Source organism: Panthera pardus, unplaced genomic scaffold (genome assembly GCF_024362965.1).
Source record: "Panthera pardus isolate Hobbes unplaced genomic scaffold, ASM2436296v1 HiC_scaffold_27, whole genome shotgun sequence".
NCBI classification, from domain to species: Eukaryota; Metazoa; Chordata; class Mammalia; order Carnivora; family Felidae; genus Panthera; species Panthera pardus.
This window is the reverse complement of record NW_026526843.1, coordinates 44,856,846-44,928,934: the sequence shown is the minus strand read 5'-3', so window position 1 is coordinate 44,928,934 and position 72,089 is coordinate 44,856,846. Positions and strand designations below refer to the sequence as shown.

Below are 72,089 nucleotides of genomic sequence, written 5' to 3'. Positions count from 1 at the left end.
TAGTATTCCATTGTGTATATAAACCACAACTTCTTTATCCATTCATCAATTGATGGACATTTAGGCTCTTTCCATAGTTTGGCTATTGTTGAAAGTAGCTGCTATAAACATTGGGGTACAAGTGCCCCTATGCAACAGCACTCCTGTATTCCTTGGGTAAATTCCTAGCAGTGCTATTTCTGAGTCATAGGGGAGATCTAGTTTTAATTTTTTGAGGAACCTCCACACTGATTTCCAGAGCAGCGGCACCAGTTTGCATTCGCACCAACAGTGCAAGAAATTTCCCATTCCTCCACATCCTTGCCACCATATATAGTCTCCTGATTTGTTCATTTTACTCACTCTGACTGGCGTGAGGTGATATCTGAGTGTGGATTTGATTTGTATTTCCCTAATGAGGAGTGATGTTGAGCATCTTTTCATTTGCCTGTTGGCCATCTTGATGTCCTCTTTAGAAAAGTGTCTATTCATTTTTTCTGCCCATTTCTTCACTGGATTATTTGTTTTTCGGGTGTGGAGTTTGGTGAGCTCTTTATAGATTTTGGATGCTAGCCCTTTGTCCGATATGTCATTTGCAAATATCTTTTCCCATTCTGTCGGTTGCCTTTTAGTTTTGTTGCTTGTTTCCTTTGCAGTGCAGAAGCTTTTTATCTTCATGAGGTCGCAATAGTTTATTTCTGCTTTTAATTCCCTTGCCTTCTGAGATGTGTCAAGTAAGAAATTCCTGCGGCTAAGGTCAGAGAGGTTGTTTCCTGCTTTCTCCTCTAAGGTTTTGATGGTTTCCTGTCTCACATTCAGGTCCTTTATCCATTTTGAGTTTATTTTTGTGAATGGTGTAAGAAAGTGGTCTAGTTTCAACCTTCTGCATGTTGCTGTCCAGTTCTCCCAGCACCGTTTGTTAAAGAGACTGTCTTTTTTCCATTGGATATTCTTTCCTGCTTTGTCAAAGATTAGTTGGCCATACGTTTGTGGGTCTAGTTCTGGGGTTTCTATTCTATTCCATTGGTCTATGTGTCTGTTTTTGTGCCAATACCATGCTGTTTTGATGATGACAGCTTTGTAGTAGAGGTTAAAGTCTAAGATTGTGATGCCTCCTGCTTTGGTCTTATTCAATACTACTTTGGCTATTCAGAGTCTTTTGTGGTTCCATATGAATTTTAGGATTGCTTGTTCTAGCTTTGAGAAGAATGCTGGTGCAATTTGATTAGGATTGCATTGAATGTGTAGATTGCTTTGGGTAGTGTTGACATCTTGACAATATTTATTCTTCCAATCCATGAGCACGGAATGTTTTTCCATTTCTTTATATCTTCTTCAATTTCCTTCATAAGCTTTCAATAGTTTTCAGCATACAGATCTTTTACATCTTTGGTTAGGTTTATTCCTCAGTATTTTATGCTTCTTGGTGCAATTGTGAATGGGATCAGTTTCTTTATTTGTCTTTCTGTTGCTTCATTGTTAGTGTATAAGAATGCAACTGATTTTTGTACATTGATTTTGTATCCTGCGACTTTGCTGAATTCATGTATCAGTTCTAGCAGACTTTTGGTGGAGTCTATCGGATTTTCCATTTATAATATCACGTCATCTGCAAAAAGTAAAAGCTTGACTTCATCTTTGCCAATTTTGATGTCTTTGATTTTCTTTTGTTGTCTGATTGCTGATGCTAGAACTTCCAACACTATGTTGAACAACAGCAGTGAGAGTGGACATCCTTGTCGTGTTCCTGATCTTAGGGGGAATGCTCTCAGTTTTTCCATATTGAGGATGATATTAGCTGTGGGCTTTTCATAAATGGCCTTCATGATGTTTAAGTATGTTCCTTCTATCCCAAATTTCTCAAGGGTTTTTATTAAGAAAGGATGCTGAATTTTGTCAAATGCTTTTTGTGCATCAATTGACAGGATCATATGGTTCTTTTCTTTTATTACTGTGATGTATCACATTGATTGCTTTGCAAATGTTGAACCAGCCCTGCAGCCCAGGAATGAATCCCACTTGATCATGCTGAATAATTTTTTTTTGTATGCTGTTGAATTCTATTTGCTAGTATGTTGTTGAGGATTTTTGCATCCATATTCATCAGGGTTATTGGCCTGTATTTTTGCTGGGTCTCTGTTTTGGGAATCAAAGTAATGCTGGCTTCATAGAATGAGTCTGAAAGTTTCCCTTCCCTTTCTATTATTTGGAATAGCTTGAGAAAGATAGGTATTATCTCCAGGGAAGCCATCTGGTCCTGGACTCTTATTTGTTGGGAGATTTTTGATAACTGATTCAATTTCTCACTGGTTATGGGTCTGTTCAACTTTCCATTTCTTCCTGTTTGAGTTTTGGCAGTGTGTGGGTGCTTAGGAATATTTCCATTTCTTCCAGGTGGTCCAGTTTCTTGGCATATAATTTTTCATAGTATTCCCTGGTAATTGCTTGCATTTCTGAGGGATTGGTTGTAATAATTCCATTTTCATTCACCATTTTATCTATGTGGGTCCTCTCCCTTTTCTTTTTGAGAAGCCTGACCAGAGGCTTATCAATGTTGTTTATTTTTCAAAAAAACAACTTTTGGTTTCATTGATCTGCTATACAGGTTTTTTTTAGATTCTATATTGTTTATTTCTGCTCTGATCTTTATTATTTCTCTTCTTCTGCTGTGTTTGGGGTGTCTTTGCTTTTCTGCCTCTATGTCCTTTAGGTGTGCTGTTAGATTTTGTACTTGGGATTTTTCTTGTTTCTTGAGATAGGCCTGGATTGTAATGTATTTCCCTCTCAGGACTGCCTTCACCGCATCCCAAAGCATTTGGATTGTTGTATTTTCATTGTCATTTGTTTCCATGTATTTTTTAACTTCTTCTCTAATTGCCTTGTTGACCCATTCATTCTTTAGTAGGGTGTTCCTTAACCTCCATGCTTTTGGAGGTTTTCCAAACTTTTTCCTGTGGTTGATTTCAAGTTTCATAGCATTGTGATCTGAAAGTGTGCATGGTATGATCTCAATTCTTTTATACTTATGAAGGACTGTTTTGTGACCCAGTATGTGATCAGTCTTGGAGAGTGTTCCATGTGCACTTGAGGGGAAAGTATATTCTGTTGCTTTGGGATGCAGGGTTCTAAATATATCTGTCAAGTCCATCTGCTCCAATGTATCATTCAGGGCCCTTGTTTCTTCATTGATTCTGTGTCTAGATGATCTATCCATTGTTGTAAGTGGGGGTATTAACGTCCCCTGCAATTACCACATTCTTATCAATAAGTTGCTTATGCTTGTGAGTAATTATTTTATATATTTGGGGCCTCCCGTATTCAGCACATAGACATTTATAATTGTTAGCTCTTCCTGATGGATAGACCCTGTAATTATTATATAATGCCCTTCTTCATCTCTTGTTATAGCCTTTAATTTTTTTATAGCCTTTAATTTAAAGTCTAGTTTGTCTGATATAAGTATGGCTACTCCAGCTTTCTTGTGACTTCCAGTAGCATGATAGATAGTTCTCCATCCCCTCACTTTCAATCTGAAGGTGTCTTCAGGTCTAAAATGAGTGTCTTGTAGACAGCAAATAGATGGGTCTTGTTTTTTTTTTTTTTTTTTTTTTTTATCCATTCTGATACCCTATGTCTTTTTGTTGGAGCATTTAGTCCATTTACATTCAGTGTTATTATAAAAAGGTGTGGGTTTAGAGTCATTGTGATGTTTGTAGGTTTCATGCTTGTAGTGATGTCTCTGGTACTTTGTGATCCTTGCAAATTTTCATTCACAGGATCCCCCTTAGGATCTCTTGTAGGGCTGGTTTAGTGATGATGAATTCCTTCAGTTTTTGTTTGTTTGGGAAGACCTTTATCTCTCCTTCTATTCTGAATGACAGACTTCCTGGATAAAGGATTCTCGGCTGCATAATTTTTCTGTTCATCACATTGAAGATGTCCTGCCATTCCTTTCTGGCCTGCCAAGTTACAGTAGATAGGTCTGCTACTACTCTTATGTATTTACCTTTTTAAATTAGGGCCTGTTCATCCCTAGCTGCTTTCAGAATTCTCTCTTTATCCTTGTATTTTTCCAATTTCACTGTGATATGTCATGCAGAAGATCGATTCAAGTTACGTCTGAAGGGAGTTCTCTGTGCCTCTTGGATTTCAGTGCCTGTTTTCTTCTCCAGATCAGGGAAGTTCTAAGCTATGATTTGTTCATGTACACCTTCAGCCCCTTTCTCTCTCTTCTTCTTTTGACATTCCTATGATACAGATATTTTTCTGTTTGCATCACTTAATTTTCTAATTCTCTCCTCATACTCCTGAATTTTTTTATCTCTCTTTTTCTCAGCTTACTGTTTTTCTATAATTTTATCTTCTAATTCACCTAATATCTCCTCTGCATCTTCAATCTGTGCTGTGGCCACCACCATTTTATTTTATACCTCATTTATAGCATTTTTTAATTCCTCATGACCATTTTTCAGTCCCTTGATCTCTGTAGCAATACATTCTCTGCTGTCTTCTAAGCTTTTTTCAAGCCCAGCAATTAATTTTATGGCTATTATTCTAAATTCATGTTCCGTTATATTGCTTAAATCAGTTTTGATCAAGTCGTTGGCTGCCGCTACTTCCTGGAGTTTCTTTTGAGAATTCTTCTGTTTCATCATTTTGGTTAGTCCCTTCGGTATCTCCAAAATGCAGGGCACTTCCCCTGTGCTACCTGGAGAAACTTGTTTTGGGGGGTGAGGCTGCAGTCAGATCCAATGTCTTCCCTTAGCCCACCGCTGGGGCCACAGTCAGACTGGTGTGTACTTTATCTTCCTCTCTCCCAGGGTCAGGACTCACTATGGAGCGGTGTGGCCCGTCTGGAGCGGTGTGGCCCCTGTCTGGGCTGCTTGCACACTGCCAGGTTTGTGGTGCTGCTTCAACGGAATCTGGCCAAGGGCATATCAGCAGTGGTGGATCTGTCAGGTGCACAGGGGTGGGAGGGGCAGGCTTAGCTAGCTTTGCCATAGGTGGTCCCCTGTGGGAAGGGCCCTGCAGCACAGGGAGGGAGGTAGGCCTATAGGAGGGATGGATCCACAGAAGCACAGCATTGGGCGTTTGCGTGGTACAAGCAAGTTCAGTGACTGGAACTCGTTCCCTTTGGAATTTCTGCTGGGGAATGGGAGAAGGAGATGGCATTTGCCAGTGCCTTTGTTCCCCCACCAAGCTCTGTCCTTCTGGGACTCAACAACTCTCCCTCCTGGCATCCTTTTACCCTCCCGTCTCCAAGTGCAGAGCTGCTGACTTTTAACATTCCAGATGTTAAGTCCTGCTGGCTGTCAGAACTCATGGAGTCCGGCCCCTCCACTTTTGCAAGCCAGACTTTGGAGGCTCTGCCTTGCCTGGCAGGCTTCCCTTCCACTGCCCCGGCTCCCTCCCGCCAGTCCATGTAGTGCGCACCACCTGTCCACCCTTCCTATCCTTTTCTGTGGGCCTGTTGTCTATGCTTGGCTCCAGAGAGTTCATTCTGCTAAACGCCTGGTGGTTTTCTGGGGTATTTACGCTTATGTGGGTGCAATATAAGTGATCAGCAGGAGGTGAGCCCAGCGTCCTCCTCTGTTGCCATCTTTTCTCTTCCCTCCCCATAAAGGTTTCTACAGGCTTGGTTTATGGCTCATATATGATATATTCTGGAATGTTACATGAGTTGTCATGTGCAGTGTTCTATGTCAGTTAAGTAAGTTTTGCTACGCATTTAAATCTTCTTTATCTGATTTTTTGTCTGTTTATTCTGTAACTCAAGGAAGTGTATTAAAATTTCCTACTGGGACTGGATTTTTCCATTTCTCCTTTTACTTCTGTCATTTTTTACTGTTTATATATTCTCCATTTACTTCTATCACTTTTTGCTGTATATATTTGGGCTCTATATTAAAAGGTGCATACAAATTTAAAATTGTTTTATTAATATTTTTATTTTCAATTAAACATTCCATCATTTGCAATCTCCCTTTTTCTCTAGTAAAACTTTTACTTGAGGTGTATTTTATCTCTTATGAATTGTTATACCAGCTTTCAGTCAGTCATTGCTTAAGTGGTATATTTTAGCCATCTTTTTTTTTTTTTCCAAATTTTCTATATCCTTACATTTTATATACAGCCCTTTTAAGGATCATTTGATTGAATGAATTTTTTTAATCTAGATTTATGATCTCTGCTTTTTAATTTGAAATCTTCAGGCCATTGACATGTAATTTAATTTAAGATATAATTTGGTTTAAATTATCTTACTGTTTCCCCTGCATGTATTTTCCTGTTCTAGTTTCCTTTTCCTTTATTTTGTTATGTTTAATATTATTATAATTTTTTTAATTATTTAATTTTTACCCATTTAGCTTGGTAGTTAAATATCCTTTTATCATTTTAGTTGTGCTTACCTTTCAGATTACAACATATATTTTTGCTTTATCACAGTTTAATATAAATTAGTTCTTTTGCATTTCATTAGATAACACTAGCACTTTTCAGTATTAAAGTCTGTCAATGCACCTCCTGATTTATTGATATGTATTTTAATTATATATATAATATATGTATAATATAATTTTTATATAATATATATAAATTATTCAAAGAAATCATCAAACGAGTCAATACTCTTTTAGATTTTCCTCCATATTTTCAACTGCCATTATTCTTCATTCTTCTTGCATTTATATGCCTTCATCTCAGATCATATTTTTTATCCTGAGCATAAACCTTTAGTTTGAGTTGGCTCGTGACAAATTTGCCTAGCTTTTGTTTGCATTAAGGTATTTATTTCTTTAACTTCCATTTTTGAAAGGTAAGTTTTTTATAGACACAATATTCTAAGTATGCAGTTATTTTATTTCAGCAGTATGAAGTTAGAATTTCACTTTCTTTAAACTATCACTTATTTTCAAAAATTATGTCTATCTTATTTTCACTCTTTTTAAGATAATTTGTTGTTTTTCTTTCCTCTTTAAATATTTTCTCTCTTTGGGGCACCTGGGTGGCTCAGTCAGTTAAGCATCTGACTTTGGCTCAGGTCATGATCTAGTGGTTCATGGGTTCGAGCCTCATTTGGGCTCTGTACTGACAGCTCAGAGCCTGGACCCTGCTTCGGATTCTATGTGTGTGTCTCTGCCCCTCCTCTGCTCACTCTCTCACTCTCAAAAATAAATAAACATAAAAAAATATTTTCTCTCTTTATTTGGGTTTCAACAGCTTTACTATGATGGTCATGGATTCCCTCATACCCCAGTATGCTTGGCATATATACTGCTTCTCACATCTGTGACTTGATGTCTTTTGTTACTTTTCCAAATTTCTGAAGCATTCTATCTTGCAATACTATTCTGCACTATTCTCTCTCCTTTATAGGACTCTAATTAAACATGTTTGATTTATTTTTTTTTCATTTTGTAATCTTTATGTATTTTTGAAAGAGAGAGAGAGAACAAATGGGGGAGCAACAGAGAGAGAAGGAGGCACAGGATCCGAAGCAGGCTCCAGGCTCTGAGCTGTTAGCACAGAGCCTGATGCAGGACTCAAACTCATGATCCGCAAGTTCATGACCTAAGCCGAAGTTGGACGCTCAATGAACTAAGCCACCCAAGTGCCCCTAAACATATGTTTGATTTATTTACTGTATCCCCCTTAACTTTGTTCCATCTCTTACTATATCATTCATAATGTTGTCTCTCCATACTTCATTCTGGATAGTTTCTTCACACTCTTCATTTATTTCTCTAACTCTTCCTTCAGTGTGTCTCATATGCTACTAATACCATAATTATTCTTAATTCCAGGTATTGCTCTTTTGAGTTCTAAAAATTTCATTCATATTTTATATTATCAAATTGTTAGCTAAAATTTTCAATGTTTTAGGGTTTCTTGAAAATTATAAGCATGATTGTTTTAAAGTTTATATCTAATAATGCCATTATCTGGATTTCATGTGGATTATTTTTAATTTCTTTTTTTTTCACTCCTTGATTTTCAATCATTATTTCTTTTTAACCTAGTTATTTAAAATTTTCAGGGAACTGTATGTAATAAATTGTAGATTTATTTCCTTCAGTCATAGAATGAAGTTATCTTTCTTCAGGAAAAAGGTTTTTTGTTTGTTTGTTTGTTTTTCCTGATAAACTGCCAGACAGCAACAAACAACCCCAAATCCCTTTAATCCCATTAGTGGTTGAGATTATTAATCTGGACTTCAGACACTTGGGGGGGTGTGCTGGTCTATTTCCAATTTACCCTTACATGCCTGGCATAGCTTTCAGAGATCCCTAAGCATGAGTGGTTTTCCAGGGTCCCTTCCCTTCGGAAGCCCCACCTTCAACATTTATGTACTTAGCCCTATGACTATAGAAAATCTGGCATGAATTTTCAGCATTTAAGCATCTTACCTGTCTCCTTAGGAGTCATCAATTGCTGCTAAAGGAAAAGGAGCCAAACATTAGGATTTTCTTTTTTCCTCTTACCTTTGATCCATAACATCTTACAGCACCATTAGCTCTTTGATGCCTTCAAATAATACTTTATTTTAAATAATTTTTTACAATTATCTAGTTGTTCTTAGTTGGAAGTTTGGTCCAAATTAGCTTATCTGTCATTGGTAGAAGCAAAACTCTAAATTTATTTTTTTTTATGCTTAGTTTGGTACAGTCCTTATTATCATTGCTATCTTCTGCACTGTGCTATGTCTGATGTATAGAAGATAATGTAACAAGAACAAGAAAACACAAATAATATGCTTCTCATTAAGTTTTCCAGATGGATATGTCTGGCGAGCACATATCAATAACTCAGATATTTTTCTTAAGTTTTATTATATTACAAGTGCACACCATCATCTTATCCACCCATTTTTTACTGCTCCTGCTTCTGACGTCCTCAGGTCAGTTCCAGCCTTCAGCCACTCTCATGATTCAACTATTCCACTGACAATAGATTCTGGATCCTCACTCCACTATATCTTCCTGTTTTGTGTGAATATATATATATATATATATATATATATATATATGCAATGTTATTCCAAGAATCAATTCAAAAAATGTCACAGGAAGGGGCCAAGATGGCAGAGCAGCATGGAAGTTCTCCACCTCTCTCATCCCTGAAATACAACTAGATCAGCAAGAAACCATTTTGCACACATAGAAAATTGATCTGAGGATTAACACAACAATCTACATAACCTGAGCCACAGAACTCAGCAGGTATGTGGCACAGAGAGGTGAACTGGGGGTGGCATGGAGAGGTGAACTGGGGGTAGAGAAGCCATGGAGGATAGGGAGCTATTTCGTTTGCAGAGAGAGGACAGAGACAGGGGAGACAGTACAGGAGAAGCACTCCCCCTTAAAGCAGCTGGAGAGAAAGAGAAAGAGTAGAAACACCCAGAAGGGTCTGAACAAGAAAGGGGAAAAGGAGAAAGGAGAGGGTTTCAATACCATTAGGACTCTGTAAACAGAGGAGTGCATAGTCAGAAAATCTGCAGTTTGATACCTGGTGGTGCTCTCATGGGAAAGGCAAATCCCCAGGAGGAGACAGTGAGGTCTGAGGAATCCTCAGGCCACATGGGGGAGGCCTCCTGCTGGGAGGGCATTTGGTAGAGGCCATGTGGCCTCCCCATGGGAAAAGGTCCCAGCAGACCCTAGATAACAGCCATTTATGCTAGTGTTGGAACAAGGACACTAGGGAACCACGAAGCCTGGCACCAGTTGTGTGTTGTGATTTGCCATAGTCCCTGAACCACTGCTGCTACACCACCACACAAACTTTTTCTGGGGTGGGCAGGCACCCGGATAGTCTCTGGGCCTCTCCAGTGACATGGTTGCATGAGTGTTCCCTTGGGTAAGCCAGCACCCAACACATGCTTGGCAAGACCCTCCCCCAGAGGGTAAAAGCAGGCCCAAGCTGCAGGGCCCTCAGAAGTGAAGGGTTTGGAAACAGGGCCCAATCTTAGATAACATTCAGGACAGAGGTGCCACATTGCAGGCTGATGCCTTGGTCATGGACAGTGCAGATGCAGGGAGTGAAATAAGGCCAGAGACAAAAGAGGGGTGCCTAATGGCCAGTGAACGAGAGCACAGAGTTCTGATGCAAGAGACTGGGAACATGCATGATGCCATTTTCAACTCTCCCACTCCTGCATATACACACACCTGTGCAAAAAACTGATCCATCCCACTATCCAGCAGGCTGTCATTAAAAATAAAAGAGGAGATAAATAGTTTCTCAGATAAACAATACATAAGGAATTCATAACCACTAAACTAGCTGTGCAAAAAATTTTAAGGGAAACTCTCTGAGGGGAGAAAAGACAAAAACAAACAAAAAAGACCAAAAGCAACAAAGACTAGAAAGGACCAGTAAACATCACCAGAAACTTCAACTCTACAGGAAATACTAAGGCAATAAATTCATATCTTTCAGTACTCACTCTAAATGTTGATGAACTAAATGCTCCAATAAAAAGAGACGGGGGTAACAGAATGGATGAAAAGAAGATCCGGGACTCGGGTAGGAAGACGGCAGCATAGGAGGATGCTGGGCTCAACTCGTCCTGCTGTTCACTTAGATTCCACACACATCTCCATAAATAACCCAGAAAACATCTAGAAGACTAGCAGAACAGACTCTATGGAGCCATGTGTAGACAAGAGGCCCATGGAAGATGATAGGAAGGGTGGAGAGGCAGTGCACGCTACATGGACTAGCACGAGAGAGCCTGGGTGGTGGAGGGGCAGCCCGCCAGCAAGGCAGAGCCCCCGAGTCTGGCTTGAAAAAGCAGAAGGGCTGGTCTGCATAAGTTCTGACAGCCTGCGGGACTTAACATCTGGAATGTTAAAACTCAACAGCTCTGCACTCTGAGAGCGCTGAGGGTGAAAGGACACTGGGAGGGAGATTTGCTGAACCAGGTAACACAGAGCTCAGCTCAGAGGGGACAAAGGTGCTGGTAAGCGCCATCTCCCTCTCCCGTCCCTCAGCTGAAATTCCAAAGGGAACCAATTCCCATCACCTAACTTATTTGCACAGCCCAAACACCCAATGCTGTGCTTCTGTGGATCCATCCCTCTGACAGGTCTGCCTCCCTCCTGGTGTGCCAGGGCCCCTCCCAAAGCGGACCATAGAAGGCAAAGAAATCTGAGTCTGCACCTCTGGCCACTGTGCACCTTGCAGATCCACCCCAGCTAATATGCCTGATCCCATCAAAGCAGCCCCAAAACTCTGGCAGTGTGCAAGTAGCCCATACAGGGGCCACATCACTCCACAGTGAGTCCTGCCCCTGGGAGATGAGAAGATAAGGTACACATTAGTCTGACTGTGGCCCCAACGATGGGCTGGGGGAAGACATCAGATCTTACTGTGGCCCTGCCCACCAACGCAAATTACTCCAGATAGCACAGAGGAAGAGCCCTGCAGTTCTGCGCCACTCCAGGGACTATCCAAATGACGAAATGGAAGAATTCTACTCAAAAGAAACTCCAGGAAGTAGCGACAGCTAATGAACTGATCAAAAATGATTTAAGCAATATAACAGAAAATGAATTTAAAATAATAGTCATAAAATTAATTGCTGGGCTTGAAAAAAGTATACATGACAGCAAAGAACCCATTGCTACAGAGATCAAGGGACTAAGAAACAGTCAGGAGGAGCTAAAAATGCTATAAATGAGCTGCAAAATAAAATGGAGGTAATAACAGCTCGGGTTGAAGAGGCAGAGGAGAGACTAGGTGAATTAGAAGAGAAAATTATGGAAAAAGGAAGCTGAGACAAAGAGAGATAAAAAAATTCAGGAGTATGAGGGGAGAATTAGAGAACTAAGTGATACAACAAAACGTAATAACATATGCATAATTGGGAATCCAGAGGAGTAAGAGAGAGGGAAAGGTGCTGAAGGCTTACTTGAAGAAATCATAGCTGAGAACTTCCCTGATCTGGGGAAGGAAAAAGGCATTGAAATCCAAGAGGCACAGAGAACTCCCTTCAGACGTAACTTGAATCGATCTTCTGCATGACATATCATAATGAAATTGGCAAAATACAAGGATAAAGAGAAAATTCTGAAAGCAGCTAGGGATAAGCAGGCTCTAACTTACAGAGGTAGACCCATAAGAGTAGTAGCAGATCTATCTACTGAAACTTGGCAGGCCAGAAAGGAATGGTAGGAAATCTTCAATGTGATGAACAGAAAAATTATGCAGCTGAGAATCCTTTATCCAGCAAGTCTGTCATTCAGAATAGAAGGAGAGATAAAGGTCTTCCCAAACAAACAAAAACTGAAGGAATTCATCACCACTAAACCAGCCCTACAAGAGATCCTAAGAGGAATCCTGTGAGTGAAATGTTGCAAGGATCACAAAGTACCAGAGACATCACTACAAGCATGAAACCTACAGACATCACAATGAGTCTAAACCCATATCTTTCTATAATAACACTAAATGCTCCAACCAAAAGATATAGGGCATCAGAACGGATAAAAAAAAAAAAACAAAAAAAAAAAACAAAAAACAAGACCCATCTATTTGCTGTCTACAAGAGACTCATTTTAGACCTGAGGACACCTTCAGGTTGAAAGTGAGGGCATGAGGAACTATCTATCATGCTACTGGAAGTCACAAGAAAGCTGGAGTAGCCATACTTATATCAGACAAACTAGACTTTAAATTAAAGGCTATAACAAGAGATGAAGAAGGGCATTATATAATAATTACAGGGTCTATCCATCAGGAAGAGCTAACAATTATAAATGTCTATGTGCCAAATATGGGAGCCCCAAAATATATAAAAGAATTACTCACAAGCATAAGCAACCTTATTGATAAGAATGTGGTCATTGCAGGGGACTTTAATACTCCACTTACAACAATGGATAGATCATCTAGACACAGGATCAATAAAGAAACTAGGGCCCTGAATGATACATTGGAGCAGATGGACTTGACAGATATATTTAGAACCCTGCATCCCAAAGCAACAGAATATACTTTCTTCTCAAGTGCACATGGAACACTCTCCAAGATAGATCACATACTGGGTCACAAAACAGTCCTTCATAAGTATAAAAGAATTGAGATCATACCATGCATACTTTCAGACCTCAATGCTATGAAACTTGAAATCAACCACAGGAAAAAGTTTGGAAAACCTCCAAAAGCATGGAGGTTAAAGAACACCCTACTAAAGAATGAATGGGTCAACCAGGCAATTAGAGAAGAAATTAAGAAACATATGGAAACAAATGACAATGAAAATACAACAATCCAAATGCTTTGGGATGCAGCGAAGGCAGTCCTGAGAGGAAAATACATTGCAATCCAGGCCTATCTCAAAAACAAGAAAAACCCCAAATACAAAATCTAACAGCACACCTAAAGGAAATAGAAGCAGAACAGCAAAGGCACCCCAAACCCAGCAGAAGAAGAGAAATAATAAAGATCAGAGCAGAAATAAACAGTATAGAATTAAAAAAAAACTGTATAGCAGATCAATGAAACAAAGAGTTGTTTTTTTTTTTGGAAAAATAAACAAAATTAATAAGCCTCTGGCCAGGCTTCTCAGAAAGAAAAGGGAGAGGACCCAAATAGATAAAATGGTGAATGAAAATGGAATTATTACAACCAATCCCTCAGAAATACAAGCAAAAATCAGGGAATACTATGAAAAATTATATGCCAACAAACTGGACTACCTGGAAGAAATGGAAATATTCCTAAGCACCCACACACTTCCAAAACTCAAACAGGAAGAAATAGAAAAGTTGAACAGACCCATAATCAGCGAATTAATTGAATCAGTTATCAAAAATCTCCCAACAAATAAGAGTCCAGGACCAGATGGCTTCCCTGGGGAATTCTAACAGACATTTAAAGCATAGATAATAACTATCCTTCTCAAGCTGTGCCAAAAAATAGAAAGGGAAGGAAAACTTCCAGACTCATTCTATGAAGCCAGCATTACTTTGATTCCCAAACCAGACAGAGACACAATAAAAAAAAAGAGAACTACAGGCCAATAACCCTGATGAATATGGATGCAAAAATCCTCAACAACATACTAGCAAATAGAATTCAACAGCATATAAAAAGAATTATTCAGCATGATCAAGTGGGATTCATTCCTGGACTGCAGGGCTGGTTCAACATTCACAAATCAATCAATGTGATACATCACAGTAATAAAAGAAAAGAGAAGAACCATATGATCCTGTCAATCGATGCAGGGAAAGCATCGATTTGACAAAATTCAGCATCCTTTCTTAATAAAAACCCTTGAGAAAGTCGGGATAGAAGGAACATACTTAAACATTATGAAGGCCATTTATGAAAAGCCCACAGCTAATATCATCCTCAATGGAGAAAAACTGAGAGGTTTCTCCCTGAGATCAGGAACACAAGGATGTCCACTCTTACCGCTGTTGTTTAACATAGTGTTGAAAGTTCTAGCATCAGCAATCAGACAACAAAAGGAAATCAAAGACATCAAAATTGGCAAAGATGAAGTCAAGCTTTCACTTTTTGCAGATGACATGATATTATGCATGGAAAACCCAATAGACTGCACCAAAAGTCTACTAGAACTGATACATGAATTCGGCAAAGTCGCAGGATATAAAATCAATGTACAGAAACCAGTTGCATTCTTATACACTAATAATGAAGCAACAGAAAGACAAATAAAGAAACTGATCCCATTCGCAATTGCACCAAGAAGCATAAAATACCGAAGAATAAACCTATCCAAAGATGTAAAAGATCTGTATGCTGAAAACTATTGAAATCTTATGAAGGAAATTGAAGAAGATATAAAGAAATGGAAAAACATTCTGTGCTCATGTTTTGGAAGAAAAAATGTTGTTAAAATGTCAATACTACCCAAAGCAATCTACCCATTCAATACAATCCCAATCAAAACTGCACCAGCATTCTCGAAGCTAGAACAGCAATCCTAAAATATGTGTGGAACCTCAAAAGGCCCCAAATAGTCTAAGTAATATTGAAGAAGAAGACCAAAGCAGGGGGCAGCACAATTCCAGACTTTAGCCTCTACTACAAGGCTGTAATCATTAAGACAGCATGGTATTGGCACAAAAACAGACACATAGACCAATGGAATAGAATAGAAACCCCAGAACTACATTCCCAAAAGTATGGCCAACTAATCTTTGACAAAGCAGGAAAGAATATCCAATGGAAAAAAGACAGTCTCTTTAACAAATGGTGCTGGGAGAACTGGACAGCAACATGCAGAAGGAGGAAACTAGACCACTCTTACACCATTCCCGAAAACAAACTCAAAATGGGTAAAGGACCTGAATGTGAGACAGGAAACCATCAACACCCTAGAGGAGAAAGCAGGAAACAACCTCTCTGACCTCAGATGCAGCAGTTTCTTACTTGACACATCTCCAAAGGCCAGGGAATTAAAAGCAAAAATGAACTATTGGGACCTCATGAAGATAAAAAGCTTCTGCACTGCAAAGGAAACAATCAACAAAACTAAAAAGCAATGAACAGAATGGGAAAAGATATTTGCAAATGACATATCGGACAAAAGGCTGGTATCCAAATTCTATAAAGAGCTCACCAAACTCCACACCCGAAAAACAAATAATGCAGTGAAGAAATGGGCAGAAAAAATGAATAGACACTTCTCTAAAGAAGACATCCAGATAGCCAACCGACACATGAAAGAATGCTCAACATCACTCCTCATCAGGGAAATACAAATCAAAACCACAATGAGATACCGTAACCTCACACTAGTCAGAATGGTTAAAATGAACAACTCAGGTAACAACAGATTTTAGCAAGTATGTGGAGAAAGAGGAAGTTTTGCGTTGCTGGTGGAAATGCAATCTGGTGCTGCCCTTCTGGAAAATAGTATTGAGATTCCTCTAAAAAAATTACAAATATAACAACTATATGACCTAGCAATTGTACTACTAGGTATTTATCTAAAGGATACAGGTGTGCTGTTTCAAAGGGGCGCATATACCCCAATGTTTATAGCAGCTCTATCAACAATAGCCAAAGTATGGAAACAGTACAAATGTGGATCGACAGATGAATGGATAAAGAAAATGTGGTGTGTATATATATATATATATATATATACATATATATATTATATATGTATATATATATTATATTATATATGTATAATGTATATATATACATTATATATACATAATATATTATATATATATTATGTATACATATATAATATATATATAATGAAGTATTACTAGACAATTAAAAAGAATGAAATCTTGCCATTTGCAGCTACATGGATGGAACTGGAGTGCGTTATGCTAAGTGAAATTAGTCAGAGAAAGACAAATATCATGACTTCCCTCATATGTGGAATTTAAGACACAAAACAGATCAACATAAGGGAAGGGAAGCAAAAAATATATATAAAAACAGGAAGTGAGACAAAACATAAGAGACTTTTAAATATAGAGAACAAACTGAGGATTGCTGGAGGGGTTGTGGTTGGGGGGATGGGCTAAATGGGCAAGGGGCATTAAGGAAGATACTTGTTGGAATGAGCACTGGGTATTATATGTAGGGGAATGAGTCACTGGATTCTACTCCTGATATCATTATTGCACTATATGCTAACTAACTTGGATGTAAATTTAAATAGATAAATAAAAAGAAAACAAAAAACAGTAATTGTTTTATCAGCATGTGAACTTTTTAAATTTTTTTAAATTTAAAAAAAAAAAACTTTTTTATTGGTGAACTGGTGAGCAAATAAGCTCATTACCTCACTCTTTTAGCATGCAAATAAGTGTATATATATATATATATATATGTACATATATATATAGTGTGAATATATATGTATATATAGTGTAAATATATATGTATATATGTATATATTTTTTAAGTGACATGTATATGTCACTTATAAAAATTTCTTTTTTTTTTTTAATTTTTTTTAACGTTTATTTATTTTTGAGACAGAGAGAGAGCATGAACGGGGGAGGCGCAGAGAGAGAAGGAGACACAGAATCGGAAGCAGGCTCCAGGCTCTGAGCCATCAGCCCAGAGCCCGACGCCGGGCTCGAACTCACGGACTGCGAGATAGTGACCTGAGCTGAAGTCAGACGCTTAACCGACTGCGCCACCCAGGCGCCCCTAAAAATTTCTTAAAATGGATAGTTTTCATGTTTTGACTAACATAATATACTTATGGGAATTAGTGCATGGAAAAACACAAAATACATAGAATGCATGTATAATATTTTTCATAGTAGCTTATAGTAGCACAAACTTGGAAAGATTCGTTAAAATTTGAAACTGTATTATCAGGTTAAAGTTTGCGACAATTAAAATTTTAACTGAAATGATAATCTAATGTATAAATTATATAAAAATCAGAACTTATTGTTGGTACATTTTTAAAATAGAGAAAAAGTTATGTTTCAGATCAGTGAAGTTCTTTCTCTGATAAACAAATTACCTTAGCTTTAATTTCTACAATGTCTTTAAAGAAAAAGCATATTAATTTGGCAAATGACACAAATCTATTAAATATTTCTGAACATGAAGTGACATCAAAAAATTGTTGAATGAAAACAGCAGGTTACAAATATTTTTTAACTGATTATACTTTGAAAAATATATTTGTTGTAGATGCATACTATATTCCATACCATACAAACATACAACAACAAATATATTCTCTTATCTCTCCCCTTCACTTGTTTGTTAAAGAACCTGGTTCAGTTCATTGCATCCCAATGCTGAAAGAAGAACTAAAAGACTTGATCAGATTCAGCTTTGATGTTTTTGACAAGAATTCTTCATAGATAGCGCCTATAACGTAGCACATGATGCCTGGTTGTTGTTGTTGTTGTTGTTGTTGTTGTTGTGTGAGAAAGAGAGAGAGAGAGAGAGAGAGAGAGAGAGAGAGAGAGATTTACCAGGCATTTATTGCCTTTATATAGGTCCCTTATGAGTTTTAAAATGATGATACTCAAATTCTGTCATGCCTCCTTCATATATTAGCTAGAATGCACTTATAAAGAGAAACTCTGTCATCAATAAATTGGCTATCTTTATTAAACAGCTTATACAGGAAAAAGAATACATATTTTATTCTTCTTTATTTATAAATTTTCGTTAACATAAGTTGATTTACTGGCCTTCTCCAAATGCCACCAATAAGGTTTCTTTGTTGTTGTTTTTATCATGATGAACTCACCTTTTAACATATTGATGGGCTCAAATTCTTTTTTAGGACTTTTATAGCAAAGGAGTGACAAGATTTTACTTATGCTTTAAAATATTACTCTGCCTGCTGAGTTAAAAATAGACAGTGGGGGAGCATGGGTGAAAACTTAGGGGCCAGTTGGAAGGCAATATAATATAGAAGATTGATGTTGGTAACAACGAGGTTGGTAGCAATAGAAGGGGTAAAATGTAGCTAGATTTTGGACCTATTTTTAGGGCAAACCAAGAGAATTTTTTGATAAATTAGGTGTGGAGTATGGAATAAATAGAGTACTATTCTAGGCTAACTCCAAGTTTTTTGGGACTGTGCATATGAAATTTCTGGTTCAAATGCTTTTATTTCCCTTCCATTCGCCATACAAGAAAAGTATCAAAAGTTGTAAGTAGCAGTACAGCGAATGTAACCACTTCCGAAAGGAGTTATTCCAATGCCTGGTCATAATCAGTACATTGTGGAATAACCAGGAGTGAATAGATCTTGACTATAAGTATGCTCTGAGACAAAATGGAGTAATTAATGTACAAAGTACAGCACACAAACCTAGAAAACCTAAAATGTTAAAACCTAAAGAAAATCTAGTTTCTAACAGTCTGTCTTACTCCTCCCTTCCCCAAAACCACTAGTATTACTATCAACTGATACATTGCTTCAGTTGAGTATAGTGAAAATAAAATAACCTTAGTGAATTTACCTATGGGAGAGATTGAGACAATCTTATTGAAACAATTTTATTTCTGTAGATGTCATAAAAACCTTCCAAATCTCACCACATTGTGAATTAGATACGTTAGTGGCAAGTGTGGGGGCCAATCAAGAAAATTATAGGAGTGAATAGTGTGAAATATTTTTTTTAAAAGCATGTTTATATGCATACCTGAGACCACAATATCTGATAAAGTAGACTTTGGAGCAAAGAAAATTAGACAGAGAGGATATTACATAATCTAGAAGGATAAATCCACAAAGAAGACATAACAATCTTTAATGTGTATGCATCCAAAAAACTGAACATCGGAGTACATGAAACAAAAACTGATGAAGCTGAAAAGACAAATGGCCACATCCGCAATTTTTGTTGGGGGTCTCAACACCTTGTTTTCAGCAAGTAATAGATTTACTAGAGAGAAAATCATCAAGAATATTGAAGAGCTGAATAATACAATCATGCAGTAGCAGAATCTACATAACATATGGCAAAATACTCTACCCAACAACAACAGAGTACACATTTTTTCAAGTTCCCATGTAACCTCATCAAGATAGACCATCTGTTGGGTCATAAAACAAAATTAAACTAATCCAAAATAAATGAAATATAGAGTATGTTCTCTGACCATAATGGAATCAAACTATCAACAGAAAGCAAATAGAAAAGTACCTAGACACTTGGAAATTGTAGTTGACATCTATCATTCCAGTTCATTGTTCAGTTCCTTGTTATAAAAGGGAAGAGATTAGAAATAATTGTCTCCTGAGCTGAAGGACATTTCAGACTGGGCAAAAGAAAGCTCACTCAGAATATTTCAGAGCACTGTTGAGAGCAAGGCTAAAGGGAGAGAGACAGTTTAGGAGTCTGTAACATCAGTCTCACCTGACATTAAATTTTGTACTATACTAAAAAAAAAAAGTACAGCTTGCTGATATTAATTAAATCAGTTTGGTGGCTTATTGGATTTGGAAGGTAAGAGAAAGCTTGCCTACCAGGTTGTGAAGTTCTTAAATTAGAGATGCCTGAAAGAAGGCAAGATTCAGATGCCTACCTAGTGTATAACTCATGAACGTCATACTTCTGTTCTTTATAAATACCACCCAATTTTCTCAATGGTCCCACATAGTTATCTCCTACTTCAAGATTTCCTCCCTGATTTATGCCACCTTTCAAATAAAGCTTCCATATCTAGACAGGTAAAGAAGTATGCTTTCTGGTGTTTGTATCATTGTTCTATTCGGTCAAGTTAACACTTTGCTTGCCCTACCATGATGTTAGACCGAGATGAGGTACATGGTATTGGGCCACTGATGTGTCTTCATTCGAACTTGTATGTATTTTTTCAATGTTAAAATAAATTTGATTTTAAATTTATTTTTTATTTAAAACAAAAACGATGGCAGTAGCTCTCCTCAAGGAAAAATAAAGGTGGGAATTCTTGCCAGGGTAATTTTGGCAAAGGGATCTTTAGTTATGAACATAGTCAGTATTACCTTCATCCTTCCTACGTTTAGGAGGATGATGGAAACATGGCAATGAGGCATTCCCAATAGGACCTCCAAATAAGACAGTAACCAGGGAGCCTGGCTTGCATACGCAGCAGCTGAGATGCTGCAACTTTTTACTCTCCATGGTCTTTTCCTTCTCTCATTGGAAAAGTGAAGAGTGATAGAACTTGAGTAACAACTGAGCAATCCTAATTACAGACTTGGTATTATTGGGGTGAGAGTATATAGAAGATTTTGTAGCATTTCTATACATTTATGGACACTCCCTTCTATCCACTTCACCATAGCACTTCCTCTGCCTTCTAAACCAACAATAGCAGTGTGAAATGGCATAAGGAATACCAAAACAGAACATTTCCAGAGAGACAGATGGAGAACACACAGGGTGGAAACCAAGGGGGCTGGTTCAGGATCACAGTAAGTATCCTGGCAAAAAGCAGGGAATGTGCTGGAGACGCAGATCAAGGTGAGTTGTGTTGGTCTCATATAGAAATGCTGGGAACTTTGTTGAGGACAAGAGGAGTTAACATCCTTGATCATCTAAGAGCAGGTTCCCAAAAAAAATACAAAGGAAACAGGTTGACTGAAAGAAGGTCACAGGAAGTTGACTAAAGGCAAAAGTTGAAACTACTGCCAAGGATATGGAGCAACTCCTCACCAGAGGACACAGCATTCGGCTCAAGCTGACTATGGAGGTGTAGACTCTAAATTCATTTTCAGAAAAATAGGTAAGGTTTTCAATGCATAGGATTTGCTGGAACATTATTAAAGGAATATCATTTTAAATATCTAAATTTTATTGTTTGGGAGTTAAATATTTGAATTGGGAGAATGGATAATTAGAAAATCCATGGCGGCAAAATAAAAAGTTAAAATCATGTCAAAAGTCCTACTTTAGAAGTCTTTTAAAGTTGAGTAGACCCGGGTTGGGTCTGTTCTACAGTCTTAATGCCCTGTTGTCTCCCTTCTCTCCCATCCCTTCTTTTCACCCTTAGAATCCTTACGGAATAAAGTATAACAAGACATGGTTACGAAACTCAATCCAAAATCACTGTAGTGTCCCCTTCACCATGGTCGATGTAAGAAAGGATGGTGAATCCAGATGTGTGGGCATAGGGAGGGGAAAGAGATGGCTCAGCAGGGGTCACAGCCTCTGACACTATTACTGTTGCCTTCAATTCCTGTAGTTCCATTATTTAAAACACCGGGCCCAGTTCTTTATCCAGGATGGTAGTGCTGTCTCTGCATTGAAGGATATCAACCACAAGATTTGTGATGAGGAAAATAAAAAGGTATGTGTTGAAGATATTACCCGTACCTAGTCCCAATGCAATAAGGCAGGCCAGTGGCTGGTCGTCTTCCTTATAATGAGAGTTCCTAGTGCTTATCCCACCTCTCCTTCTTGTATCTCTACGTGTCAATACCTCTGCTGTACCTTACTCTGTTTTTGTTACTTATTATTCTTATCACTCTCAGAATAAATTGGAGCCAGAAGAAATGGAGCAGCTAAAGTTAATGAAGACTTGATGCCCATTGTATGTTCATACCCAGACCTACTCTTCTTCCCCCAACCCCCAACTTCCCTATATCATGACAGACTCAGTGGCTCTCAACTACCTTTCTCTGCAGCTGACCATGAGAAAATGCTATGATATTGTCCAAAAATGTCTTGACTTCCATAAACTTCGTTTTGACCCAGGTACAACTGACAGCAGTAATTCTAGGGGATTGCCTGGGAGTGACACTCAGAGGTGGTGATCAAGGAGAGGCTGGTGCTGGTCCTGGACCCCTCTCAGCCTTCTGATTACATTCTATCACCTTTCTAAAGAGTTGGTGGACCATGATATTGCTATAATACTGAATTGAAGAAACTGCATATCTGCCACCCTGCAGATCATCAAAGAGAATTTCTCCAGGATAAGGCCTTATGCCTTATACTGCTGGCATTATGGTAGGGGGTGGAACACATGTGGTGGAGGGAAGGATTATTTCTGAGGCCCTAGATAGTAACTGTCACTCTAATTCTTCTTCACCAAAAGCTTTTGTCCTTGAACTTGTGCAAGAACAAACTGTATCAGCTGGTTGGCCTGACATTATACAGATAGTCCCCACAGTCAAGATCTTGAACCTGTCCAAAAATGAGGTGGGAAGAGGGAAGCAGATCAAAGTTGGGGTTGACAGTGGGTAGTAGTGCTTCTCAGAGTGCCAACTGACCAGAGGCAGGAGAAGGTACCTGAGGGGGTAGGTGGGGACTAGGAGTGCAAAGGCCCAGGTGTCTCTTTATTTCTGGGACATTTTTCCAGGTTTCTTCCTACATTTTTCGGGTACAGTCAGCCTGGGAGTTAAGCAAGATGAAAGGGCTGAAGCTTGAAGAGCTGTGACTAAAAGGGAACACCTTATACAGCACAAACCAGTCCACCTATATAAGGTCTGTGGTAACCTCTGTCACCCCTCCTGGGGACCTTTGCACATTGGAAGTCTGAATTACCCCTGAGAGTGCCTCCCTAAAGGATGTGGCAGCACTGGTCCTCTAGGAAGACCACAGACCCCTCCCTCCTCTCTCTGTGTCTCTTACCTGTGCTTAGAGGTATTTCCCTTCCTATGACCTGCTCACTTGTTCTCTTGGTCTGGGCTCTGTTTACTCATTCTGCACCTGGTTTTCCATAGTATTCCTTCCCATGAAAATGCTCCAGGAAGCAGGGCATCTTCTCTTCAGGAACAGGAGTAACCACCTTGAGCCAGATTCTGTGACCTGAACTGAGAAGGGTCCTCCAGCCCAGGGCCTCATGCTGATACAAGCCTTCCGCATTCCTGCTCCTCACCAAGAGGAGCCCTATTTCCCTTGAAACAAATGGGTCCCCTCTCTAATCCCAGGCAGCCATGATGGCTTTACTGCCCCACGATGAGGGCCAAGGTCTTGGGGTGTTACCATCATGACATCTGTGTGTTCCTCTGACCCAATGCCAGGAACTGGCCCTCCTTCGGAGAAACCAGGTTTCCCTGAGTCAAGGGGCCAGAAGTGGGTGACTGCCAGTGAGCAGAGGGCTTCCTGAGGCAGGAATGAAAGTCAGAGGGAAGAGGTACTTGAGGAGATAGAAGGACAGGACTCTCAGAGGCAACCCCCATACATGTCACATCATCCTAACTGGTCCTTCAGAGGAGCCCTGGGTGGCCCAGCACAGGTATGATTCATCAGGCTAGGAACCAATTGAGATAGGCACAGGGGCAGGAGGGAAGGTAGTGATCATTAGAGGGGGCCACGGACCATCAGCCCCATGCTGACTTGGGCTTGACCCTCTACTCTTTCAAGGGAAGCTCTTCTGCCCCTGTAGCTGCCTTGTTCCCCATGCTCAGCTCAGGATGAGCTCACACAAGTGACAAAACTTCAACCAGAGTCCAGTGGGCACCAAGCCCAACACCTTCATGTTTTCCATTCCTACCTTGGGTGCCAGGGCCAGCCAGGTCAGATGAAGGAAAGGGCAGCAACTAGGGGGCCACTTCCCTCTTCTCTCTTCTTCTCTGACCACCACCACCATAGTGGAACTTTTTTTCCCCTTTCCTTGTGCTTTTTTTTTTCTCTTCTTCCTCTATCACTACTCCCCTATGTCCCTCTCACCTCTCTCCTCCCACCTTCACTCCCCCTCTGTCTTCACTTTCCATCCCTGCCTCTTGAGCTCTGCCTCACTCACTCCCTTCTCCAGCATTCTGGGTCATTCCTGAGGGGTATCATGGTCCTGCAGAATGCTGGACCGCTAGTGAGGTAGCAGAGCCCTGGGCACCCACCCCATACCCTCTTTTCTCTGGAGCCTTCAGTGGGAACCTGGAAGAAAGAAGGAAGGCAGGGAGGGGGAGGCATCCCTAGAGCCTGGGATCCAAATATTGCTTCTTGTGATACTGGAGAAGACAATCAAGACAGTTTAGCGGGGAGCTACCCAGGAGGAAGAAGAGACAGAGGGAGATAACTTTTACAACCTAAACTATCATTTATTTCTTTCTATTTTTGGTTTTGAAAAGTGCCATCAGGGATTGTTTCCCCACATTGTTATGTCTGGTAAGTGCCTACATTCATCATTGTCTCCTCTTATTAACATTGATGACTTCCACAAGCGCCCTACAGCTTTTTGGGAGACTTACATAGGTTATGTTTTTGTATCTGACCCTTAGCCTTTTAGGGTCCATAGACTCCTGAAAAAAGCATGGCTATTCTTTTTTTCTTCCTGGGAAAAAATGCCCTTAAACACACACACACACACACACACACACACACACACACACTCACTCTCTGTCACTCACCTATTCACCCAAGTTTGCATATAATAATAGAGGCATCTGGGACCCTCTGTTGAAGACTCCTACTGTAATCTTGCTGATAAAATTTTGGGGGCCATTTCACATATGAACTCTGACCTTTGTTCCCCTTGGACCTATTCATGCCCTTTTTTCATCCATTGCAACATTCATGGTATGCACTTCTGACTTCCTCTTCCTTCCTCAGGATGGCCAGGTGTTACCGATTTAATTTGGTATATATATATATATATATATATATACACACACATATATATATACATGCATATTATTGGTGTGTGTGTATGTGTATATATATATATATATATATATATATATATAGTGTATATTATACCAATATAATTTATATTGAAGTCCCCAAGATAATAACACCTTGTAAGGTGAGGGTGGACCAAGGAAGATTTGGGATGTTGCAAGGGAGGCTTTGTCTACCACATAGTTTCAAGGCATCTTTTGATATGAAGAAAACTATAAAGGATTTTAGATTCTTACAAATCGAATCCTTCCATTTCTGCTTCACTAAGTACCCTTGGGACCATGAGGCAGAAGAGGACTGGAATGGGACAGGCCACCCAAGCATCGGTCTGTTACTGGGTTGAGGGGAACTTTCATGTCCCCTTGGTGGTCCAAACCACAGAGATAGCCCATTGCCTTTGTTCCTCTTCAGATATTACTTGATCTATGACTCTGGAGATGAACAGAGTCTCCTCAATGTTTGGCATGATGAAACCTGCTTCTCCCTGACCATTCCCTTAAACCCTGAAGATGCAGCATTGTGAGTATCACAGCTCAGACTCTGCTTTTATGCTATGTGTCTCCCCAGCAAACACGGGTCAGCTCCTAGAAACATCTACACTGCCTAGAAATATCTATACCACATTCTGTCCCTCTTTTTTTCTAGAAACAGCTTGGAAGAATACTTCAAGGATACCAGGGACATTAGGGAGGTTGAGGACTCTGGTAAATGTATAAAGCAAGATCATCATGGGAAAGGGGATGTGAAGGGAACATATATAGAGGCCGATGATCTGACCCTTACTTCTCTTTTCCCTACAGACCTGTGGATTCAAGCTGTTAAAGCATACAAAGTATGACATTGTTGACTCCCTCAATATGTTGCCCAAAACTCAGCATGACTTTCACTCATATGTGGTAGACCTGAGCATCTGGATGGCGATCATGTATTTCCTCCCTTAGGCAGACCATGAAAGTCAGAAATGGGTAGGAGGTTTAGAAGGATACTGAGAGCCTTAGCAACTGTTCTTTACTTTCCCTGCTCTATTTTTCTGTCAATGGGGTTTTTAAGGAAGGTGAGTGTAGAGTCCCCTCCCCTGATCCTGCACTATATCCTGCCCCTGGCTTGGCTACCTCCCAATTCTCCTGGCTTTCCAAGTTACTTCCTTTCCTTTCCTTTCCTTTCCTTTCCTTTCCTTTCCTTTCCTTTCCTTTCCTTTCCTTTCCTTTCCCTTCCCTTCCCTTCCCTTCCCTTCCCTTCCCTCACCTCCCCTTCCCTTCCTTCCTTTTATTTTCTTCCCTTCCCTCCCCTTTTGATTCCCTTTGTGTTCTCCCATCCCCACCTTGCCCCCAGACTATCTTGGTCTGACATACATCCATGTCTTTCTTCCCCAACACAGCTTACATGTTAGAGGCACAGGATGTGGTATTTTATAGCTCTCATCTGAGTTCCTTACTCTGTTACCTTGGTCCCATTACCTAACCTTCCAGTTTCCTCTTTTGTGAAATAAGCTAGTAATACCCTTATCTTGGGCTGCTTTACAAAATGAATCAAGTGAACACATATTTATCAGAGGGTCCAATACATGTTGGGGGTCCTATCCCTGGGAGTTGATTATCCCTACTTTTTCCTTCTCAGTCCTTGAAGCACCCTCATATCTCCCAGTGAAAAACCTATCTAGCTTCCATCAGGGTGCTGCAAGACTATCGGGTAAAACCCTGAATGGGGAATATTGCATGCGTTAAGAGTATGTACAACTCTAAAGGGACATTGTTGTTTGTTGTCATTGAAGTGGAAGGAAATTCTCAAGGTTCTCTCTGTGCTTTCACCTGGACCTTCATCTTGACTTCTGATAGCAATTCCAAGTAAATGCTGTTTTGTGTGCACTGCATGGGAACAAACACCCATCTCTGGCTGAGGCCAGTGGTGTAGGAATGTGGTACAGCCTAGAGGTTTTCTCAGTATTGTGGAAAGACAACAGATAGAACTAAGGAGAGTTCTAGGTTAGTGGTTAAGAGTGTGGACTCTGGAGTCAGAGTACCAGATTCTTTTCCTGACCTCAACACTCACTAGCCAGCTGAGTGACCTTGGTCAAGTTATAACATCTCAGTGACTGACTGTATTACTATGAAAATGGGGATTGGAGTGCCCATTCCTTGTGCTACTGTAAAGGGTAAATGCATTAGAATTAAATCTGCATACCTAGCTAAGCTGGTCAACAATCCCTCCAAAAATAGTCTCTGTAGGGGACCAGAAGTACCAGCCAAGGAATCCAGGGGCAGGCACAGTAAGGGTATGGGAGGAATCTGATTGCTAAGTGACAGTGAGAGCAGGACTGTTGTTGGGTGTGGGGTTGTCCATTTCTCTAGTTGTCTGAGGGCCCAACTTTCTCCCAGTCTGTGCATTATGAATGATGACTGATTGTGAGGAATACCAAGACCAAAGAAACTCAGAACACCTTCTCCTTTCCAGTACCCACACCCTTCTCAAACTGCATGCCCACCATCTCCCAGAAGCAGCAGGAAATGACGGAAGTTTTCTGCACTCAGTCTTGGACAAACCTCCTGTGATCTCAGAAGTGAGTGCTTAGAGTCTCTAATGATAAGAGGGAGCTAGGAGAAATGAAGGAATGGATAATGGGAACTTGAAGTTACTTTGTATAAAATAACTATTTGGATGCTGTACTTCCAAAAAAAGTAAGCTCATGAGAAAGGTATATTAATTTTACTGTGAAATATGTAAATAACTTAAAAATAATATTATGTTCAGATGACATGAGCATGTATATGTAAAGTCCTAAGGAATCTACCAAAACAATATTAGAATTAATAAATAAGTCGGCATTGTTTCTGGATACAAAATAAATATACAAGAGTAACTTTTGTTACTATACACTAGTAATAAACAATCAGAAAATGAAATTAAGAAAACATTCCATTTACAGTAGCATCCAAAATAACATACTTAGGAAATAGACCCATAAATACAGAAAACAAATTGATGTTTACCAGAAGAGAGGGGATGGAGGATGAGCAAAATGGGTAAAGAAGAGTGGGAGGTATAGGCTTACAGCTGTGGAATGAATAAGTCACAAGGATGTAAGTTACAGCACAGGAAATATAGTCAATGGTATAGTAATAGCATTGTATGGTGACAGATGGTAACTACACTTATGGTGAGCACAGCATAATGTATAGACTTATTGAATCACTATATTGTACACCTTAAACTAATGTACAATTGTGTGTCAACAATACTTCAGGAAAAAATTTAAATAACATACTTAGGAAACAAATTTAATAAAATAAATGCAAAATGTATACTCCAAAAATCTGTAAAACATTATTGAAGTAAATTTTAAAAGACCTAAATAAGTAGAAAGTATATCATGCTCCTGAATCATAAGACTTACAATTGTTAAGATGGCAATACACCCCAAATTAATATACAGGTTCAGTGCTATCCATATCAAAATCTCAGCTTGTTTCTTTACAGAAATTAATGAGTTAATCCTAAAATTAATATGAAAATCCAATGAACCCAGAATAGACAAAATGTTCTTGAAGAATAAAGTTGGGAGACTCATACTTCCCTATTTCAAACCTTACTACAAAGCTAAAGTTATCAATACCATATGGTACTGCCTTAAAAATAAACATATAGTTTAATGTAATAGAATTAAAGTACACACACACACAAACATACACACCCTCACCTTTATGAACAATTTATTTCAACCAGAGTTCCAAAAATATTCAGAGTAAAGAATAGTCTTTTCAACAACTGGTTAAAAAAATAACTGGATATCCACCCACAAAATAATTAATTTGTACCCCTATCTCACACCATGTACAAGCATAAATCACCATAAAAATCTTAAAAGCGGTGTCTGTGCCCACTGGCCCTCTGTTCCATCCTGCAGCTACCCACTGCCTTCTCACGACCCATCATGGCTGTGCTGCATTCCAGCCATGTTCTGTCTGAGGTTGCCACCACCTTCCACCGAGGCCTTGCTGCCGTGACTTCTGCCAGAGCCAGCTCCTGGTGGACTGTGTTGGGATGGGACCCCCAGATCCCATCCTGGGAGTCACATAAACCTTTAAGAGAGATGTCAACAGCAAAAAAATAAAAAAAAAAAAAAAGGTAGTTGGTGCCTACTGAGATGATAACGGAAAGCCTTATGTGCCTTATAGTGTCCAGAAGGCAAAGGCCCAGATTACTGCCAAAAAATTTGACAAGGAATACCTGTCCATCACAAGATTTGATAAATTTTGTAAGGCATCTGCAGAACTAGCCCTGAGTGAGAACAATGAAGTGTTGAAAAGTAGCTGGTATGTCACCATACAGACCATTTCTGGAAATGTGGCCTTGATGACTGGAGCCAGTTTTTTGAAAATATTTTTTAAGTTAAGCCAAGATGTCTTTCTGCCCAACCATCCTGGAGAAATTACACACCCATCTTCAGGGATGCTGGTGTGTAATTACATGATTATCAATACTAAGGCCCCAAGACATGCAGCTGTGACTTTATAGGCACTATAGAGGACATTTTGAAAATGCCACAGCAAAGTGTTCTCCTTCATGCTTGTGTCCACAGTCCAGGAGTGGACCCTCACCCTGAGAAATGGAAGTAAGCAGCAACAGTGATGAAGAAAAACAATTTCTTTGTGTCGTTTTACATGTCCTACCAAGGCTTTGCCAGTGGTGATGGCAACAAAGATGCCTGGGCTGTATGTCACTTCATCTTCATCAAACGGAATTACTGTTTGTCTCTGCCAATCCTATACCAAGAACATTGGCTTATACAGTGAGCATGTGGGAGCCTTCATTGTGGTTTGCTAAGATGCTGTGAGGCCAATCACAAATGAAGATCTTGAGGCATCCCATATATTCTAACCCTCCAATCAATGGGACCCAGATTGCCTCAACCATCCTGACCAGTCCTGACCTGCAAAAACAGTGGTTGCAGGAAGTAAAAAGCATGGGCCATCACATAATTTGCATGCAAATTCAGCTGGTCTCCAACCTCAAAAGGAAGACTGCCCCCAACTGACAGCGCATTACTGACCAGATTGGTATGTTTTGTTTCACAGGACTAAAACCTGAACTGGTTTAAAGGCTGAACAAGAAGTTCTCCATCTACATGACAAAGGATGGCTGCATCTCTGTGGCAGAGGTCACCTTGGGCAATGTGGGCTATCTTGCCCATACCATTCAACAATCAAGCATTGAATGCATTTCTCAGAAAAGGACATGGAATAAAGTAGGGCAGAGGCATCTGTGGATGGTGTCTGAAACTTTGTGGCTTAAAACCAAACTCCTGCTCATCCTTTAACTTAAGCTCTTAGTTCCAAAAGAGTTTACATGTACAATAAAGACATAGCCCAAAAAAACTGTTGATTATGTCATTGCAATATTTCAGAAGTTTTAACTGAAGCACCTTATAGTGTTGGGGGTACCTCTGTAGAACCAGCATGAGAATAGCATCTACAAGAAGATTTGGGGGAAAGACCTAGTTATAACATTAGCAGTCAGCCTTGTATTTGTCCTTCTGTGATTGAGCAAACTTATCAACAGACCTTGTTACAGAAATCTTGTTTCATGAAAACCAGTAAGTCTGCGGCCACTGCAGCGTGGAAAATAAAAGATGCTGTTTCTTGTCTTATTTAAGAAAAAAAAAACTTTTCTTTTTAATACTTTCAGGCATTTTATTGTTCCCCTCTTCTCCCTTATCATTGCTGTTCTTTTCTTTAGGCACAGAGATCTATAACTAGCCTAGATTCTCATCCTATTCTACTGCATGATTGGCCCTCAACCATAAAGTATCATAAAGTATATGATTTACTTATTTGAGGAAAAAAGAACATAACTTACCACTCATCCCATACCCTCACCTTTCTCATCAGAGAATAGCAGAGAGTAGGTAGCTGCACTGTACTTCAATATCCTCTACAATGATTTTTTTTTATTGTCTCCTGTCGGGATGTCACTTCTGCCCATTTGGAACTTTTACTTCGTTCAGTGTGGTTGTGCATCTCATATCATGAGCAAGAGATGCAGGGCCCAACAAGGAAAGAGGATATCTGGGCTTTGGATTTAACCTTTGTGTACTGCCGGCTGGGCTCACACTTCACCCTTTGAAAAGATAACCACCATCTGCTCCAATAATGTAAACTTATTTCAGCCTTGTTTCTCTCTGTTAGAATAAAGCTATTGCAGACCCCAAAAAAGTCTTAAAAGAGGGGTTCCTGGCTGGATCAGTCGGCAGAATATGCAACTCTTCAAACCAGGGTCATGAATTCAAGCCTCACATTGGGTATAGAGTTTACTTTAAAAATTTTTTTAAAGAAAATATAAGGGTAAATTCTTTGTGCCCTTAAATTAGGCTAACAGTTTGTGACATACAATGCCAAAAGCACAAAAAGAATTGGATCAATTGGACTTCATTAAAATATGTATTTTTTTCACATCAAAGGGTGCTATAATAAAGTGAAAATACACCCCACAGAATCAGAGAAAATATTTGCAAATCATATATCTGATAAGGAATGTGTATCCAGAATAAATAAAAAAATAAACTCTTAGAATTTAAAAAAGAAAAGTAGCCCTGTTAAAATGGTCACAGATCTCAGTATACATAAAAAAAGACAGGAAAATAATCAAAGGGTACATGGAAAGATACCTAACATCATTAGTCATTTGGGAAATACAAATCAAAATAAAATGAGATACCATTTCACACACTAAGATGGCTACAATTATTAAGTGAAAATAAATGTTGGCGGGGAGTTCCGGAAGATGGCGGCGTAGGAGGACGCGGGGCTCACAGCGCGTCCTGCCGATCACTTAGATTCCACCTACACCTGCCTAAAGAACCCAGAAAACCGCCAGAGGATTAGCAGAAGGGAGTCTCCGGAGTCAAGCGCAGACTAGAGGCCCACGGAAGAGGGTAGGAAGGGCAGCGAGGCGGTGCGCGCTCCACGGACTGGCGGGAGGGAGCCGGGGCGGAGGGGCGGCTCGCCGGCCAAGCCGAGCCCCCGAGTCTGGGTGGCAAAAGCGGAGGGGCCGGACAGACTGTGTTCCGACAGCAAGCGCGACTTAGCGTCTGGGAGGTCATAAGTTAACAGCTCTGCTCGGAAAGCGGGAAGGCTGGAGGACAAAGGGAGGGAGAGCTGCTGAGCCCCGGACGGCAGAGCTCAGCTTGGCGGGGAACAAAGGTGCTCGCCAGCGCCATCTCCCCCGCCCATCCCCCAGCCAAAATCCCAAAGGGAACCAGTTCCTGCCAGAGAACTTGCTCGCTCCGCGCAAACACCCAACTCTGTGCTTCTGCGGAGCCAAACCTCCGGCAGCGGATCTGACTCCCTCCCGCTGCCACAGGGCTCCTCCTGAAGGGGATCACCTAAGGAGAAGCGAGCTAAGCCTGCCCCTCCAGCCCCCGTGCACCTTGCCTATCCACCCCAGCTAATACGCCAGATCCCCAGCAACACAAGCCTGGCAGTGTGCAAGTAGCCCAGACGGGACACGCCACCCCACAGTGAATCCCGCCCCTAGGAGAGGGGAAGAGAAGGCACACACCAGTCTGACTGTGGCCCCAGCAGTGGGCTGGGGGCAGACATCGGGTCGGACTGCAGCCCCGCCCACTAACTCCAGTTATACACCACAGCATAGGGGAAGAGCACTGCAGGTCCTCACCACGCCAGGGACTCTCCAAAATGACCAAACGGAAGAATTCCCCTCAGAAGAATCTCCAGGAAATAACAACAGCTAATGAACTGATCAAAAAGGATTTAAATAATATAACAGAAAGTGAATTTAGAATAATAGTCATAAAATTAATCGCTGGGCTTGAAAACAGTATACAGGACAGCAGAGAATCTCTTGCCACAAAGATCGAGGGACTAAGGAACAGTCACGAGGAGTTGAAAAACGCTTTAAACGAAATGCAAAACAAAATGGAAACCATGATGGCTCGGCTTGAAGAGGCAGAGGAGAGAATAGGTGAACTAGAAGATAAAGTTATGGAGAAAGAGGAAGCTGAAAGAAAGAGAGATAAAAAAATCCAGGAGTATGAGGGGAAAATTAGAGAACTAAGTGATACACTAAAAAAAAATAATATACGCATAATTGGTATCCCAGAGGAGGAAGAGAGAGGGAAGGGTGCTGAAGGGGTACTTGAACAAATTATAGCTGAGAACTTCCCTGAACTGGGGAAGGAAAAAGGCATTGAAATCCAAGAGGCACAGAGAACTCCCTTCAGACGTAACTTGAATCGATCTTCTGCACGACATATCATAGTGAAACTGGCAAAATACAAGGATAAAGAGAAAATTCTGAAAGCAGCAAGGGATAAACGTGCCCTCACATATAAAGGGAGACCTATAAGACTCGTGACTGATCTCTCCTTTGAAACTTGGCAGGCCAGAAAGGCTTGGCACGATATCTACAGTGTGCTAAACAGAAAAAATATGCAGCCGAGAATCCTTTATCCAGCAAGTCTGTCATTTAGAATAGAAGGAGAGATAAAGGTCTTCCCAAACAAACAAAAACTGAAGGAATTTGTCACCACGAAACCAGCCCTACAAGAGATCCTAAGGGGGATCCTGTGAGACAAAGTACCAGAGACATCACTACAAGCATAAAACATACAGACATCACAATGACTCTAAACCCATATCTTTCTATAATAACACTGAATGTAAATGGATTAAATGCGCCAACCAAAAGACATAGGGTATCAGAATGGATAAAAAAACAAGACCCATCTATTTGCTGTCTACAAGAGACTCATTTTAGATCTGAGGACACCTTTAGATTGAGAGTGAGGGGATGGAGAACTATTTATCATGCTCCTGGAAGCCAAAAGAAAGCTGGAGTAGCCATACTTATATCAGACAAACTAGACTTTAAATTAAAGGCTGTAACAAGAGATGAAGAAGGGCATTATATAATAATCACAGGGTCTATCCACCAGGAAGAGCTAACTATTATAAATGTCTATGCGCCAAATACCCGAGCCCCCAGATATATAAAACAATTACTCATAAACATAAGCAACCTTATTGATAAGAATGTGGTAATTGCAGGGGACTTTAACACCCCACTTACAGAAATGGATAGATCATCTAGACACACAGTCAATAAAGAAACAAGGGCCCTGAATGATACATTGGATCAGATGGACTTGACAGATATATTTAGAACTCTGCATCCCAAAGCAACAGAATATACTTTCTTCTCGAGTGCACATGGAACATTCTCCAAGATAGATCATATACTGGGTCACAAAACAGCCCTTCATAAGTTTACAAGAATTGAAATTATACCATGCATACTTTCAGACCACAATGCTATGAAGCTTGAAATCAACCACAGGAAAAAGTCTGGAAAACCTCCAAAAGCATGGAGGTTAAAGAACACCCTACTAACGAATGAGTGGGTCAACCAGGCAATTAGAGAAGAAATTAAAACATATATGGAAACAAACGAAAATGAAAATACAACAATCCAAACGCTTTGGGACGCAGCGAAGGCAGTCCTGAGAGGAAAATACATTGCAATCCAGGCCTATCTCAAGAAACAAGAAAAATCCCAAATACAAAATCTAACAGCACACCTAAAGGAAATAGAAGCAGAACAGCAAAGGCAGCCTAAACCCAGCAGAAGAAGAGAAATCATAAAGATCAGAGCAGAAATAAACAATATAGAATCTAAAAAAACTGTAGAGCAGATCAACGAAACCAAGAGTTGGTTTTTTGAAAAAATAAACAAAATTGACAAACCTCTAGCCAGGCTTCTCAAAAAGAAAAGGGAGATGACCCAAATAGATAAAATCATGAATGAAAATGGAATGATTACAACCAATCCCTCAGAGATACAAACAATTATCAGGGAATACTATGAAAAATTATATGCCAGCAAATTGGACAACCTGGAAGAAATGGACAAATTTCTAAACACCCACACGCTTCCAAAACTCAATCAGGAGGAAATAGAAAGCTTGAACAGACCCATAACCAGCGAAGAAATTGAATCGGTTATCAAAAATCTCCCAACAAATAAGAGTCCAGGACCAGATGGCTTCCCAGGGGAGTTCTACCAGACGTTTAAAGCAGAGATAATACCTATCCTTCTCAAGCTATTCCAAGAAATAGAAAGGGAAGGAAAACTTCCAGACTCATTCTAGGAAGCCAGTATTCCTTTGATTCCTAAACCAGACAGAGACCCAGTAAAAAAAGAGAACTACAGGCCAATATCCCTGATGAATATGGATGCAAAAATTCTTAATAAGATACTAGCAAATCGAATTCAACAGCATATAAAAAGAATTATTCACCATGATCAAGTGGGATTCATTCCTGGGATGCAGGGCTGGTTCAACATTCGCAAATCGATCAACGTGATACATCACATTAACAAAAAAAAAGAGAAGAACCATATGATCCTGTCAATCGATGCAGAAAAGGCCTTTGACAAAATCCAGCACCCTTTCTTAATAAAAACCCTTGAGAAAGTCGGGATAGAAGGAACATACTTAAAGATCATAAAGGCCATTTATGAAAAGCCCACAGCTAACATCATCCTCAACGGGGAAAAACTGAGAGCTTTTTCCCTGAGATCAGGAACACGACAGGGATGCCCACTGTCACCGCTGCTGTTCAATATAGTGCTGGAAGTTCTAGCATCAGCAATCAGACAACAAAAGGAAATCAAAGGCATCAAAATTGGCAAAGATGAAGTCAAGCTTTCGCTTTTTGCAGATGACATGATATTATACATGGAAAATCCGATAGACTCCACCAAAAGTCTGCTAGAACTGATACATGAATTCAGGAAAGTTGCAGGATACAAAATCAACGTGCAGAAATCAGTTGCATTCTTATACACTAACAATGAAGCAACAGAAAGACAAATGAAGAAACTGATCCCATTCACAATTGCACCTAGAAGCATAAAATACCTAGGAATAAATCTAACCAAAGATGTAAAAGATCTGTATGCTGAAAACTATAGAAAGCTTATGCAGGTAATTGAAGAAGATATAAAGAAATGGAAAGACATTCCCTGCTCATGGATTGGAAGAATAAATATTGTCAAAATGTCAATACTACCCAAAGCTATCTACACATTCAATGCAATCCCAATCAAAATTGCACCAGCATTCTTCTCGAAACTAGAACAAGCAATCCTAAAATTCATATGGAACCACAAAAGACCCCGAATAGCCAAAGTAATTTTGAAGAAGAAGACCAAAGCAGGAGGCATCACAATCCCAGACTTTAGCCTCTACTACAAAGCTGTCATCATCAAGACAGCATGGTATTGGCATAAAAACAGACACATAGACCAATGGAATAGAATAGAAACCCCAGAACTAGACCCACAAACGTATGGCCAACTCATCTTTGACAAAGCAGGAAAGAACATCCAATGGAAAAAAGACAGTCTCTTTAACAAATGGTGCTGGGAGAACTGGACAGCAACATGCAGAAGGTTGAAACTAGACCACTTTCTCACACCATTCACAAAAATAAACTCAAAATGGATAAAGGACCTGAATGTGAGACAGGAAACCATCAAAACCTTAGAGGAGAAAGCAGGAAAAGACCTCTCTGACCTCAGCCGTAGCAATCTCTTACTGGACACATCCCCAAAGGCAAGGGAATTAAAAGCAAAAGTGAATTACTGGGACCTTATGAAGATAAAAAGCTTCTGCACAGCAAAGGAAACAACCAACAAAACTAAAAGGCAACCAACGGAATGGGAAAAGATATTTGCAAATGACACATCGGACAAAGGGCTAGTATCCAAAATCTATAAAGAGCTCATCAAACTCCACACCCGAAAAACAAATAACCCAGTGAAGAAATGGGCAGAAAACATGAATAGACACTTCTCTAAAGAAGACATCCGGATGGCCAACAGGCACATGAAAAGATGTTCAACGTCGCTCCTTATCAGGGAAATACAAATCAAAACCACACTCAGATACCACCTCACGCCAGTCAGAGTGGCCAAAATGAAGAAATCAGGAGACTATAGATGCTGGAGAGGATGTGGAGAAACAGGAACCCTCTTGCACTGTTGGTGGGAATGCAAATTGGTGCAGCCGCCCTGGAAAGCAGTGTGGAGGTTCCTCAGAAAATTAAAAATAGACCTACCCTATGACCCAGCAATAGCACTGCTAGGAATTTATCCAAGGGATACAGGAGTACTGATGCATAGGGGCACCTGTACCCCAATGTTTATAGCGGCACTCTCAACAATAGCCAAATTATGGAAAGAGCCTAAATGTCCATCAACTGATGAATGGATAAAGAAATTGTGGTTTATATACACAATGGAATACTACGTGGCAATGAGAAAAAATGAAATATGGTCTTTTGTAGCAACATGGATGGAACTGGAGAGTGTGATGCTAAGTGAAATAAGCCATACAGAGAAAGACAGATACCATATGGTTTCACTCTTATGTGGATCCTGAGAAACATAACAGAAACCCATGGGGGAGGGGAAGGGAAAAAAAAAAAATAGGTTAGAGTGGGAGAGAGCCAAAGCATTAGAGACTGTTAAAAACTGAGAACAAACTGAGGGTTGATGGGGGGTGGGAGGGAGGGCAGGGTGGGTGATGGGTATTGAGGAGGGCACCTTTTGGGATGAGCACTGGGTGTTGTATGGAAACCAATTTGACAGTAAATTTCATATATTAAAAAATAAAAAATAAAATAAAATAAAATAAAATGAAACATTTAGCGCTAAAAAAAAATAAACATTAAAAAAAATTAAAAAAAAAATAAATAAATGTTGGCAAAGATGTGGAGAAATTGGAGCACTCATATATTGCTGGTAGGAATGGAAAATGGTGTAGCAACTATGAAAAACAGTTTGGCAGTTTCTCCAAATGTTAAACATGTGTTGAATAGACATTTTTCCAAAGAAGACATCCAGATGGCTAGCAGACACATGAAAAGATGCTCAACATTAGTCATCATCGGGGAACTACAAATGAAAATCACAATGAGGTGCTTCCTCACACTGTCAGAATGGCTAAAACTAACAATATAGGAAACAACAGATGTTGGTGAAGATGTGGAGAAAGGGGGACTTATACTGGTGGTGGGAATGCAAATTGGTGTAACCACTCTGGAAAACAGTATGGAGGTTCCTCAAAAACTTAAAAATAGAGGTACCCTACAACCCAGCAATTGCACTCTTAGGTATTTACCCAAAGGATACAAAAATATCAATTCTAAGGGGACACATGCACCCTGATGTTTATAGTAGCATTATCAACAAAAGCGAAATTATTAAGAGCCCAGATGTCCACAGAATGATGAATTAATAAAGAAGATATGGTATATATACACATGTATCATGGACTATTACTCAGACATCAAAAGGAATGATAGCTCACCATTTGCAATGATGTTGATGGAGCTAGAGAGTAGTATGCTAAGTGAAATTAGTCAGAGAAAGACAAATACTATATTATTTCACTCTTATATTGAATTTAAGAAACAAAACAGATGAACAAATGGGATGGGGGGGATGATAGACGGAAACAAACCATATGAGACTCTTAAAGATAGAGAACAAACTGAGGGTTGCTGGATGGGAGGTGGGCATGGAATTGGCTAAATGGGAGAAGTTTTGGGCACATGAATGGTTGGAGGGTGGGATGGGGAGGCATGTGGCAGTGGTGGCATATTTGGCCCTGTGGCACTGGAGAAAAGGCTCCTAGAATAGAACTCAAATGGCTTCTTGTGGACATTTATTTGATGCTACTGGAAGGTAAATGCTCTAGGCTGTGCCCTGGATTAGTGATATCCTAGGTTTGACTGGTCCTGGTTGTTTTCAGAGGGTGAATGCGTGACATCAACTGCTTAGACCTGTGATCCATTTTATTTTACCCATGTTCTTGTGGTCCCTGTTGATTATTACCTCTTTTGTCTGAGCATTGCTATATTAGGTACTCATATATTTACACAAACATATATATGTGTAACATATATATTCATAAAATAATAACAAAATACAAAATGCACAATAAATACAAGTGAATAATGGCCTTTGGCTGGAGAAAAGAGAACAAAGATATTGTGGACATCCAAACCTTAGTTTGAAGGTTTCCTCTGGGATCTTTCCTTTGTTCTGAAGGGAAGGAGTTGAGACATCAGAAGAGCCAGATCCCAGAGTTTCATTCCCAGGCCACCCAGCCTCCACCTTCTTAGCCTTCCTGAAAACCCAGAAACACCCATCTGTAATCCACTTAGTGATTCCCATACCTCACCTTGAGCATAGTGAAGACCCGACCAGCTGTGGTGTAGTTCCACTCATTGTCCTGAAGACACCTGGAGTGGGAGAACAGGTGATCTCCATTAGTAACATAGTAGAGAGATGCTGACCATGCAGTACTAAATCTATGTCACTTTTTTTTTTTTTTTTGCTGGGACATATGTACCAGTATGAGCACTATGTGTTATAATGAAGAAAGATCTAGTGAAAATGTCTATCACTAAGTTCCATGCCCACTAAAATTCAAAAATAGAGTTGTTTAAAACTCTATGAGAACTCTGTTCTCATAATAAGAGAATGATTGGGTGCATGGCAAGGCCATTGTGAAAAGCTGTGCTTTCTCAACAAGACAGTCAGAGGGTAGTGAACTAGGCAATGCCAGGTGTAGATGGATCCAATGAGGATGGCCAGACCAAATATATATACATATATATTTATATGTATATCTATACAAATATATATACATATATACATATATATACATGTATATTTATATATATATTAGTATATATATATAAATTCCCTACATATTTTCATGTATCTGAGTGTACAGTGAGCAAAGTTGAAATACCAGTTAGATCTGGCAATAGACATTTCCTTCTCATCCTCAACTTAATACTCAGTATATGAGTATATCACATTCTTTCCAGTATGTCCCTTTTTTGTAGCCACCTGAAGAAATAGGATAAATTTCCACCTAGAATTTGATGCAGATATCAAGACTGATGGTGCCAAGCACACAGAAAGAGGCATGTAATGTGCACATAATGTGTCTGCTAGGGAGAGAACAGTGGAACTCGCAAGATCATTTAAAAATGTATTGAGAAAATAAGGAAAGGGGATTTGGGATTTTTATGGTATATAAGGGGTGGGGACATAGTGAGGGTTTCTGCACACAGACTCATGTGGTTTGGTTCTCCATTGGGTGTCAAAGAAGGGGGCATTTAGGTTTTCTAATAAGCTTACCAGATGTGGAGCAGAGGTGAGGTTTAAAGTTGTCAGTGGTCAAGCATAAAAAAGGATCTGATACCTTTTTCCTGACACCTAGAAACAAGCACAGAGAGTATGTGGAGTTTATGACTCCACAAAATGAGAAGTCAGAAGAGTATGTCTCAAAGAACAGGACAAAATCACAGCAAGAGAGCTAAATGAAATGGAGATAATCAATATGCCTGATAGAGAATTCAAAGTAATGGTCACAAAGATACTTACTAGACTTGAGAAAATAGTGGAGGATCTCAGTAAGATCTTCAACAAAGATACAGAAAATATTTAAAAAGCACCACTCAGAGATGAAGAACTCAATAACTGGAATTAAAAATACACTAGAGGGGAGAGGGATCCAACATGGCAGAGAAGTAGGGGGATCCGAAGTTCTCTCATTTCCCAAACACAGCAGTGTTGAGGCCAAAGGACTTTGGACTCCAAGAATCTGGGCAGCAAAGAGACAGAGTTGCTCCCTGGGACTCACTGGGACAACCTGGCAGGCCACAGGTGAACGATTGCAAACTGGGAGAGATAAAATGGGCAGTGGAGGAAGGGAGTGGCAGGATCCCCTTCTGCAGAAAGACAAAGGGAAGAGAAAGAGAGGCTGGGGAAGTGTAGGACTGTATTAGGACAAGAGAAAAACCACGGACCAAGACAGAGAAAGATCCAATCTCTAACTACCAGGCTTTCTCCTGACTGGGGATGGCTGCCCTGTTCATGTACCCCAGGGGAGGAGGGGAGCCAGTTCCGGGCTCAGTAACTAGTTCAGACTGGATCAGAAGCACAGTCCGTAGGGGGAGAAAGCAATCCCCTCCCTAGAATGCTGTGGGAAGAAGGTATATAACCATTCAAAGGACAAAGACTGCCTGCACCCGCCAACCAGAGACCATATATTGGGAGAGGCATATATTGGGAGAGGCGGAGCAGTACTTCTCCGAAACCAGGGCCTATGGAGTGGGAAGTTTTAAGATATCAGGGTTTAAGTCCCAGCCAAGCACCACGGAGGCATGGGAGTCAGCTGAGTGGGACAAACTGTGTTTGCAGCACTGTGAGGCGGTGCGGAGTGGCTCTTGACTGGAGCCAGGATGCATGGAGCGGGACATTTTAGGACATTAGGGATTAAATCCCAGCCAAGCGCCAGGGAGGCATGGGAGTTGGCAGAGCAGGACAAACCACCTCATTCATGCCCACAGCACAGTGAGGATGGCCTGAACAGAGTGGTTTGGGACACCTGGTCCATGGAGGAGAGACTGAGGTGTCACCATTTTTCTCCCCATCACCAACAAGATGGGGCTTCAGGGAACATACAGAGGGCCCACAGGGGAGGCAGGACCTCCCCTACACCAAAGCAGGTCCCTCCATGCCTGGTAACTGAATATCTACTTGAGCGGAGTTGACACTGAGGAACAAGACAGCCCTTCCTCCAGACTAGCGCTGTTGCATTGCCTGATTTAATTCTCAAAAATTCTTATCATATATAGAGGAGAAAGCAGGCAACATCTTTGACCTCAGCTGCAGCAATTTCTTGCTTGACACATCTCCAAAGGCAAGGGAATTAAAAGCAAAAATGAACTATTGGGACCTCATCAAGATAAAAAGCTTCTGCACGCCAAAAGAAACAATCAACAAAACTAAAAGGCAACTGACAGGAATGGGAAAAGATATTTGCAAATGACATATTGAATAAAGGGTTAGTATCCAAAATCTATAAAGAACTTACCAAACTCAGCACCCAAAAAAACAAATAATCCAGTGAAGAAATGGGCAGAAGACATGAATAGCCACCTTTCCAAAGAAGACATCCAGGTGGCAAATAGACACGTGAAAAGATGCTCAGCGTCACTCCTCATCAGGGAAATACAAATCAAAAACACACTGAGATACCACCTCACACTGGTTAGGGACTAAAATGGACAACTCAGTAAATTACAGATGCTGACCAGGATGTGGAGAAATGGGAACCCTCTTGCACTGTTGGTGGAAATGTAAATGGTGCAGCAGCTCTGGAAAACAGTGTGGAGGTTCCTCAAAAAATTAAAAATAGAAATACCCTATGACCCAGCAGTAGCACTACTAGGAATTTACCCAAGGGATACAGGAGTGCTGAATCATAGGGGCACATGTACCCCAATGTTTATAGCAGTGCTTTCAACAATAGCCCAATTATGGAAAGAGCCTGAGTGTCTATCAACTGATGAATGGATAAATAAGATGTGGATTATATATACAATGGAATACTACTTGGCAATGTGAAAGAATGAAATCATCCCACTTGCAGCAATGTGGATTGAACTGGAAGGTATTATGCTGAGTGAAATAAGTCAGTCAGAGAAGGAAAGATACCATATGTTTTCAATTTTATGTGGATCTTGAGAAACTTAACAGAAGACCATGGGGAAAGGGAAGGGGAAAAAATAGTTTCAAACAGAAAGGGAGGGAGGCAAACCATAATAGACTCTTAAATACAGAGAGAAAACTGAGGGTGGATGGGGAGTTGGGGGAGAAGGGGAAATTGGTGATGGGCATTGAGGAGGACACTTGTTGGGATGAGCACTGGGTGTTGTATGTAAGCTATGAACCATGGGAATCTACCCCAAAAACTAAGAGCACACTTTACACACTGTATGTTAGCCAATTTGACAATAATGTATATTTAAAAAAATTAAATATAGAGTTACCATATGATCCAGCAATTCTGTTTCTATGTATATGTCCCAAAGAATTGAAAGCACAGACTCAAACAGATATTTATGCAACAATGTTCACTGCAGCTTTATTCACAATAGTGAAAAGGAGGAAACAACCCAAATGCACATTCACAGATAAATGGATAAACAAAACATGGTATATACCTGCAGTGGAATATTATTTAGTCATGCAAAATGAAGCATTGGTACATGCTACAACATGAATGAACTGTGAAAAAGTTACTCTAACTGAAGTAAGTCACAAAGGACCACATATTGTATGATTCCATTTATATGAAATATCCAGAATAATCCATAGATATAGAAAGTATATTTTAGTGTTTGCCAGGGGCTAGGAAAAGGGGGAAATGGGGCATGACTGCTTAATAGATATGGGGTCTGCTTTTGGAGTGATGAAAACGTTCTGGAACTAGATAGTGGTGATGATTGTACAAAACTTTATTGTACTATATGCAACTAATTGTACACTTTAAAATTGTTAAAAAGGTGAATTTTATGTTATAGGACATTTTCCACAATAAAAAATAGCTAAAACATGGATTAACCTTGAAAACATTTTGGAAAATGAAAAAAGTCATTTATTTATTTATTTTTCAATATATGAAATTTATTGTCAAATTGGTTTCCATACAACACCCAGTGCTCATCCCAAAAGGTGCCCTCCTCAATACCCATCACCCACCCTCCCCTCCCTCCCACCCCCCATCAACCCTCAGTTTGTTCTCAGTTTTTTTTTTTAAATGAAATATCCAGAATAAGTGAGCCACAGCAACAGAAAGCAGATTAGTGGTTGCCAGAAGCTGGGTGGGGGAGGAATGGTAGTGAGTGATTAGTGGCATGAGGTTTCTGAATAATTTCTGAAACTAGATAATGATGATGGTTGTACAACATTTTGGATGTACTTAATGCCACTGAATTGTATACTTTAAAATGCTTAAAATGTTAAATGTTATGTTGTCTGTATTTTTCCACAATTTAAAAAAATCCACAGTGGGGTCCTTTAAAAAATAATACTGACTTTTTCATGAATATAACATACTTATTGTAGAAATGTGGGAAATACAGAAGGATATAAAATTATGGTGAGAAATCTCACATAATCCAAACCATAAATACAATCACTGCTGCTGATTTTTGCTTTTCTTTGCACATATTATTTCTTTTTATAATTTATATTCTGGATGAAATTGTTTTAGAGAATATATATATTTTTTTCACTTGGCATCATTTCAGAAGAATTTTCCTTATGTCATTAAAATTTTCCTAAACATAATTTCAAGAAAGAAAATTGAAATAATACTATAAATAAACAAGTAGAAAAATCTTTGAAGCAAGAAATGGTGGAAGCACAAGCGTTGGGGAAAGAGAGGTCTCAAGATAGTATGTTTTTAAAATGGGAGAAATAACAGAATGTTTTATGTTGCTGGAAAGATAATTTATTACAATGAAATAAGTATAATGAAATCTTTTTTTTTTTAAGATGTGTGTGTGTTGGGGGGTGGTGTGTAAATATATATACACATATTTGCATTTCTAAAAGTCCGGAAGGATATATACCAAAATGTTAGGAGTATTTATCAGTGTTAGGAAATGCAATGTCTTTTTCTTTTAATTTTCATATAATTACTAGGTTTTCAACTGTGAACATATATAACTTAGATAATAAAAAATAAGTTAAAGCATGTGTAAAACAGACATTCCTGGCAATGTCAATAGAAAATGATGCAATAGAAAAGAAACTAAATCATTTTCAGAATATGGGACATTTCTAAAGCAACGTATGAATTCAATTAAAAGTATGATCATGAGAACTATTATCTCACTGTTCTCTGTTTCCTCCAATGAAAGGGCCCAAATCTGGAACCTCTCCAAAACAATAAAGATGCCTATGAAATATAAAGCATAGCTCCCATAATCATTATTTTCAATAGCTACCCTTTCTACTCCTTGGGTGTTTTATGAGTATCAAGAGTGCTGTTTCACATCACATTTCTGTAAGGATTCAAACACAATCTTCTAAATGGAAAGCATTATCTTTAGTAGTAGTATTAGTACTAGAACATCATTTATTATGGACTTAGCAAACTAGATTGTGAATTGCACCAGAGAAGTGTGTAGATAAAGGATTCTTGGAACAAGCTTGTCCTTCAAATCCAGAGGGTAAGCCATCTACCCTCATTAATGCTATTACAGAATTGGAAACATTCCTAAACAAACAAAAAGGACTCTCTTATTGTCTTTTACCGACATGGTGGCCCAGCTTAGAGCCCAGGTATGTAGGCCTGAGGAGTTTAGCATTTCTAAGAATGTGTGGTTTAAGTTTTTAAATATCCTCAGATGCTAAGGAATATTTTATTTAAATTACAATTTTTAATAGTTAATACAAACATGAGGTTCAAAATTCAAAAAGCACAGAAGTTCATACACATAAGTCATTAAGTGTACTTCACATCTTTGTCTGCCAATAGGTTATCCTCCAAAAAACCAAAAAAAAAAAAAAAAAACCAAAAAAAAAAAACCAAAACAAAAAACAAGCCCTATTACCAGTTACTTGTTGATATTAACAGAGATATTCATTATATGCATATATATAATAAAATAAAATATTAAACAAATGATGGCACACTAAACATTGTTATGCATCTTGCTTTCTTCACTTAAAAATGTGTTTTGGACATCATTCCTGTATCAGTATACGTAGATAGAGCTGCTCGTTCTTTTTAACAGCTGCATGTTGCATGGAGATACACTAAAATTTATTTAACCTTCCCCTATTTATGATTATTTCAAAAATTTCCAATCTTTTACTATTAAAGACAATTCTGCAATGAATATCCTTATACATATAGCATTTTTCAATGTACAAATAATACTTTAGGATAGTTTATTAAAGTATAATTGCTGGTCAATTGTTATATACATTAGTATTTTGATAAACATTGCCAAATAACCTTCACAGAGTGTGTAACAATTTATACTCCAACTAATAATGTATAGGAATGCCAGTTTTCTCACCTCTTCTCCAATACAGTTTGTTTCCAAATTTTTTGTTCTTTGCCAATATGATAGATGAAAAACAATATATCACTATAATTATAATTTGCACTTAGATTACCAGTGAGATGAAATATTTTCTCATATACTTAATAAACATAGACTTGTCTTTTTAATGAACAGTCTGTTCATTTATTTGCCTATTTTTCTATTGGGATGTTGGTCATTATATTTTCTTTATAAATTCATTGGGGTTTGCTATATGCTAGGGAGCTTAGTAAGGCATAATTCTAAACATGAATAGAAGACAAAAAAATAATAACAAACCACTAATACCAAATCCGAATTATATGTATCTTCCAAATGTAATTACAATATAAGATATGAAGATGCCCAGGTTTCTTTCTAAAATATATTTTGGTAAACCCTTGCTTTCTTCCTCCATAGAAAAATTACATATAAAGCATCTCCTGTGTGGCAAACTCTGGGCTAAGCCCTGGGGTTACAGACATCAAAGACAAAGACACTTATAGACAGCCATTGATCTACAACCAACAGAAGATACCATGGAATTCTCATGATTCAATGGCCTTCACCCCCTTCAACTATTAACTGACTACTTTGTCTTCCATGTATGGCACTGAGGATACAGTGGTGAACAAGCCTGAGAACAGGGGAAAAAAAGACTGAGAAAGTGGCCCTTCCTTCATGGGTTTGAATTCATGTAATTTGAATTACAGTCTAATTCAAATTCCCTCCTGATACTGCTCAGAGTGGAAATTCAAAGAAATATATATAGTCAGGGAGAAAGAGCATATGCATTCATCAGGCAGAACGTAGTGGTAAAAGAAAAGGAGTCATGAAAGCAGCTAGGATCTACCTTGGGAAGTGCATGAGTAGTGTCCCTTTTCCTCAGAGAGGAGCATGTAAGAGAATCCAGAACTGGCTCTACCTAGTGCCTGACACCTGAATGTGAGGTGACAGATAGGGAGGAGCACATGACTCGGTCTGGATCCTTACAGGGACAAGTCTTTTTTCTTGCACAATTGTGGGGACCTGGAAATGGCACAGTGTGCTACCATTTCGAATGAGAACAAAAAAACAACAGTGTGGTAGAAAGAATGACTCTGGGCACAGACTAGTGGTTCATTTCTTTGAGTTAGAGGTCAAGATCTGTTTTCCTTTAGAAGACAGTGATGAGGCCTCCGTGGGAGCCCCCTCCCACTTTCTTCCTTTCCATGGCCCCATGAACAATGAAAAAACTTAGGAAGGCCACCCTAGAACCTCCAGCACGGGTAATTTATGGGTACAAAGTTACTTGAATATTAATCCTCTTTCATGAGAACAGAGTTGTTTTCCTCTTGCCCATGTTCAGGCCCATGCATATTTAGATGGAGGAAATATCGTGAACATGAGGAGGGGAGGCAGAGCTTGAGAATGGGACAGATACACACAGGGGTAGTTTGGTATTAATATGCTTCTCTCCCTCCATCACTGTTTTCCCTATATCTTTACCCCACCTTACATTCGACTATTTCAGTGCAAGAAACATGGTAAGTAATAAAGATGAGAGACTTAGGGGAGAGAAGCAATGAAAGCCTAAGGTGTTTGATATTGATCACAGGTTAGACCACAGTAGTTTTCTAGAAGCCAATCCCACAGTAGCCCAATTCGTGCACAGAATTAAATGCTTGGAACGGCAGTTTGGAGGGACTTCTCTAATAGAGGGGAAACAGCTTTAGAGCAGATTAGAATGCACTCCCTTCTCTCAGTCTTGAACTTCTTTCCAGACTCTTTTATCTTGGTCCCCTCCCCCAACCCACCTATTTAGGTGGGCCTAGGACTTTGGAAAGGTGAAATGTGTAAACACAACACTCTGGTATCCTTCCGCAAGATCGGGCCAGAGCAAAGTGACCCCCAAAAGTCGCATGCGTTTCAGTTCAAGAAAAAAAAAATGTAGGCCTGGTGGGGGAGATCTTGAAAGAAGGGAACTAATGCCGAGACCCTTTGATATTGGCTTCCTTCTCTCCGTCCAGCGCTGCTTCCTCTATAACCAGATGCTGCCCCTGCACTTCCCAGGAGAAATAGCCAGGGTGGAGCTCACCGACAGAGGGCGAAGTGGAGGTATGCAAAGCTTGGTATCATTCCGCCTACATAAAGCCGGATCCCCTTACACTACGCTCTAGCTCCTCCCGCTGCCGCTTTTGGTACTGGGGACGTGGCCAAAGTCTGCAGAGGAAAAGGTAGCTGTTAATAAGTCTCTACGCGTGCGTCCCAGAGGAGGGTTGGGGACGGGAGGAAGGGATATACCGAAAAGTAACAATCGTTTGCCAATTACAGCTTTTACTCTGACGAAGCAGGTATCGCGCGTCCTAAATCCCAGGTGCCGGGCCAGTCCCCAAACATAGTCGCCGCCATTGTCTCGTGTCCTCGTGTCCATCTGACTGTCCGTCCCTCTTTCTGTAGATCACGGCACCCCCTTGAGGCAAGGAAATAAGAAAACTCCCTCTGATCCGAGCAAAGCAGGTCAGTGAGAAGGCGGGAATCACTTGGGAGTGTGGAGATGGGTATCAGAGGAATGTGGGATACGTGACCTGGTCTAGGGCGCCAGCGGTGAGGGGGAGGGGTCAGGGGTAATTTGAGTGGCACACAACTATAAATTTAAAATGATCTGCTTCTTGCTAGCTTGATTTTCAAACACTAATCCCGTGTTTGGGAAGGTAAAGGAGTATAGTAGCAGCTTCTAGGAGAGAAATGGCGATTTATATGATAGCAGGAGGGGCGGCTGCTGCCGGTGAGAACGGTTGTTCGGGGAACCCTGGGAGGGAGAGAGTGTGAAAAGAAGTTGTAACTGTTTGATAATCATGACCCTGGATTAGATTAGAATATCGTTTCATGTACTGGTTACTAGTCTGATTATTAATAATCAAGTCTCTCCGACTGTCTTCATTTGGTCTTTGGGTGTAACCTGTGTTTATATGTGTAGGCCTGTTCTTAAGTTTTTGGTACAGCATGTTTGTGTAAAGATCTGTAGAGGCCCGCGGACCACAAAGGAAGGGGATAAGAAAAGGAAACTTGGCCTGATTTCTCCTGGGTGGGCAGTGCTTGGAGTTGGTAGATGGCTAAGACTAGAATAGGTAGGAGTCTAGGGGACACTCCAGATCTCCTTTCTGCATGCTTTCTAGACAGTCCTCCCTTGCTCCTGTTGTGTTGCAGAAAATGATAGGCTTTAGGAAAAGGAAGGAAACATAAGAGCTTACCTGAAATTTGGAAGTCATACTTTTCATTGACTTCCAAACAACTTCCATGGCTTGTCTGAGCCTTCCATCTCTACTATCACCACCACTATCTTGCAGGGATATTTGAGTTGTCTGTGCATGGGAATTGTCAGACTTTTGGAATGGAGCAGAGGAACTTGGAGGGAGGAGAAGAAGGAGAGGTGCAGAAAATTTTGGCAAATAGGTACCTGTATCCAGAAGGGATACAGATTTCAGGTGCTGATCTCTACCAAGGACCCAGTCTTCATTGTCTCCTGTGTTTCCTTTTATTTATCTCTGCATTTGTGAATCTCTGTGTACAGAACCATCACCAGGTCTGTGGAACTCTCAGTTGTAAAGATTTGCAAGTCACAACCCAACTTGAACCTAGAAAATAATGAAGAGAAACATGCCCTGTGTCTGTTACGATTGGTGTGAGGGTAGAGGGACAGAAGACGATTGAGACTAGATAATTCTATTCTCTTTTGTTCTCCAGTTTAGTAATCACTGTTTGGTCCTCTGCTGATGTAGTTGGGAGTCTTTGAAAGCTTTGGGGGTATAGGAAGTTGCTTGTTTTTCTTATTTCCCACTTTCTTTTCCTATTCTTATGATTCACCCAGGCCAATTTTGAATGAGAGAAATGCAAGGGCAGTCACTGATCAAGAAAATGGTGGGCAACAGGGAGGAGGAGGATCAATCCTGAATTAGGGCAATGGGATTATGGGACCAGAAGGAGGCAAATACTAGACAAACTACAAATACAGAGACCAGGGACCAAGATCTTTTAAGCAAGAGATCAGTTTCCATATCCTCTTGTTTGTTTATTTGTCCATTGATCTGCCTGTAGGTCTGCTGTAAGTCTTGTCAACATTGGAAGCAAGGAAAGGAGGAGAAAATTACTCCAGATCAGTGAAGTTTGGTATGAGTATGGAGACTTCCCCAGTAGACCTGTAGGATGAAGTAGTAGAGATCTGCTTGGGTCTAGCAGGGATAAAGAGCCAGTCTAGGGATTCCTTAGCCTCTCTCACTCCCATTCAGCTTTCCCACCCATTCTCCATACTTCTGTTTTGTGTCTGCAAACGAGATTAGTAGCACCTTCAGTTTTGTAGAGAGTGTGAAATGAGGACAGAGTGTGCTAAGTATCTACCTCTCCCACTTAGCACTGAATGTCCATAACTCTCCTGTCTCTCTGTGCTAATCAACATAAGAAATAAATTGGAAAAGACTCAAGGCCCCATTTCCTTCCTCCACCCCTAGGTCCAACTTCAGTGGCAGATCTGGTGGCCTTGGAGTGGCTGAAGACACCCACCCTCCACAGGGCTGCGCTCAGGCACACAGCCATTCTTCCTTTCCCAGAGTGAGCTTCCTCTGCACGTTGTTTATATCATTGACAGAGCCTGTAGTTGGAAAGAGGGCCGAGTGACGACTGGACTTTGTATGAAAACACCAACCTGGGACAGACCTTCAGTCAATGCTGAGACAGGGTTGGAGGTATATAACTTGGCCTTGTCTTTAACTTGGATCATGACTGGCTCTGAGGGTAAGGCAGGGGCAGAGGAGGGGCTGAGGTTTGCCTAAAAGCTGGAATCAGTGGCCCTGCCAACCCTAGAGCCAAGGCTAAGATCCAGGCCAAGGCTGGGGATGGAGCAGTGGCCAGGACACAGACTGTGACCTACACTGAGGCCGTGGCTATGACAGGGATGTGAGCAAGATGGAAGCTATGGCTAAGACTAGAGTCATGACTGAGACTAAGGCAAAATCCCTGGCAGAACCTGGTATAGTGCCCCAAGTCAAGTCAATGCTGACGCCTATGGCCAGGGTCAGTGCTGTGACCAAATACGAAGTCAAGGCTGGTGCTGGAAGTGAAACCAATATCAGGTCCTTTGCCAAGGCTGATGATAAGGTCAATATTGAGTCCAGGTCCCAGAGAAAGAGAGAGGACAACATCAAATTCAGGGCTGGGGCTGGGGACAGAGCTGGTATTGTAATCGAGTCCAGTGATGAGGATGAAGAAAATGTCTGCTCCTGGTTCTGGGCAGGAGAAGAGCCTAGTGTAGGATCCTGGTTCTGGCCTGAAGAGGAGATTCCTTCTCAAGTTTATAAGCCTCCACCTAAGATCCAGGAAAAGCCCAAGCCCATACCCAAACCTGAACTCACTATAAAACAAAAAGCAGCAGCATGGTCAAGGGCCAGGTATAGTGTCCTAGTCCCAATAGAGAGAGGGAAGCCATTCTTGCCTCCAGAAGGGAATTGGACTCTCGTTGAGACCTTGATTGAAACTCCTCTGGGGATTCGGCCTCTGACCAAGATCCCACCCTATAATGGACCTTACTTCCAAACCTTAGCTGAGATCAAAAGCCAGGTTAGGTATAGAGAAAAGTATGGGCCCAATCCAAGAACCTGCCGCTGTAAATCACGTGACTTTAGTTTAGAGCCTAAAGAGTTCGATAAACTCGTTGCCCTACTTAAGTTAACTAAGGATCCTTTTATTCATGAAATAGCAACAATGATAATGGGCATTAGTCCTGCTTATCCATTTACCCAAGATATAATTCATGATGTAGGTGTTACTGTTATGATTGAAAACTTGGTCAATAATCCCAATGTTATAGAACACCCTAGAGCTTTAAATATAGTAGATGACAACTCTGAGTCTTCTGAAGAACCAAAACCAGGAGAGTCATACGTATATCAAGTTTGTAAGGACATATTCTCTTATCCCTTGAACTCCCCTGTGCAACTGGCTGGACTAAAATTATTAGTGCACCTGAGTGTGAAATTTGAGGATCACCATATAATTATTAATTACATTCCAGATTTCCTCACCTTGTTAAGCAAAGGAAGTGTCAAAACCAAGTTTTATGTTTTAAAAGTGTTTTTGCGCTTGTCTAAAAATCAAGCCAATACAAGAGAACTGATTAGTGCCAAAGTACTGTCATCATTGGTTGCACCCTTTAACAAGAATGAGTCGAAGGCTAATATTCTTAATATCATTGAAATATTTGAGAATATAAATTTCCAATTCAAAAAGAAGGTGAAGCTATTTACCAAAGAAGAGTTCACTAAATCTGAGCTTATTTCCATATTCCAGGAAGCAAAAGAGTTTGGTCAGAAACTCCAAGACTTAGTAGAGCACAGTGATCCTGAGGTGAGAGATAAAGTTATACGATTAATACTTAAACTCTAAATAGCTGTATGTTCTCACAGAGCCATGAACATTTTTTTTGTGTTATAATATGAAGCTATGCATATAATAATTGTAAGTTCAATATTTGTTATTTGTGTTGGTTGATGGAGGCAATTTTATGCATACCAAATAATCTTGAGAGCTTGAATGTTTGTTGATTTTTACTGTGCTATATAAATTGAGATATTTTTAATCTTTCTGCAATATGACCTGATAATGAACCTATTCATGCTGAGAAAGCTATATTTCTGTGCTTTATATTGACATAGTGTATTCCTTTGAGGCTTCATTTACATGTTAATAAAGTTGCATGCTAAAACTGGTGAAAACATTGTTGTAGTTCTTTAGTTGAAGTCTAGTCAGAAAGATAAAGCACAAATAACACAAAGATGATAAAGAGCACTGTCAGTGTTTGTAGGAGGGTACAGACCAAACAAGCTCACATTGATAGATCCTTTACTTTCAACATGTTCAAGGAATAGAATCGCACTACACAAGAAGACAGGACTGTTACTAGATGTAACTAGTGTTACTAGATGTGTTACTACTAGATGACATCTGGGCAGATCTGGGGAAAGGGGTAAGGACACTGACCTAGGAGAAAGGGAACACAGATACTTTCATTCCAGTCTGAATCCCAGAACTTCTGTTCACCTTTTAACATAGGACGTCTCATTAGGATATCTTGAAGCTTTTAAGCTCCCAAGAGGATTCCTGGTTCTCATCCCCATTTAGAAAAGCCATGGAAGTATGTTTCTGAAAGGACCCAGTCCCACTGTGCCCTCAACCTCCAGGTACGCCCATCCAGGGGTACCAGGTTTACTGTTTCATCTGAGAGTTCCTTCCCCTGTAGTCCTGGGCCTCAGAGGAGGCTCTTCCTGGAGACCAACTACTGAAACTGCTTCATGGATAGTCTCATTTGCCCTGCCTTGGTGATGGTTTACTCTCATCCTTACTTTTGTTTGCTGGCCAATGGTTTGAACTTGGTAATTTGCACCTATCCTTGGTGGCAGCACTGTGTTTGTGCTGATCCCTTTTGGTCAGAGCTCAGAATGTTGAGCTCAGTGAGATAGCTACAAGATTCCAAAGTCCTTTAGGGGTGTGTAGTTAGGAAGGAATTAATTCCCTAATTCCATTATCCTATCTTATTTGTACAGTTTATAGAGCTGAAGCAATGTTCTCTATACTGCTTCAGCTCCTCCTGAGTATACTTAATGAAAACTAGGTTCTGGCTGGCATAGAATGCCTGAGTATAGATTGGGATTAGGGATCACCTCTGCCTCCTTTTGCTGTTCTTGTTCTGTTTCCTTTACTGCCCAGAATTGGGAAATACAGATATTAGGTTCAGTGTACAAATACTAGTCTTTCTTTTGGACTTCCTCTCTTCTAATTTATGTATTTTGGGGAAGGCCTAAACTGAAAGAATCTCAACAGAATGTCTGTCATGTACTCCTGTTTTTAGAAGCTATCCCTAGTTTAATTTCTATTAAGGTCAGTTCTGAACTTATCTGTTATACATCTAGGAATTAAAATGAAGGGCAACTGGCCACATATGTTCATTAAGGGTGAAAAAAAGTAGGGTTTTTGCAATGTGCAGCTGTAACTTAGATGATTTTTGAAGTTCTTTATAATTTGTTTTTTAATCCTTTGTAATTCTAGCTATGTGTACTAATTTGAGAATTGGGGTCTTCACAATACAATTGGACCAGACCCTTTGGAAATATTCTGGGTCTTAAATGGCCTATGGAGCACAAGATCAATTGATAGCTATGGAATTTCCAATCAGCTAAAGAGAAAAATGAATGTGAGGTATGCAGGTATTTGTGTCAAGGCAACAAGCTGATGGCCTCTCCTTAGGTGGGAGTTATGGGAGACAGTCATTTCCCAAATTTTTCCTGGGATGTACTTGAAGTCAAAACCCTGTTGCTCATCTCATCTTTTCTAGAAAAATAATTCAGGCAACACCATGTTGTATCAGGGCTGATCTGGATGTTACTTTTCTTAAAATGTTGCCTCTGTAGGTAAAAATCAGGATGGATTTCTCATCTTTCCTGACATGAAGTAAAGTAATTAACTAATCTTCCTACAGCACACCATACCGTCAAATTTAAAAGAGGAATTTTCAATGGGAATTCATCTATACAATATCATCAAATTCCCTAGCAAGGCTTTCAAAGCTCTGTATCCTTTGGCATTTTCCGTTTTTCCCCTTATATCCCACCATGTGACCTACATTCAAGCCTCACTGGGCTATTGTTTCCTGACTATTTTATGCAGTTTCCTGCTTTTATGTCTCAAATGCCAGGTCATTTTGAAGTCTTCATGACACATTTATCCCCCCTCTCCATGTTGGAATTAATAGCTACTTTTGCATTTCCAAAATTTTTTATTTACTACTGTATTTTAGCATTTGTGTCTTTATACTATACCCTGGAGTCTTAGTAAGTTGGATCTTGTGTTTAGAGACAGCTTAGAGGGGGGAAGCTTGGACTTTGAGAATGTCTCAACTCCAAAGTGTGAACTTTTTGTTGTGTATACTAATAATAATGATTAACATTTATACATTTATTAAGTGCTTACTATACGCCAGATACCATACTATGTGCTTTATTTGTATTAACTCATTTAGTTCCTAAAACTTGTGAGAAAGTGGAGATACTGATTGGTTAAATAATTTGGCCAACTTCATTGAGTTGGTTAGTAGCAGAGCTGATATTCAAACCTTTGCAGTCTGAATCTGGAGCCAGCATGTATACCTACTTTGTAACTCTGTAACCCCACACAGCCCTTAGTAAAGTACATGGCCCATCCTAAACTTAAATTTGACTGTTGTCAGACACACCTGTCCCTTATCTATTCTGCTTTTTCCATTTGTGTAGGCCTCCTCCTGCCTTACCTTCATTCCTTACCCAACTAAGCCTTCAGGTCCATCACTTTCAACATGTTTCACATTTTTTCTTGTGGTAAAATATATATGTAACATGAAAGTTGCCATTTAGTGCACATGAAAGTGCACAATTTAGTGACATTAATTGCATTCACAGTGTGCCATCAATACTATTTCCAAACTTTTTCATCTCCCAAAAGAGAAACTGAGTAACCATTAAGCAATAACTCTCAATTCCCCACTCCTTTCAGCCCCTGGTAATTCCCAATCTACTTTCTGTCTCCATAAATATGCCTATTCTAAATATTTCTTATAAATGGGTACATTTTTCATACAATATGTGTTCTTTTGTGTCTGGTTTATTTCACTTAACATGTTTTCAAAGTTTATCCATGTTGTAGCATGTATCAGAACTTTATCCCTTTTTAATAGCCAAGTATTGTTCAACTGTGTGTGTGTGTGTGTGTGTGTGTGTGTGTGTGTGCACCACATTTTGCTTACCCATTCACTTGTTGATGGGCATTTAAGTTGTTTCCACCTATTGGCTATTATAAATAATACTGCATTGAACATTGGCGAACAAGTATCTATTAGAATCTCTGCTTTGAAATTTTTTAAATATATACCTAGAACTAGAATTGCTGAGCCATATGGTAATTCTATGTTTAGCTTTTTGACGAACTGCCAAACTGTTTTCCATAGCAGCTACATCATTTTACATTTTCCAACAGCAACATACAGGGGTTCCAGTTTGTCCACATCCTTACCAACACTTGTTATTTTCCATTTTTTAATAGTTATCCTAGTAGGTGTGAAGTGGTATTTCATGGTGGTTTTCATTTGCATTTCCCTAATGACTAATGGTGTTGGGCATTTTTTCATGTACCTATCGGTTGTTTGCATATCTTCTTTGGAGTAATGTCTACCCAAGTTTTATTGTTGTTATATTGTAGTATTTCTTTATATTCAAGGTACAAGTCCCTTATTGGCTATATGACTTGCAAATATTTTCTTTTATTCTGTAAGATTTTTTAATGTTAATGATGTCCCTTGATGCATAAAAGTTTTTAATTTTTATGATATCCATTTTATCTATTTTTTGTGCTTTTGATGTCATATCTAAGAATCCATTGCCAAATCCAAAAGCTAGGAAGATTTATTCTTGTTTTCTTCTAAGAGTTTTATAGTTTTAACTTATGTTTAAGTCATTGATCCGTTTTGAGTTGATTTTTGCATATGGAATTAGGAAGGGGTCCAACTTCATTTTCTACGTGTGGGAATCCACTTGTTTTAGCATCATTTGTTGAATAGACCAGTCTTTCTCCATTGAAGGTACTTGGCACTCTTCTCAAAATTAATTTGCTGTAGACATTATTGGTTTATTTCTGGACTCTTAATTCTGTTCCATTCATCTCTAGGTCTATCTTTATGCATGTACTGCAAGATTTTGATTACTGTAGCTTTGTAGTAAGTTAAGAAATCAAAAAGTGTAAGTGTAAGTGCTCCAACTTTTCTTCTTTTTCAAAAAAAATTTTTTTTTTAATCTGAATCCCTTTCCATTCCATATGAATTTTAGGATCAGCTTTTCCATTTACATCAAATAAGCCATTGGAATTTTGACAGAGATTGTATTGAATCTGTAGATTCCTTTGGGGGTATTGTCATGTCAACAATGTTAAGTCTTCTGGGGTGCCCGTGTGTCTCAGTTGCTTATGTGTACCACTCTCGGTTTTGGCTCAGGTCATGATCTTGTGGTTTCATGATTGCAAGCCCTGTGTCAGGCTCTGTGCTGGCAGCACAGTGCCTGCTTGGGATTCTATCTCTCCCCCTCTCTCTGCCCCTCCCCCACTCGTGCTGTCTCTGTTTTTCAAAATAAATAAACTTAAAAAAATATTATCTTCCAATATATAATAATGGGATACCTTTTTATTCATGTAAATCTTTAATTCCTTTTAGCAATATTTTGTAGTTTGTGTACAAGGATTTCATCTCCTTGGTTACAATTATTCCTAGAGGATTTATTCTTTTATTTTTTTAAATGTTTATTTATTATGTTTGAGAGAGAGAGAGTGCAAGTGGGGGAGGGGCAGAGAGAGAGGGAGACACAGAATCTGAAGCAGGTTCCAGGCTCCATGCTGTCAGCACAAAGCCCGACGCAGGGCTAGAACTCACAAATTGTGAGATCATGACCGGAACTGAAGTCGGACGATTAACCATCTGAGCCACCCAGGCGCCCCCAGTTTATTCTTTTAGATACTATCGTAAGTGAAATTGCTTTCTTAATTCCGTTTGCAGATTATTCATTGCTGGTATATAGACTCATAACTGATTTTTGTGTGTTGATCTTTTGTGATTTTTGTGTGTTGTAACATGTAGCTTTGCTGAATTTGTTTGTTAACTTTAGTAGCTTTTTTGTGCATTCTTTGGGAATTTCTGTATAAAGGATTATGTCATCTACAAATAACAATACTTTTCTTTCTTCCTATTTGGATACATTTTATTTCTTTTTTCTGTCTAATTATTCTGGCTAGAACTTCTAGAACAATGTTAAATAACATTGGTGACAATGGACACGCTTGTCTTTTTCCTGAACTTAGGGGGAAAGTTTTTAGTCTTTTATTGTTGAGCATAATGTTAACTGTGGGTTTTTCATAAATGCTCTTTATCACGTTAAGGAAGTTCCCTTCTCTGCTTTATTTTCTGAATGTTTTATACCATGAAAGAGTATCAGATTTACACAAAGGTCTTTTTTTTTTTTTTGCATCAAATGAGGTTATCATGTGGCTTTTATTGTTGTTGTTCTATTAAGGTAATGTATTACACTATTCTAGTACATTGATGTATTACATTCATTGACTTTCAAATGTTTACCACTCTTGTATTCTTTTCTTTATGTTTTATTTATTTATTTTGAGAGAGAGAGTAAGCACACATGAGGGTGTGTGCACAAGTGGAAGAGGGGCTGAGAGAAGGAGAGAGAGAGAATCCCAAGCAGTCTCTGCACTGTCCTCACAGAGCCCAACGTAGGGTCAAACCCACGAATCATGAGATCATGACCTGAGCTGAAATCAAGAGTTGGTCACTTAACTGACTGAGCCATCTGGGTGCCCTACCATACTTGTATTCTTGGAGTAAATCCCACTTGGTCATGGTATATAATCCTTTTGACATGCTATGGGATTCTGTGTGCTAGTATTTTGTTGAGAATTTTTGCATCTATATCTCAAATCTATATTCATAAGGTCTCTAATGTTCTTTCCTTGTAACATCTTTATCTGGTTTTGGTATCAGGGTAATGGTGGCTTCATAAAATTAGTTAGGAAATATTTACTCTGTGTTTTGGAAAGTAGAATATTGGTGTTAATTCCATTTTAAATATTTGGTTCCAGTGACATCATCTGGTCCTAGACTTCTTTTTTGGGAGGTTTCTAAGTACTGATTCTATCTCTTTAATATTTATGGATCTGTTGAAATTTTCTATTTCTTTTTAAGTCAGTTCAGGTAATTGTGCTTTTAGGAATTTGTCAATTTTACCTACGTTATATAATTTGTTTTGTACAAGTATTTATAGTGTTCTCATATTTTTCTTTAAATTTCTGTGTGGTTGGTAGTAGTGTCTCCACTTTCATTTCTGATTTTAGTTATTTGTGTCTTGTCTCTTATTTTCTTTGTCAGTCTAGTTAAAGGTTTGTCATTCTTGTTGATCTTTTCAAAGAACCAACATTTGTTTTTATTGATTGTCTCTACTATTTTTCTATTCTCTATTTCATTTATCTCCACTCTAATCTTTATTATTTCCTTCCTTCTGCTAGGTTTGAGTTTTGTCTTCTTTTCCTAGTTTCTCAAGATGTAAAGCTAGGTAATTGATTTAAGAGTCTTTTTTTTTAATGCAGACATTTATAGTTATAAATTCCCCTGTGAACACTGTCTTGCTGCATCCCTTAATATTTCCTATAATACTTTTTTCATTTTCATTCATCTCTAAGTATTTTATGATTTCCCTTGTGACTTCTTCTTTGACCTAATTGGCTGTTTAAGAGTCTGTTGTTTAATTTCCACATTGGTTAATTTTCTAATTTTCCACTGGAATTGGTTCTTAGCTTCATCTGTTGTGGTCAGTGAAGATACTTCATATGATTTCAATCATCGTATGTTTATTAAGACGTGTTTTGTGTCCTAACATGTCTGGAGAATGCTCCCTGTGCATTTGAGAAAAATGTGTATCCTGCTGTTGATTGGTGGATTATTCTACATAGGTCTAGTTGATTTATTTATTTATTTATTTTTATTAAAAAAAAAAAGTTTATTTTTGAGAGTGAGAGAGACAGAGTGTGAGCAGGGGAGTAGCAGAGAGAGAGGGAGACACAGAATCTGAAGGAGGCTCCAGGCTCTGAGTTGTCAGCACAGACCCTGACATGGGACTTGAACTCATGAACCATGAGATCATGACCTGAACCAAAGTCACCCAACCAACTGGGCCACCCGGGTGCCCCAGGTATAGTTGATTTATGACACTGCTGAAATCCCCTGTTTTCTTTTTGATGTTCTGACCAAATGTTCTATCCATTGAGTGTGATGTTTGAACTCTCCAACTATTACTATAGAACTGTCTATTTCTCCTCTCAATTCTGTTAATGTTTGCTTCCTAGAGATTTTGCCTTCCTGATGATCTCTGCTCATTTTTTTAAATATTTATTTTTGAGAGAAAGAGAGAGAGAGAGAGAGAGAGAGAGTATGTGTGTGTGTGTGTGTGTGTGTGTGTGTGTGTGTGTGTGTTTGAGCGGGGGAGGGGCAAAGAGAGAGGAAGACAGAGGACCTGAAGTGGGCTCTGCACTGATAGCAGCAAACCCAATGTGGGGCTCAAACTCACAAGCCATGAGATCATGACCTGAACTGAAGTTGGATGCTCAACTGAATGAACCATCCACACATCTGCTCTATTTTTAATCCCATTCTATCTATAGGTTCCTCTGTATCTGCATGGGAAAATATTTTTTTCCCCCACTGGGAAAAATTATCTTTTCTTCAACTCTTAACTCCACACACTTTTCCACCTACCACCCTATCTTTGTCTACCCTTTCACAACAGTTTTTTCTACATTTTTACATGATTTTTCTACTTTCTTATCTTCTACTCAGTCCTCACACAATTGCAATCTAGTTTCTTTCTCTAGTCTGTATTGAAACTGCAGTCAAAATCACCAAATCCCTCGTCTTCCCAAAAGAAAACAATTTAATTTTGAAAATATTTTATTTAAACATACTGTTAGAGATTAATGCTATTTTTCCACTTTTTATGTATCTTTCAAGTGGTGGAAACTTCATTAGAATGACAACTCTGACATTTCTCTGCCCTCGCCCTTACTCATTCTTTTCTTTGCATCTTCCCTTTCTCTTGAAATTTTACCTTCTCACAGAGGCCTGTGCTGTGTCCTACTTTGGTTTTACATAATAAAGGGTTTATGTGTAGATGGAAATAGGACTGCAGTTTCTAACTGGGTAGGATATTGTAGCAAATTCTAGGATTTATTTTTAGTAACACTATTATCATATTTGTCTGTATCAGATTTGTCAGTAGCAAAGATTCTTTTATTCCCCAGCTTTACAGAGATATTATTGACATATCACATGTAAATTTAAGTTGTGCAACATCATGATTTGATACACGTATATATTGTAAGATGATTATCACAGTAAGGTTAGTTAACACCACCAGTCCCTTACGTCATAACCAGTTTTTTTTTTCCTGTGGTGATAACATTTAAGATTTACTGTCTTAATACCTTTCATGTATACAATACAGTATTATTAAATATAGTCACAATGCTGTACATTAGATTACCAAGATTACCAAGACTTATTCATCTTATAGCTGGACGTTTGTACACTTTGACCAACATCTCCTCATCTCATCCACTCCCAGCCCCTGGCAACCACCATATTACTTTCTATTTCTATTAGTTGTTTTCTTATATTCCACATATAAGTGAGAACATAGAGTATTTGTCTTTGTCTGGCTCATTTCACATGATATAAAGCTTTCAAGGCCCATTGTTATTGTACCCCGAGGCAGGATTTCCATTTTTTATGGATGAATTATATTCTGTTGTATATACACCACATTTTAATTATCCATTCATCTGTCAATGGACACTTAGGTTGTCTCCATGTCTTAGCTATTGTTAATTCTCCAATGAATATGGAGGCAACGATATCTCTTTTGGCATAGTGATTTCATTTCCTTCAGATATATATCTGGAAGTGGGATTACTAGGTCATATGGTAGCTATATTTTTAATTTTTTGAGGAACTTCCATACTGTTTTCCATAGTGGCTGAACGTTTACCCTACCACCGTATGCACAGTGGTTTACTGTTACAAGTCTCCCTCTTAGACAGGCTTTTGTTGCATCCTACAAATTTTGGTATATTGTGTGTCCACTTTCATTTTTTTCAAGATATTTTTAAATTTCCCTTTTGATTTTACCTTTGATCCATTGGTTGTTCAAGAGTATGTTGCTTAATTTCCATTTATTTGTGAATTTTCAGGGTTTCCTCTTGTTGTCTTCAGCTTAAAGAACTCCTTTCATCATTTCTTGTAAGGAAGGTCTAGTGGTGATGAATTGCCTCAGCTTTTGTTTTTTTGGAAAATTATTTATCTCTCATTTATGAAAGACAACTTTGCTGGGTAATGTATTCTTGGTTGGCAGTTTTTTTTTTCTTTCAGCACTTTGAATATATCACCCCACTCTCTCTTGTTTTGTAAGATTTCCACTGAGAAATCCACTGGTAGCATTATGGAGGTTCCCTTGTAAGTTACAATCTTATCTTTGCTGCTTTTAAGATTCTGTCTTTGTCAGGGCAGCTAGGTGGCTCAATTGGTTGAGTGTCTGACTCTTGATTTTGCCTCAGGTCATGATCCCAGAGTCATGGGATTGAGCCCCATGTTTTGCTGCATGCTGAGCATGGAGCCTGTTTGGGATTTTCTCTCCTTCTGCCCCTCTCCCCTGCTCTATTTCTAAAAGAAAAAAAAAAAGATTTTCTTTTTGTCTTTGACAATGACAAAGTGCCCTTGAATTTGAGACAATTTTATTATAACGTATCTTAGAAAAGCTTGTTTTAGGTTGAAAATTGGGTTACCTATGACCTTCATGAAATTGTATGTCCAAATCTCTTCCCAAATTTGGCAGCTTCTTAGCCATTGTTTCTTTATTTTTTAAATTTATTTACAAATTTTTATTTATTTATTTATTTATTTATTTATTTATTTATTTACTTTTGAGAGAGAGAGACAGAGACAGAGACAGAGCACAAGCAGGGGAGGGGCAGAGAGAGAGGGAGACACAGAATCCGAACCAGGCTCCAGGCTCTGAGCTGTCAGCACAACACAGAGTGAGGCTAGAACTCACAAACCAGGAAGTAATGACCTAAGCCAAAGTCAGATGCTTAACCAAGTGAGCCACCCAGGCACCCCAAAGCCATTGTTTCTTTCAATTAGATTTCTTCTCCTTTCTCCCTCTCTTTTTATGGGATTCCAATAATGCAGATATTTTTTTTCTTTTAATGCTATCCCCTAATTCATGTAGTATTTCTTCACTCTATTTCATTATACTTTTGTTTTGCTCTTTTTACTGAAAGATTTCAAATGACCTTCAAACGTCTTCTTGTTCACTAATTCTGCTTGGTTGAGTCTGCTGTTGAAGCCCTGTTTGAATTCTTCAGTTCATTCAATGTTTTCTTCAACTCTAGAATTTCTATTTGGTTTTTAATGGTTTCTGTATCTTTATTGAACTTCTCATTTTGTTTATGCATTTTTCTCTAATTTCATTTACTTGTCTGTGTTTTCATATAACTCACTGAATTTAAGAGGATTATTCTGAATTCTTTGTCAGACAGTTCATAGATCTGTTTCTGTAGGATCATTGAAGTTTTATTAGTTTCCTTTGATGAAGTCATGTTTCCTTGATTATTCATGATCCTTGTGGCCTTGATTTAGTGCCTGCACATTTGAGGAATTAGAATCTCTTCTAGTCTTTATAGACTGCTTCTACAGACAAAGCCCATCACCAATCAACCCATCCAGAGATTCTGGATAGGCCATCTCGTGGTGTTCATGGTGGGCTTTCTGCTGGACTCTATGTGGGCAGGTCTGGTGCCTTGGTCAGGAAGTGGGCAGGCATCATGTTTGTGTACATGGGGATTGGCCTGTTACCTGGATCCCAGGAGGCAGGCCTGGAGCCTAGGTTCACTGGGGCCTAATAGGCACCAGGGACCACTGGAGTGGGCCTGATGTCTCAGTACACAGGGACCAGTCCTATACTGGGAAAAGCTGTGAGCCTGGTTTCATAGGAGCCAGCCTGAAGGCTGGCACCATTGTGGCTTATCTGGTGCTGGGGCAGGCTAGGCCCCTGGCACCTGGGTATGTGGGAGCTGTCCTTAAGGCTGCTCCACAGAGGCTGGCCTGGTGCTAGGGCAGGCTGAGAGCCTGGGTCCATAGGAGCTTGCGTAGAGTTAAGTCTGCAGGGGCTGGTCTGGAACTGGGGTGGGTCAAAGACTGGGTCTGGAGTATCCAGCCTGGTGTTGGGCCCAGCTGAGAGCCTGAATTCATAGTAGCTAATTGGTTTCCTTAGGTGACAGGAACTACCTGGGCTGTGGGAGCTGGCAAGCACAAGGATGTGCTGGGTGCCTGGGCCACAAAGTCATTCCAGGCCTCAGGAGTCAGCCAGCATTGTGGTAAGCCAAGAACCTGGGTTTGCAGTAGCCTTCCATGAGTATGGGCCCACAGATGCCATGCTAGACCATTGGGGCTGATTATTGCCAGGGTGAGCCAGAAGTCTGAGTTCATGAGAACCCTCTGGGATCCAGGTTCCACAGAAGCCACCCGAAGCCACAGGAGTTGGCAAACACCAGCATGAGTCAGAGGCTTGGGCTTAGGGAAGCCCCCAGGAGCCTGATGCTCTAGGATCTGTCTGGGGCCATGGGAGCCACTTGGGCATGCTGGAGCCAATAGGTACTGGGATGAGCCAGGAGCCTGTGTTTGCAGTAGCTAATGGGAAGCCTGGTATCATGGGAGATGCCTAAAGCTGTGGAGCTGGTAGGCACTGCAGTGAACTAAGGTCCTGGATTTGAGGGAGCCTGTATAGAGACACCTGGGGCCTTAAGAGTTGACCTTGTGCTGGGACAGTCTGACTTGGGAGTCTGTGGTGAAGTTGGAAACTCACTTCATTCTCCATTTCCTATGGGAACACATTCTCTCTCCATCCTGGGATACTGCTTCTTGGGGGAGAGGTGATGGAATTAATGTGAATCTATCTTTCCTACCCTTCTCAACACATCTTTTCTTATTTCTGTGCTTCACCCAGGTGCTGTCATCTCTCAAGTGGAATCCTTGGCTCCTTTGAAGGTATTTTTGTGCATGGATAGTTATTCAAGTTGGTATTTCTGAGGTGGTTGAGCACTAGGAAGCCCTATGCATCTTTTTTGCTGACATCACTCCCTGCTTTATTAATTTTTACTCATGTTATCTAGAGCATGGGTAGGGGGAAAGGATAGGTATTTATTTCATTCCACAAACCCTTACATGTGCATTATCTTAATACATTCTAGTTTAAAAAAATGAACATCATAAAGACTTCTTTGAATGCAACTTCAATCCTTTTCCCCTTCCTAAAGGCAACACAAATTGCCAATTCCTAGAACTTTTCAATGCATTGCCTGCAAACAAAGATATGCAAGTATCCCGAGGATTTTTAAAGTATTAAATTTTATCATAGTTTATGTGTTATTCTGAAACATTTTTTTCAGTAGTATGTCTTAGAGATTTTTCCATGTAAGTATATATCTCTTTCCTCTTAGTGCTGTATCATATTTCATAGTATTGCAGTATCATTTTTGCTTCTCTGGGTGATTCTGAGTAGTCTTCTGGGTCATAGGTACTTTTCATTTTAATAGACATTTGAAATCTCCTTAGAAAGGGATTATATCATTTGAGAGTCCTTGGTTCCCACACATCCACCAACAATTCTGACTGTTTACATATTTAAACATATCTGCCAATCTGATAGATGAAAAATGGTATCACTTTGTTTTAATTTAAATTTTGCTAATATTGAAGAAAATATAAAAACTCCATTAACTCACAGAAAAGAATCAGATGAGGAAAATGAATTTTCTCTTTAACAAAATGCAACTTAATTTTTTAAGAAGCTAAATGCTTCTTAGCAGCTTTTGGGGGGCTGTGGAAAAGTCTGAAAAAAACATTTTTTTTCACAAACTTAAGATTCTTAAGACATGCAAAGAAAAATAAGCATTCTTATAGTGCTAATAAATGTGAGAGTTTACTATTATGAGTTCTAAGATCTTTTAGTATTTTAATTGTTTCAATTATGTGGAGATTATGTTCAGATAATTATATGTCATTAATATAAGTCATCAAAAAGTAGTGTAATAAGTGATGATTTAGCAGTAAGATTACTAAACTTTTCTAAAGAGAAAGGACACAAGGGGAAATTATCAACTTATTTATATGTGAGGCAGAATAGAAGGAGAGGTGAAACTTAAAAGCTGACAGTAGTCAAAGATCAAAAAGTGGAGCCAGCTTTTTTGTTACACAGACTATAAAATATCTGTTTTGTTTACCAGTCATAACTAGAAGCATATACACATAGGTTTCCATTGTGATTGAAGCAAAATGTCAATTTTGGTTGATCAAATTTCTCTGAAATATATACTTTTGTTCTGGCATCTTTGTCCCAAAAACTAAATGTACAAGTATACCCTTGAGTTGCAAGGATTCAATAAATCAATGGCATGGATATCTTGAGTAATTCAAATATTGGCCCCATTACATCAATAACAAGGTTTGGCAATTAATATAATGAATACCATGTATTTTCCTTTAGAACTTTTTAGAGCAAAGCTATTAGGCTTATTCAATTTGGTTTTAAAAGTAGTGATATGTTTGAAATGATACCATCAATAAAGTAAAAAGATGACTCACAGCATAGGAGAAAGTATTTGCAAATTATATATATGATATGGGTCTAGTACCCATAATATTTATTTATTTTGAAAGACAGAAAGGGAGAGAGTGTGCATGAATGCATGAGGAGGGCAGGGGTGAGGGAGATACAGAGTCCCAAGCAGGCTTCACACTCAGCTCATTGTGGAGCCTGATGCAGGGCTTGATCTCACAACTGTGACTTCATGACCTGAGCCCAAATCAAGAGTCAGGATGCTCAACCGACTGAGCCCACCCAGATGCTCCTATATTTGGTCTTTATCCATGATTCCTGGCTCCCAGCTCCCAGAAACTCTTGGAATTTCCTGAGTGATAAGAGCAATGGGGGCATCTTTTGTCATAGTACTTGGTCTCTTGTCCTCAGTTCCTGAACTCCACTTAAGAGCCATTAACATGAAATGGATGTCATGTTATTTATAACAAGCACTTTTTTTTTATCACAATTGGGTTTATGTTAACGAAGTGACTTTTAGAAAGCACCTAAGGATGGTGGCTGGTTTCAGGGGAACCAGCCCTGTGGTAGAAGGTTGGAACTTTCAGTCCAACCCCCTACCCTCACATCCCACCCCTACCTCCTGGAAGAGGAGAGGGCCTGGAAGTTGAATCAGTACCCAATGACAAATAATTTAATCAATCATGCCTACATAATAAACCATCCAGAAAGACGGCTCAGAGAGCTTATGCACTGGCAAACACATGAAGATTCTGGGATACTGGAGCACTGGGAGAGCACATGGAAGCTCTGCACCCATTCCCCATACTTTGCCCTATGCATTACTTCCATCTGGTTGTTAATGAGTTATATCCTTTTATGAAAAAATGGTAATCAAATAAATAAAATGTTTCTATGAGTTCTGTGAGTTGCTCTAGCAAATTAATCAAATTTAAGGAGGGAGTTGTTGGAACCTCCCATCTATATAGCCTGTCAGTTGGAAGCAGATATGGTAATCTGGACTTGAGACTGGCATTCAAAGGTGAGGGGCGTACAGTTGTAGGACTGAGCCCATAACCTGTGGGGTCTGATGCTATTTCCACGTAGATAGTGTCAGAATTGAGGTGAATTGTAGGGCACTCTGCTGGTGTCCAAGCATCTCTTACTGGTGTGGGAATCCCTCCCTCCACACACACATTGGAATTGCTGCCAGAATACTTTTATTTTGAAATTAGGAGGAATGGGTCCCAATTTACTTTTCTTTTTAAGATTATTTTATTTGGGATCCCTTGAGATTCCATATGAATTTTAGGATAGATTTTTCTATTTTTGCAGAATATGTCATTGGGACTTTGATAGAGATAGCTGTGGATCTAATAGATCATTCTGGGTAGTATTGAAATCTTAGCAATGTTAAATCTTACAGTTGATGATCATGAGATGTGTTTCCATATTTATATCTTTAAATTTCTTTCAGCAATGTTTTGTAGTTTTCAGTGTACGGTCTTTGGTCTAATTCATTGTATTCTTATGTACTGTGTTCTTTTGATGCTATTGTAAATGAAATGGCTTTTGTAATTTATTTTTTATTTTATTTCATTTTATTTTTTAATGTTTATTTTTGAGAGAGAGAGAGAGAGAGAGCACATGGAGGTGGATGGGGGGGCTGGGGCAGAGGGAGGGATGGACAGAGGATCCAAGCGGCTCTTGCTGACAGCAGAGAGCCAGATGCAAGGCTTGAACTCAAAATCAGAAGTCAGACTCTTTTTTTTTTTTAATATATGAAATTTATTGTCAAATTGGTTTCCATACAACACCCAGTGCTCATCCCAAAAGGTGCCCTCCTCAATACCCATCACCCACCCTCCCCTCCCTCCCACCCCCCATCAACCCTCAGTTTGTTCTCAGTTTTTAACAGTCTCTTATGCTTTGGCTCTCTCCCACTCTAACCTCCTTTTTTTTTTTTCCTTCCCCTCCCCCATGGGTTTCTGTTACGTTTCTCAGGATCCACATAAGAGTGAAACCATATGGTATCTGTCTTTCTCTGTATGGCTTATTTCACTTAGCATCACACTCTCCAGTTCCATCCACGTTGCTACAAAAGGCCATATTTCATTTTTTCTCATTGCCACGTAGTATTCCATTGTGTATATAAACGACAATTTCTTTTTCCATTCATCAGTTGATGGACATTTAGGCTCTTTCCATAATTTGGCTATTGTTGAGAGTGCTGCTATAAACATTGGGGTACAAGTGCCCCTATGCATCAGGACTCCTGTATCCCTTGGATAAATTCCTAGCAGTGCTATTGCTGGGTCATAGGGTAGGTCTATTTTTAATTTTCTGAGGAACCTCCACACTGCTTTCCAGAGCGGCTGCACCAATTTGCATTCCCACCAACAGTGCAAGAGGGTTCCCGTTTCTCCACATCCTCTCCAGCATCTATAGTCTCCTGATTTGTTCATTTTGGCCACTCTGACTGGCGTGAGGTGATCTCTGAGTGTGGTTTTGATTTGTATTTCCCTGATAAGGAGCGACGTTGAACATCTTTTCATGTGCCTGTTGGCCATCCGGATGTCTTCTTTAGAGAAGTGTCTATTCATGTTTTCTGCCCATTTCTTCACTGGGTTATTTGTTTTTCGGGTGTGGAGTTTGATGAGCTCTTTATAGATTTTGGATACTAGCCCTTTGTCCGATTTGTCATTTGCAAATATCTTTTCCCATTCTGTTGGTTGCCTTTTAGTTTTGTTGGTTGTTTCCTTTGCTGTGCAGAAGCTTTTTGTCTTCATAAGGTCCCAGTAATTCACTTTTGCTTTTAATTCCCTTGCCTTTGGGGATGTGTCGAGTAAGAGATTGCTACAGCTGAGGTCAGAGAGGTCTTTTCCTGCTTTCTCCTCTAAGGTTTTGATGGTTTCCTGTCTCACATTCAGGTCCTTTATCCATTTTGAGTTTATTTTTGTGAATGGTGTGAGAAAGTGGTCTAGTTTCAACCTTCTGCATGTTGCTGTCCAGTTCTCCCAGCACCATTTGTTAAAGAGACTGTCTTTTTTCCATTGGATGTTCTTTCCTGCTTTGTCAAAGATGAGTTGGCCATACGTTTGTGGGTCTAGTTCTGGGGTTTCTATTCTATTCCATTGGTCTATGTGTCTGTTTTTATGCCAATACCATGCTGTCTTGATGATGACAGCTTTGTAGTAGAGGCTAAAGTCTGGGATTGTGATGCCTCCTGCTTTGGTCTTCTTCTTCAAAATTACTTTGGCTATTCGGGGCCTTTTGTGGTTCCATATGAATTTTAGGATTGCTTGTTCTAGTTTCGAGAAGAATGCTGGTGCAATTTTGATTGGGATTGCATTGAATGTGTAGATAGCTTTGGGTAGTATTGACATTTTGACAATATTTATTCTTCCAATCCATGAGCAGGGAATGTCTTTCCATTTCTTTATATCTTCTTCAATTACCTTCATAAGCTTTCTCTAGTTTTCAGCATACAGATCTTTTACATCTTTGGTTAGATTTATTCCTAGGTATTTTATGCTTCTTGGTGCAATTGTGAATGGGATCAGTGTCTTTATTTGTCTTTCTGTTGCTTCATTGTTAGTGTATAAGAATGCAACTGATTTCTGTACATTGATTTTGTATCCTGCAACTTTGCTGAATTCATGTATCAGTTCTAGCAGACTTTTGGTGGAGTCTATCGGATTTTCCATGTATAATATCATGTCATCTGCAAAAAGCAAAAGCTTGACTTCATCTTTGCCAATTTTGATGCCTTTGATTTCCTTTTGTTGTCTGATTGCTGATGCTAGAACTTCCAACACTATGTTAAACAACAGCGGTGAGAGTGGGCATCCCTGTCGTGTTCCTGATCTCAGGGAAAAAGCTCTCAGTTTTTCCCCATTGAGGATGATGTTAGCTGTGGGCTTTTCATAAATGGCTTTTATGATCTTTAAGTATGTTCCTTCTATCCCGACTTTCTCAAGGGTTTTTATTAAGAAAGGGTGCTGGATTTTGTCAAAGGCCTTTTCTGCATCGATTGACAGGATCTTATGGTTCTTCTCTTTTTTTTTGTTAATGTGATGTATCACGTTGATTGATTTGTGAATGTTGAACCATCCCTGCATCCCAGGAATGAATGAATCCCACTTGATCATGGTGAATAATTCTTTTTATATGCCGTTGAATTCGATTTGCTAGTATCTTATTGAGAATTTTTGCATCCATATTCATCAGGGATATTGGCCTGTAGTTCTCTTTTTTTACTGGGTCTCTGTCTGGTTTAGGAATCAAAGGAATACTGGCTTCCTAGAATGAGTCTGGAAGTTTTCCTTCCCTTTCTATTTCTTGGAATAGCTTGAGAAGGATAGGTGTTATCTCTGCTTTAAACGTCTGGTAGAACTCCCCTGGGAAGCCATCTGGTCCTGGACTCTTATTTGTTGGGAGATTTTTGATAACCGATTCAATTTCTTCGCTGGTTATGGGTCTGTTCAAGCTTTCTATTTCCTCCTGATTGAGTTTTGGAAGCGTGTGGGTGTTTAGGAATTTGTCCATTTCTTCCAGGTTGTCCAATTTGTTGGCATATAATTTTTCATAGTATTGCCTGATAATTGTATCTCTGAGGGATTGGTTGTAATAATTCCATTTTCATTCATGATTTTATCTATTTGGGTCATCTCCCTTTTCTTTTTGAGAAGCCTGGCTAGAGGTTTGTCAGTTTTGTTTATTTTTTCAAAAAACCAACTCTTGGTTTCGTTGGTCTGCTCTACCGTTTTTTTAGATTCTATATTGTTTATTTCTGCTCTGATCTTTATGATTTCTCTTCTTCTGCTGGGTTTAGGCTGCCTTTGCTGTTCTGCTTCTATTTCCTTTAGGTGTGCTGTTAGATTTTGTATTTGGGATTTTTCTTGTTTCTTGAGATAGGCCTGGATTGCAATGTATTTTCCTCTCAGGACTGCCTTCGCTGCGTCCCAAAGCGTTTGGATTGTTGTATTTTCATTTTCGTTTGTTTCCATATATGTTTTAATTTCTTCCCTAATTTCCTGGTTGACCCACTCATTCGTTAGTAGGGTGTTCTTTAACCTCCATGCTTTTGGAGGTTTTCCAGACTTTTTCCTGTGGTTGATTTCAAGCTTCATAGCATTGTGGTCTGAAAGTATGCATGGTATAATTTCAATTCTTGTAAACATATGAAGGGCTGTTTTGTGACCCAGTATATGATCTATCTTGGAGAATGTTCCATGTGCACTCGAGAAGAAAGTATATTCTGTTGCTTTGGGATGCAGAGTTCTAAATATATCTGTCAAGTCCATCTGATCCAATGTATCATTCAGGGCCCTTGTCTCTTTATAGACCGTGTGTCTAGATGATCTATCCATTTCTGTAAGTGGGCTGTTAAAGTCCCCTGCAATTACCACATTCTTATCAATAAGGTTGCTTATGTTTATGAGTAATTGTCTTATATATTTGGGGGCTCCGGTATTTGGCGCACAGACATTTATAATTGTTAGCTCTTCCTGATGGATAGACCCTGTAATTATTATATAATGCCCTTCTTCATCTCTTGTTACAGCCTTTAATTTAAAGTCTAGTTTGTCTGATATAAGTATGGCTACTCCAGCTTTCTTTTGGCTTCCAGTAGCATGATAAATAGTTCTCCATCCCCTCACTCTCAATCTAAAGGTGTCCTCAGATCTAAAATGAGTCTCTTGTAGACAGCAAATAGATGGGTCTTGTTTTTTTATCCATTCTGATACCCTATGTCTTTTGGTTGGCGCATTTAATCCATTTACATTCAGTGTTATTATAGAAAGATACGGGTTTAGAGTCATTGTGAT

The 72,089-nt window shown here is 39.4% G+C and overlaps 1 protein-coding gene and 1 pseudogene across 1 annotated transcript; both read left to right on the top strand.

Moving 5' to 3' along the window:
• Positions 1–28,944: 28,944 nt before the first annotated feature.
• On the top strand, positions 28,945–30,330 carry LOC109260348 (aspartate aminotransferase, mitochondrial-like; annotated as a pseudogene).
• An 18,400-nt stretch (positions 30,331–48,730) lies between these two features.
• On the top strand, positions 48,731–52,749 carry ARMCX5 (armadillo repeat containing X-linked 5). The gene is given in 3 exon segments (XM_019438512.2): positions 48,731–48,770; positions 50,779–50,925; positions 50,928–52,749. Coding segments are annotated over 3 exon segments (1,680 nt in total). The 3' UTR covers positions 52,421–52,749.
• Positions 52,750–72,089: the final 19,340 nt, after the last annotated feature.